Genomic DNA, 69,036 nt, shown 5'->3' with positions numbered 1-69,036 from the left:
TAACGTAACAAAGAAAGGGATTGTTTGAGAAAGTTTCAAACCCAAGGACTTTTCCATGGCCTCAATAAAATTGCTTAACGGCAGCCAGAATACAGTTGATAAAGGGATTGGAAAAACCAATCTGAAACGAGCTGACTGGTAGAAATTCACAGATAAATTCGTGATGCAATGCAAGGAAACGGTTGCAAATGGATGTCGTCATGGTGGTTTGATCTTGAGATAAATCACAGTAAATCACAAACTAATCAATGCGACAGAGCCGTATGGAATGCCATTGTCACTATGATTTGCTCACGACAAAAATAAATAAATAAATAAATAAATAGATGAAAAAATATATAAATAAATAAGCAAATAAATAAATAAATAAACAAATACACAAATCTCGTTGGCAATGGGGCACCTGTCCCAGCCTCATCCGTGCCCAGTGGCACTCTTTATTGTCACTCTGGCTGCCGCCAGGTGAATTTATTTACTTCCCTGCCTCCCATGCGGCAGTTGAAGCTTAATTCGAAAAAAGCTATTTACAAATTAGAAGTTTTCTGAGCTCGTTTGGCGTCATTGTGAATAAAATAATCTTAAATGTGTCGAACTCCTTCACAAATATCCTAAAGAGTTGCAGTTGTAGAAATGATAAAGGGGAGATTAAAGGAAGGTAGCAGAGAGTAAAAATTAAATTCATCAGCATTATCTTTTGAGTGGAGATTAAGCTTCAGTCATAAAAATTAAAGCTATATACTAATTTCTACTAATCATAGACATTAATTGTTTCTCTTTTATACTATCTTTTATCTATCCATCTCTATCTCTATCTCTCTCTCTCTCTCTCTCTCTCTCTTTCTCTCTATTATATATATATATATACACATATATATATATAGATATATATACATACACACACACAAATACACACACACACGCACGCACACACACATACAAACACACGCACACACACATACAAACACACACACACACACACACACACACACACACACACACATACATATATATATATATATATATATATATATATATATATACATATATGTGTGTGTGTGTGTGTGTGTGTGTGTGTGTGTGTGTGTGTGTGTGTGTGTGTGTGTGTGTGTGTGTATGTGTGTGTATGTGTGTGTATGTATATATGTATATATAAATTATATATATATATATATATATATATATATATATATATATATATATATATTGTCAAGTGCAACCAACGACCGACAGATGGAAGACATTACCAAAACAAAAGCGAATGCGTCGCTTTTCCACAAAGAAATATGTAGTTCCTTGAACTATGAAGAATTCTACGCGAACGAAACGTTAGAGTGTTTTGGGTTCCGTGCCTTCCCCTGTGTTTATGTTCTCCATCATCCAAATCAAATATGTATGTATATATATATATATATATATATATATATATATATATATATATATATATATATATATATATATATATATATATATATATATACATATATAAAGGGACGGGGATTGGGACTAGGCATCCTTCTCCTTGTAGCCCCACAGGGGACATTCCTAAACAAAAAAGTAAAGGCATAATAGGGTCTGGGAGTTTTCCGACCAGCACCCTAAGATTTGGGTTTTTTAATGTGCGTGGATGTGGTACAGATGAGAGTAAAAGGGAAGAGATAGGTAGTATGTTTGTGAGAAGAAAGATGGATGTGTTGGCTTTGAGTGAAACTAAGTTGAAAGGGAAGGGTGAGTGTAGGTTTGGGAGTGTTAGTGGGAGGTTCTCAGGAGTGAAGAGAGGGCGAGGGAGGGAAGGGGTGGCTATTCTAGTAAGTGAAGAGATAGGTAAACGTGTAGTGGAGTGGAAGGAGGTTTCCTCAAGGATTAAGTGGATGAAGGTGAAACTGGGAAAGGAAATGTGGGTTTTTGTAAGTGCATATGGGCCTGGCAGTGAGAAGAGTGTAGAAGAAAGGGAGGACTTTTGGATAGATTTAAATGAGTGCATAGAGGATTTAGGAAGAAATGTCAATGTAATAGTACTGGGAGACCTTAATGCTAGGGTAGGAAATGGTCCAATCGATGGAGTGGTTGGGAAATGTGGAGTTCCAGGAAAGAATCGTAGTGGAGAGTTGATGGTGGAGATGTGTCTAGAAAGAGAGTTGATAATAGCAAATACAGTGTTTCGGAAGAAAGTCAAACATAAGTACACATGGGAGAGGGTGGTGGAGGGAAGGGTGGTAGATAGAGCGCTAATGGATTATGTAGTGGTAAATAGGATTATGATAGGAAGAGTTAAGGATGTACATGTGCTAAGGGGAGAGGGTGGGGGAATATCAGATCATTTTTTGGTGGAAGGTAAGTTGAGAGTGGAGGATAGATGGAGAAAGAGGAAAGGGACAAAAGGTAGGGAGGTTCTTAGAGTGAACTCTTTGAATGAAAAGGAAAAGGAGAAGGAGTACGAAAAGAAGCTGAAGGAGGAGTGGGAGGGAGTGAAGGATAGAGTAGAGCTGGGTGTGGAGGAGGAATGGGGATGGTTCAAGGAGGGAGTCATAAAATGTGCAAGGATGGTGTGTGGAACAAGAAGGACAGGGGGAAATAGAAGAAAGGGTAGTGAATGGTGGGATGAGGAAACAAAGAAGGTTGTAGAAGAGAAGAAGCGAGCATTCACAGATTGGTTACAAAATAGCACGAGGGAGTCATATGAGAGGCACAAAGAAAAGAAAAGAGAAGTAAAGCAAAAGGTAAAGGAGGCAAAGAGGAGAGCAGATGTGAAATGGGGTAAGAGTATGACAGAAACTTTTGAAAGTAATAAAAAGATGTTTTGGAAAGAAATTAAGAGAGGAAGAGGAGGCGAATCAAGTAGAGAAGAAAAGGTAAAAGGTGCAGATGGAGAGATGATAATGGAAGAGAAGGCAGTAAGGGGAAGATGGGCAGAATATTTTAGGAAGTTGCTAAATGTGAAGGAGGATAGGGAGGGAAAGATCACTGCAGTGGGAAATGCGAAGAAAATGAGAGTGAGGAGTGAGGAGAATGGAGGAGAAATAAGGAAGGATGAAGTGAAGGCAGTTGTTAAGATGATGAAAGCAGGTAAGGCACCTGGTCTGGATGGATGCCATGCAGAATGTCTAAAAAAAGGAGGTACAGTGATGGTGGACTGGCTGGTGAGGTTATCTAATGTTTTCTGGAGAGAGGGTAGAGTGCCAGAGGACTGGAGGAGTGCCTGTATAGTTCCTCTTTACAAGGGAAAAGGGGACAAGAGTGAATGTAGTAGTTTCAGAGGGATTAGCCTGTTAAGTGTAGTTGGGAAGGCTTATGGGAGGATCTTAATTGAGAGGATTAGGAGAGGAACAGAGGGAGTAATTGGTGAGGAACAGTGTGGATTTAGGACAGGTAGAGGTTGTGTAGATCAGATCTTTGTGGTAAGACAGATATGTGAGAAAGCTATAGGAAAGGGGAAGGATGTTTTTTGGGTTTTTATGGATCTAGAAAAGGCTTATGATAGGGTAGACAGAAAGGCACTGTGGGAGGTTATGCAGATATATGGGATAGGAGGAAAGCTTCTGGGAGCTGTCAAGAGTTTTTATGAGAGTAGTAGAGTTTGTGTCAGGATTGGAAATGGAGAGAGTGAGTGGTTCGAGGTAAAGGTGGGACTTCGTCAAGGATGCGTTATGTCACCCTGGCTGTTCAACTTATACATGGATGGGGTAGTGCGAGAGGTAAATGCAAGGGTAGTGGGTAAGGGATTGGAGATGGTTAAAGAAAATGGAGAAAAGTGGGAGGTGAGCCAGCTGTTGTTTGCGGACGACAATGCGCTTGTGGCAGGATCGGAGGAGGGATTGAGGAAGCTGGTGGCAGAGTTTGGGAGAGTGTGTGATAGAAGAAAGCTAAAGATAAATGTGGGTAAAAGTAAGGTGATGAGATGTACAAAGGGTGAAAGTGGCAGTAGACTGGAAGTGAGCATTAAGGGAGAGTGACTGGAGGAAGTGGATAGTTTTAGATACTTGGGTGCAAATGTGGCAGGAAAAGGTGGAGTGAAGGTGGAGGTAGAATGTAGATTGAAAGAAGTGAGTAAATGCCTTGGTGGATTAAAGAGTGTAATGAGGAATAGACATTTGAGAATGGATGCGAAGAGGAGACTGTATGCAGGAGTGATTGTCCCAACAGCACAGTATGGGGCAGAAACATGGAACATAAGAGAAGAAGAGAGAAGGAGTTTGAATGTGTTTGAGATGAGGTGTCTGAGAAGTGTGATGGGGGTTACTAGGCTAGATAGAGTGAGAAATGAGGAGGTGAGGAGGAGAATAGGGGTGGAAAAGGAGCTGGGAGATAGGGTTGATGAAAGAATATTAGGATGGTTTGGACACATGGAAAGAATGAGTGAAGAAAGACTAGTAAAAGAGGTATGGAAGGCAGATGTGGAGTAAGTGAACATGAGGGGACGTCCTAGGATGAGGTGGATGGATGGGGTGAAGGGGGCTTTGGGGAAGAGGAGGGGAATGTCTGTTGAGGAAGGACGAGAGAGGACAGAAGACAGGGGTGAATGGAGAATGGTTGTATATGGATGATGTTGTGATTACATGAGGTGGAATGAGCGGGGGGATGGGGGGTGAGGTAGTATGTGTGAGCAAAATTTGACGCAGCCCGAAGGGATTTCTCCCCGTCTTCTCCTTTTATGCAATGGGGGGAAGGAGAGGGGGGTCGCCGATTTAATGAAGCGGCCTTGCTGTGGATGTGCTGTGTCTTGCGACACTGCTTCTGACCCAGGGCAGTGGACAAGGTGCAGGGATGACCCGTCATCCAGTAGGTGCTAAGATAAGAGGGAGGGTGGAGGGGTGTGGAGTGTATTCAGGGATGGAATGGGTGGAAATGATTTTATGCCTTTCCCTTTTTGGCTACCTCCCTTGTAAGGGGGAAAAAGCCTTGGTATATGTATGTATATACATATATATATACATATATATATATATATATATATATATAGATAGATAGATAGATAGATAGATAGATAGATACTAAAACGGGCAGGAGATTTTCTCTTATACATACTTCATTGAAAGTGATGGCTAACTGTACATTTATTATCTTTTAAATGTATTTTCCATATGTCTTACTATGGACTTATGATCCTTTGAAAGGAGTCTTATGACTTCACTGTAGGTGGTCAGGTTTGCTATATCGCGATTTCGGGTTCAAGACCCTTCTTCAGGAGCTCTTAGGATCATATATCTGGTCAGGATAAGAATTATTAAACATAACACTGGAATAATTCTTATCCTGGGCAAAGAGAATGTTCCTGAGAGCTACTGAAGAAGGGTCTTGAACCCGAAATCGCAATATAACAAACATGGCCACCTACAATGAAGTCATAAACCTCCTTTCAAAAGAATATATGTCCATAGTAAGACATATGGAAAATACATTTAAAAAATAATAAATGCACAATTAGCCATCACTTCCAATGAAGTGTATATATATATATATATTATCGGAAAATTTCGAAACACTGGACTCAGAGTAACAGAATGTATTACCGACGTTTCGAACCCTGTCCGGGGTTCGCCCTCAGGGTTATACATAGTAAGCAAAAGGATTCAATTATATATTATACCGATGTTCTCTGGGACAGGTCCCATCGGATTGAACGAATTTGAACACACACACACACACACATATATATATACGTATATATATATATATATATATATATATATATATATGTGTGTGTGTGTGTGTGTGTGTGTGTGTGTGTGTGTGTGTGTGTGTGTGTGTGTGTGTGTGTGTGTGTATATATATATATATATATATATATATATATATATATATATATATATATATATATATATAGATATATATATATAGATATATATTTAAATAGTCAAGTGCAGCCAACGACCGACAAATGGAAGGCGTTACCAAAGCAAAAGCGAATGCGTCGCCTTTCCACAAAGAAATATGTAGTTCCTTAATGATTCATTTTTCTTTCTCTCGTGCCTCCGAGGTCGTTTATCTCCAATGAAACGCATCATAATGAACAAAAGTTATTCGCCCAGTCTGAGTTTTATTTTTCTTTCTTTTTCGACCAGCCACAAGAGTCCCCGAAATGCTTGCCCCCTCATCTCCCCCTTCCCCCCTCCCCCCCCTCCGGTCCTCAGCCTTTGATGCAAAATGGTGTCGTTTTGTATTCGTTCTTGGCCATAGGGAATGTTTCATTCAGTACGCCCATCAATTAATCTCTATTTCCTCCTCCCCTCCTCCTCCTTCTCTCCCCTCCTCCTCCCCTCCTCTCCCCTCCTCCTCCTTCCCCCTCCTCCTACTTCACTTCCTCCCTCTCCCCCTCCTCCACCTGCCCACTTACAGTCTCACTACAATAATTAACTGACACATGTGAAGATTGTTCTTAAGATATTTTGGTTCTAGTGCCGTCAGGTGATTTTATTCGGTTGGGAGGGGGTCTGCCACGGAGACGAATAAAATAATTTGGCGGCAACCTGAATTTAAATTAAAACCTCAACCTACACGAGGGGGTTAACCGCGTTCTGGTTATCGGAACGTAGATTTAATTGAGGATTAATTTGAATCCCACTCAGCCACCGCGTAGTCAGTTAGTGGATGAAACAAGAAAAATATGAAAAACTATTCGAAATTCGAAGAAACATCTGGTCGTCACGTTATCGCGCCAATTTTAAATAACAAATAAAATTGTTTGTTTATTTGTAAAACATTTGCGTGAAGGAAACATTAGTGTACACCGTCAGGGAGATACTAGTACAATTATCTTTTCCTGGTCAAAGACAGGCAGGACCCCGATTCACGCCAAATCCCCTCACCCCTTTTGGTATTTATTAATTTATTTATCTATTATTTTACTCATACTATTAATATTTTCCTTTGTGGCTTGTTGGATCCCTCCTCATGACTAAATATTCCCGGGTTACATTCCCAACCGACACTGGGGGATAGCAACGTGTTCACATTGTCTTCAAGGTCATGATATCATGAAAAAACGTAATAGTATTTGCTATTATGTCATAGAGGTGCATATTACTTGTTCTTACTATCACTTGTAAGAATTTAATGGGAAAATTATCTTGGCTGGTTATTTATTCGTAATTTTTCTTTTAGAATCCCTTCTCTTTTTTTATTTTCTTTTTTAAAAATGATAAAAAAAATGTACATTTAGAAACCATAAAAGGTATCTAATCGTTATACCAAAAGTCATAAGAAGTCACAACATTTTCTATTCTAAACCTTTTTGCATCTTTGGAATAAAGGATTTTATCCAGGCCAGACGATTACAGTCATCTTACTAAACATTTGATCCGAAATCGCTTCAAAATTATTTCGATCAGATTATGTCGATTTTTGTCGACATTGTTGTGGTGTTAGGATGGAAGATTCCGACATTTCATGGCGTTACTCTCTCATTTTAGTAAATCATTCTCACTATGTTTTTTCTTCTGTGTATTTTAGGCCATTGCATATTTGATTATGCCAAGAATCTGGCTGCCTAATTAATTAATCAATTGATTGACTAATTAATTCATGGAATCGCGCGATCACCGTTTTCTTTCTTCGGACGCCCAGCCGAACTCCTGGCTAGAATGCAGAAGATTACAGTTGAAAAGATATGATAATAATGATAATGATAATAATAATGACAATGATGATAATAATTATAAAAAGAAGAAAAATGTGTGTGTGTGTGTGTATTTACCTAGTTGTACCTAGTTGTATTTTACGGGAAGGGGAGCTATGCTCGTGGGGTCCCGTCTTCATATCTCATTTTATCTAAACTATTTTTAAATTCATGTATTGTTTTTGCACACACCACTTTCTCATCTAACTTGTTCCAACTGTCTATTACTCTGTGAGGAAAGCTGTTCTTTTTCAAATCTCTTCTATAGCTGTCTTTTTTTATTTTCTTTCCGTGTCCTCTTGTATTTCTGTCATCCCATTTTATCAGATTCTCTCTATCAGTAATTTCTATGCCTTTCATGATTCTGTAAATAGCTATCAAATCTCCTCTCTCTCTTCTTTGCTCTAGTGTCTGTAGTTTAAGTTTTTGTAGTCTCTCTTCATATGATAGTTTTGAGAGTGTTGGTGCCAATTTTGTAATTGCTCTTTGTATTCTTTCAAGTTTTTTTATACATTTTTTTGTACTTGGTGACCATATCGTTGCTGCATATTCCAATCTTGGTCTTATCAGGGTGATTAGGATTTTCCTCACCATTTCTTCATCCAGGTATGTAAATGCCACTTTGATTGTTCTTATTAAATTATAAGTTTCTCCAAAAATCTTATTTATATGTTTCTCAGGTGACATATTATTCATAACAATGACTCCCAGGTCCTTCTCATTTTCTACTTTTTTTATTCCTTCTTCTCCCAATTTATATGATCCTGTTATTCTGTTTTTGCTTTTTCCAAATTCCATTATACTACACTTTTTTGTATTGAACTCCATCTCCCACTTCCTACTCCATTCTTGTACTTTATTTAGATCTCTCTGTAGTGATTCACAATCTTCTTCAGTTTTCACTCTTTTCAGTAGTTTTGCATCATCTGCAAAGAAGCTCATATAGCTTTCAATTCCTTCATCCATATCATTAATATATATAGCAAACATTATTGGGGCCAGAACTGTTCCCTGCGGGACACCGCTTATTACTTCATTCCATTTTGAGTGCTGGTCTCTTATCACTACTCTCATTTTTCTTTCTTGCAAAAAGTCTTCCATCCAATTTAGTAATTTACCTTGTATTCCTCCTTCATATTCTAATTTCTTAAGCACCTTCTTATGTGGTACTTTGTCAAAAGCTTTTTTTAGGTCTAGAAATGCACAATCAGCCCATCCATCTCTTTCTTGTATTATATCTATTAGCCTTGAATAGAAACATATTAAATTGGTGACGCATGATCGTCCTTGTCTGAATCCAAATTGCCTTGGATTTAGTACGTTGTTTTTTTCCAAGTATTTTACCCATCTACTTTTGACAATTCTTTCACAAATTTTTGCTATTGTACTTGTTAGAGAGACTGGTCTATAGTTGGTAGGTTCTTCTTTATTTCCTCCTTTATATATAGGTACTATATTTGCCTTTTTCCAATCTTCTGGAACTTTTCCTTCTTTTAAGGAACTGCTTATTATGCTATGTATTTTGTCTGCCAGTTCATTCCTGCATTCTTTCAGAATCCAGTTTGCTATTTCATCTGGCCCATGCGATTTTCTGACATCAAAATTACCCAAGTGTGTCGATATTTCATTCTTTGTTACTTCTATTTCTTCCATAGGGGGGACTTTTTCTTTCCACTCAATCTCTTCAGGTTGTATATTTTCCCTTGTAAACACTGATTTAAAATGTTTGTTCATAATTTCTGCCATTTCCATTTCCTCAGTGTATTCAACTCCTCCTTGTCTTAATTTCTCCAAGTCTTGTTTGTTTTTCAGTTTATTGTTTATAAATCTGTAGAATAGTTTTGGTTGATCTTTACACTTTTCTATAACATCTTTTTCATATTTTCTTTTTTCCTCTCTGCACTTTTGTACATATTCATTTCTATAACCAGTATATATTTTCCATTTTTCAGGTCTTCTGTCTTTTTTCCATCTGGTCCAGGCTTTGTCTCTTTTGTCTTTTAACTCCCTACAACTTTTGTTGTACCAGCATTTTACATATTCTTTTTCTTGTTTTTGTCTTGGGACATACTTTTCCACTCCTTTTTTGTAAATTTTTGTCAAAATATTCCATTTCTCTTCCACTGATGTTTCTTCTTTGTATATTTCTTCCCAGTTTTCTTGTTGGAAGAATTCTCTTATTTTATCAAAGTTTGTTTTTTCATACATCATTCTTCCTTTTCTATATTGTTCATTTCTTTTCATATATTTTTCTTCATTAAGTTCCAGTTCAATCAATATGTGGTCACATTTGCCTATTGGTGTTTTATATTCAATCTTGTCCACTATTCTAGGTTCAGATGTAATTATTAAGTCTAGTCTCGATGGTTCTTCTTCATTTCTATACCTAGTGTTCTCTTGTATCCATTGTGTCATTGAATGGTCAGTAATCATCTCAAGTAGAGCATTTCCCCATGAGTCATCACCACTCTTTACTGTCATTTCTTCCCAGCAGATTTCTTTGCAATTAAAGTCGCCCATCATAACTATTCTTCCTCCGTCTTCCATTATTTTAGTTAATGCTATCTTTGTGTCCTCTAACATACTTTTATGTTCACTCTCCTCCCATGAGGCTGTTTTCGGAGGCACATAATTGATCACAAATTTTCTGCTCTTCTTATCTCGGTCTTCCACTTCTATCATAATCATCTCTACTGTATTCTTTCCATATATGACACCTTTCACGTTTATATCCTTCTTAGTCAGGAACATAACTCCACCCCCTTGTTTTTTCTCTCTGTTTCTAATCCAATAATTGTATGCATCATGTCCTACACTATTGGGTGGTAGTGGGCCTTTTAATTTTGTTTCTACAATTCCCATTATGTCCGGTTCTTTTTCTTTCAAATAATCATTCAGTTCATTCAATCCTGTTATCAATCCATCTATATTTGTGTAATACGCTCTTAGTTTTCTGCCACTTCCATTGTGTTCTCTGTTTCCCTTATGTTTTTCTTTTGTATGTCGAACTGCTTTATTTTCATGTTCACTACTCTCCAATAGAATCTCTCTTTCTCTGACTCCGTTCTTTCCTTGTTTTTTGCCTTAGCTTCAAGTCTTTTCTGCTTTTCTGCCTCTCTTTCCTCCTTATTCATTTCTCTTTTTATCCATACCTTTTTATATTGATCATTTGTTGCTAGTTTCCCTGTTTTGGATAGAATTTTCTCTGCCGTTGTTTGTGACCTGAATTTAATCTTAATTGGTCTGGTCTTATCTGTACTATATTTTCCGAGTCTGAATTTTTCCTCAATTTCCTTTATAATTTCTGGTTCATCTTCCTGGACTAATTTTGATAAACTGCTTACTCTTTCATTTTCCTCCTTGATTCTTGCGGTTCTATCTGGGTTATGTTTCTCTTCCATTCCTAATATGATTATACATTTCTTTTTGTCAGCTAATTCTCTTACTATATTCTCCTTCTGTCTCATCACTTTAATAACTGAGTCTTCATTATGTTCTTTCAATTGCTGTTTGACTATGTCAGTGAATGAAACCTTATTCCCTTCTTGGGTTGTTCTCCAATTTTTAGCTTCTTTAGCTATTGTCTCTCTGTTTTCATTACTATTCTTCTTCAATTTCTCATTCTCCTCCTTTACATTTCTTAACTGTCTTTTTAGGTCCTCTATTTCATCAGTTAAGTTTCTGTTTGCCTTCTCTAGTTGTTCCAACCTTTCAATTCTCTGGAAAATGGAGTCAACATTACCTAACCTACTTTCCAAGTCCTCGATCACCTTATCAACTCTCTCCTCTAGTCTTATCAGTCGGGGGGGGGGTTGTGTCCCCCCCACCCTCTTTAAATCCCTGGAACATATTCTCGTCACTTTCTACTGTATTGCTCCTCTCTATACTTCTAATCTTTACATTCTTATTAGACATTTCATCATCGCTCAGTCTTTTGTTTACCTTTCGCTTGTCTGGCTGGGCCAAGTCTACTCCCTCCTCATTTCCTTCCATTTCCCTCAGTAATCCCTCTCCTTTTCCTCTTTCCCTACTTTCCCACTACTCCACGAGCAATTTCCCCCCCACCCTGTAAAAACACTAGGCACTTCTCTTTGCGTTGGGATCCACAGACTTCAGTTTTCTTCAGAACGTCATCCAAGCCGTCCATTCGCTGAAGTGTGTGTGTGTGTGTGTGTGTGTGTATTTACCTAGTTGTATTTTGCGAGAGAAGAGCTATGCTCGTAGTAATCCTCAATTGTATCTTTCCGCATCCAGTTCGTTCTTAAAATCATGTATAGTTTTAGCACTCACTGTTTTCTTTTTCAATTTATTCCATGTATCTATAACTCTGTGTAGAAAGCTGCTCTTTTTCAAATCTCCTCTGTAACTGTCCTTCTTAAGTTTCTTCTCGTGTCCTCTTGTATTTCTTCTGTCCCATTTAAGTAGATCATCCCTATCAAGGATTTCCATCCCTTTCATAATTCTGTAGATGGTTATCAAATCGCCTTTTTCTCTTCTTTGCTCCAGAGTTAGTAAGTTTAGTTTGCCCAATCGATGTTCGTATGTCAACTTGCTAAGTGTTGGTGTCATCTTTGTCAATGCTCTTTGAATTCTTTCTAGTTTCTTTATGTTTTTTATTGTACTGGGTGTCCATAGTGACGCTGCATATTCTAATTTTGGTCTTATCAGTGTAACTAGTATTCTCTTTACCATTTCCTCGTCCATGTAGTCAAAGGCCACTTTCATTGATCTTATTAAATTGTAGGTTTCTTAATTTTGTTTACATATATGTCTGGTGACGTGTTTGAGATAATTACTACTAGATCTCTTTCTGAGTTTACTTTTGTAACTTCTTTTGTTCCAATTTTGTATTGACCGGATATTCTATTTTCACTTTTTCCAAATTCCATTGTACTACATTTCTTAATGTTGAAATTCACTTCGTTCTTTATGCTCCATTTCCAGACTTTGTCCAGGTCTTCTTAAAAAGATTTGCAATCTTCTTTGCCTACTCTCTTCAATAGTTTCGCATCATCTGTGTGTGTGTGTGTGTGTGTGTGTGTGTGTGTGTGTGCAAGCGTACGATCATGCATGTGTGCCTGTGCAATGTTCATGCGTGCGTCAGTGTGATTCATCACGGGCTTGGATCACGTGTCGGACTCGTGATCAACAGCTACTACCCTCCCGGTTGAGATCTCAAACCTCATATGTGGCCAGATCAATGGGTAATGATGTGACCTTACACACATTTCCCTTCTCCTCCATAATCACTTGATTATTATTTTAATGGAACTGGCTTTATTATAGTTTTCATCAATTTACATTTCTGTCACATTTCATTCGTTTAAGGTTTTTTTTATTTCTAGTTGTTATATTTCCATTAAGTGTACTTACTTTGTCTAATTGGCATCCTAGGCATGTGACTATGACTCCTTGATTCTTTATTCTTCCCATGCCTGTCGAACATTCTGAAGAAGCACTTTATTCATTCCAGCCATCTTCTTCACAACTGTTTCTTCTGGCCATACCAGATCTGAATTTTTTGTTTTTTACAAGGTAAGATACAAAAATCGTACCACTTGAAAAAAACGTCATGAGTCACGCACAAGTGCGCATGCGCAGTGTTAAGGTCTCCGTCCGAAGTGAAAGATATCAATGATATCGGGGAAATTTTATTCTCCTAATCTTGTTTATATCCTTCATTTTGTTCAGATATCATATCATCGCTGCATATCTTAATGTAAGACGGATCAGGCATTCTGTGATTTTCCTCATGTACAGTAGTAATAAGCTACTTATACATTCACCAAGAGAGAGAGAGATAGAGGGAGAGAGAGAGAGAATGTGTCCCTCCTGACCTTGCAACCGATAAAAAAAAAGTCCCTTTTCTGTATAAACCCCGGGTTTAGTCTTCCTTAGGAAATCCATTCCTTACGTAAAGATCGACCTGGTTGCCGATGTTGCTTCGTGATTCTCTTTTTTCTCCTCGTGATATTACGTCAATAAACTGCCCATTCCTATCGGTAGCAACTTGACAACTCATGGACACTGCCATCCTCAATTATCACTGGGTTTGAAGGTACAATCAGTCGATCAATTACTCAATCATCCATTCCGAATCAACTACTGAACTGTGTCCTCTCCCAACTTCTTTCGTGAGTTGCATGACTGCGCAAACCTTTATCACATCAGTCCTACAAACTTCTCCATTTCGTCTTTCTACCTTCTGTCTGGTCTACCTCTTCCATTCTTCCCATCTCGCGGCGTCCAGTCAGCAACACATTTGCTCCATCTCCCATCTCCCTTTCTGGTTAGCTTCTCTGCCCAGTTCCATTGCCTTTCTTTTACCAGCTCCACAGTATCCTTCACTCCAGTCTGCTCGTACCCAACAAGCCCTCTTCACGTCTTGCAGGGTTATTCCCAGCACTGATTTCTCCTTTCATATGTCTCGATCGTCTTCATCAATTTCTGAGCTTCACATCTGTAAATCATAGATGGAATTATGCGCTGTGAACTTTGTACTTCAGATAGATACAGAATTTACCATTACCTTAGATATACTTTTATTCGTCTTTAAATCCACTTTGAATCCTTTCTCGTTGAGATCACAAAGTCTTGCAAGTCTTCTGCTGCTTCTGAAATGAGAATAATGCCATTCGCAAATCTTAGGTGATTAAAATATTCTCCATAAATGTTCAAACCTTACCCCGCCCCTTCCAAATCAGCTCTGAAATGTTTAGAACGGCGACAAATCATATGGCATGTTTCTGGCAATTGATTGATAAGAATTACATCATGTGGGAGGAGATGGAAACGGGGATAACCGAAAACGATTCTTGGCACTTATTTATTCAAAGCATGCGTGACAGACGCGCTGAAATGAGCTTGCAGGGTTGGCGTAGATATACAGGTAAAGAGATTCTGGATGGATCCCACTCTATAATTACACATTGACGGATCTATATGTGTGTGTGTGAGAGAGAGAGAGAGAGAGATAGAGAGAGAGAGAGAGAGAGAGAGAGAGAGAGAAAACCACAGCAGTCACGGAACAAGTGTCCATTTACATGATTGCACACACACACACACACACACACACACACACACACACACACACACACACACACACACACACACACACACACACACACACACACACAATATAAACTATTGATAGAGAGGATCTAATAAAATGGGATAATAGATACAAGAGGACACGGAAAGAAAATAAAAAAGACAGTTATAGAAGAGACCTGAAAAAGAACAGCTTCCCCCACAGGGTAATAGACGTTTGGAACAAGTTAAATGAAAACGTGCTGTGTGCAAAAACGATACACGAATTTAAAAACAGTCTAGATAAAATGAGATATGAAGACGGGACACCACGAGCATAGCTCCCCTTCCCGTAAAATACAACTAGGTAAATACACACAAACACAAGTGCGCGGGCGCATGAAGACAAGCACCTACACTCACACACGCACACGCGCACTCACACAACTCGTGGTGCAGTTGGTTGAGTTCCCGGAGGCACGAACAGAATCCGAGACTCCGTCGGAAAGGAATGGACTACAAGAGATTCATGGGCAAATTTTGATTAACAGAGGATAAACTCAGAACCTTTAGAGAAATTGGGAGAAATTATACTCTTCTGTATGTATATATGTATATACACACGCCTGGTGATGATGCAGGGCCTTTTGGGGTTAACCAAGGCTCCTTTGACCCCGAACTTAATCTTATCTAATCTGCGTTAGCCAGAACAGAAGACACAAGGGTTGACATGAGTATGGTCCCCTACATCTCTTTGGGAGATAATCTTCTATATACAGTATAGTGAGTTAACCATTTTTAATTCCAATGGAGATCCGCCGTGTCTCGGTTGGTACAGCGTGAGTTGGTCTCGGTTGGTCTCGGTTGGTACAGCGTGAGTTCGGCGTTTGTTCGAATTCTTGCCGCGACGCGAAGGTTAGGAAGGGCAACCACTCTGAGTAATGGCCCCCAGCCGCTGCTCACCTCAGGACCTGAGATGACTTGAGCATCACTGTGTGTGTGATACATACTTCCGAGTAATGGCCTACCGTGGACAGCGTTTCCTACGTTCATGTAGAAAAATTTCCGGACCAATGGCAAGGTTGAGGTCCGACCGGGTTTCCAGCCCCGTAAACCACGGGGGGAAAACATAGTAAGCTGCCGTTTCTTCGTTGCTAAACGGTCTACAGGGGGATCACCCATGCTCACTGTTTTCCCTCTACTGATGTCAAGCTAACTTGTGATTTAGCTTCAACATTCTCATGTGAACATTTTCATTTTTCTAGACTATTGCAGACTTATACACTAAAAATTAGAGTTAGTAATCTGCTATACATACCTTGTCATCTATGACGTTTAGCATTTGTGCGACGGTGAGAACGTCCTAAAGCAGTAACATGTACAGACATTGCAAGGGGCAGGTGCTTTGGGCAGGGAATTGGGCACTTCACTCTTTTGTATTATTCGTATTTGGGGAAATGGGGGGTGAGGTAGTGTGTGTGAGCAAAAATTTTGACGCAGCCCGAAGGGATTTCTCCCCGTCCTCTCCTTTATATGGGGGGACGGAGAGGGGGGGTCGCCGATTTAATGAAGCGGCCTTGCTGTGGATGTGCTGTGTCCTGCGACACTGCTTCTGACACAGGGCAGTGGACAGGGTGCAGTGATGACCCGTCATCTAGGAGGTGCTAAGATGGGAGGGAGGGTGGAGGGGTGTGGAGTGTTTTCTGGGATGGAATGGGTGGGAATGATTTTATGCCTTGTCCTTTTTGGCTACCTCCCTGGTAAGGGGATAAAAGCCTTGGTATATGGTATGGTATGGTATTTGGCAACTATCAGGTAGGGTGCAACACCATTTTCCACATTATAATTTCTGATTGATAAGAAAATGGAAAAAGCCTGTGAGAAATAATAATTCATTCATTTTCATATATTTTTGTTAAAGGCACTTTTGGGGCACAGGGCAAAGGGGCAGGTGCTCGAGTACCCCCAGCACCCACCCCACCCCCCTCTGCACGGGCCTGTCCTAAAGTATAATGTTCTTGTTTAGTTGTTTTTAGTTCGCAACCAATTGATTATATATAATCTTCCTCTGTGCTATTATATACACTGCAATATTTTTGTCGCGGTAATTGTGTTTGCATGTGTTTAATCACAAGTGAAAAGTAATTATTAGGCATTATTGAAGAGCAGTAAGAAACTGGTGGTCTCTCTCTCTCTTTCTCTCTCTCTCTCTCTCTCTCTCTCTCTCTCACACACACACACACACACACACACACACACACACACACACACACACACACACACCCGCTTGCATAGCAATTTGTATATCATTTGAATGATTAACAAATAATTCCCGCAAACTTCCCTCTACACGCTAACGAAGTGCCATAATTGTTGCGAGTGTCACCCACATTTTCTTCGTGAAATATGTCTTTCTCCCTATCCTAACCTTACCCAACCTACCTACCCTAACCTAACCTAAACACGCGTGCAGCGATAGACGTACAGTCACTCAAAAAAAAGTATCGGTAAGAAATTGTACGGAAATGGACGTAAGTAAACACTAAACTCTGACACATTGTTCAAAAGACTTGGAAACTTATTCTACACCTCGTATTTCAACGGGGGGGAAAAGAGAGGGCGCAAATGTCACGACTACCAACTGTACAGGAACATCGATTCAGTTGTTTCACTCGTCTCCCACAAACACCTAAAAACACCAATCGATACTTATTTAAGTGACTGTATATTTTGCTTCGGGCGTCCGGGTGGCGGGAAGATTGCAAAAGATTATTTTTCATCCCTTGATATTAATTTGAGGGAAAAACGTTACTAAGGAAAGTTGTTGGAGTTGTCGTAATATAGTTAAACAATATTCTTTGAGACGTACAAAGAAAAGAAAAGAGAAGTAAAGCAAAAGGTAAAGGAGGCAAAGAGGATAGCAGATGTGAAATGGGGTAGGAGTATGACAGAAAATGTTGAAAGTAATAAAAATATGTTTTGGAAAGAAATTAAGAGAGGAAGAGGAGGCGAATCAAATAGGGAAGAAAAGGTAAAAGGTGCAGATGGAGAGATGATAATGGAAGAGATGGCAGTAAGGGGAAGATGGGCAGAATATTTTAGGGAGTTGCTAAATGTGAAGGAGGATAGGGAAGGAAAGATAGCTGCAGTGGGAAATGCGAAGAAAATGAGAGTGATGAGTGAGGAGAATGGAGGAGAAATAGGGAAGGATGAGGTGAAGGCAGTTGTAAAGATGATGAAAGCAGGTAAGGCACCTGGTCTGGATGGATGCCATGCAGAATGTCTGAAAAAGGGAGGTTCAGTGATGGTGGACTGGTTGGTGAGGTTATTTAATGTTTGCTGGAGAGAGGGTAGAGTACCGGAGGACTGGAGAAGTGCCTGTATAGTTCCACTTTACAAGGGAAAAGGGGACAAGTGTGAATGTAGTAGTTTCAGAGGGATTAGCCTGTTAAGTGTAGTAGGGAAGGCTTATGGGAGGATCTTAATTGAGAGGATTAGGAGAGGAACAGAAGGAGTAATTGGTGAGGAACAGTATGGTTTTAGGACAGGTAGAGGTTGTGTAGATCAGATCTTTGTGGTAAGACAGATATGTGAGAAAGCTATAGGAAAGGGGAAGGATGTTTTTTGGGCTTTTATGGATCTGGAAAAGGCTTATGATAGGGTAGACAGAAAGGCACTGTGGGAGGTTATGCAGATTTATGGGATAGGAGGAAAGCTTTTGGGAGCTGTCAAGAGTTTTTATGAGAGTAGTAGAGCTTGTGTCAGGATTAGAAATGGAGAGAGTGAGTGGTTTGAAGTAAAGGTGGGACTTCGTCAAGGATGCGTTATGTCGCCCTGGCTGTTCAACTTATACATGGATGGGGTAGTGCGAGAGGTGAATGCAAGGGTAGTGGGTCAGGGATTGGAGATGGTTAAAGAAAATGAAGAAAAGTGGGAGGTGAGCCAGCTGTTGTTTGCGGACGACACTGCGCTTGTGGCAGGGTCAGAGGAGGGATTGAGGAAGCTGGTGGCAGAGTTTGGTAGAGTATGTGATAGAAGAAAGCTAAAGATAAATGTGGGTAAAAGTAAGGTGATGAGATGTACAAGGGGTGAAAGTGGCAGTAGACTGGAAGTGAACATTAAGGGAGAGTGACTGGAGGAAGTGGATAGTTTTAGATACTTGGGTGCAAGTGTAGCAGGAAAAGGTGGAGTGAAGGTGGAGGTAGAATGTAGATTGAGAGAAGCGAGTAAATGCCTTGGTAGATTAAAGAGTGTAATGAGGAATAGACATTTGGGAATGGATGCGAAGAGGAGACTGTATGAAGGAGTGATTGTGCCAACAGCACTGTATGGGGCAGAAACATGGAACATAAGAGAAGAAGAGAGAAGGAGTTTGAATGTGTTTGAGATGAGGTGTCTGAGAAGTATGGCGGGGGTTACTAGGCTGGATAGAGTGAGAAATGAGGAGGTGAGGAGGAGAACAGGGGTGAAAAAGGATTTGGGAGATAGGGTTGATGAAAGAATATTAGGATGGTTTGGACACATGGAAAGAATGAGTGAAGAAAGACTAGTAAAAGAGGTATGGAAGGCAGATGTGGAGGGAGTGAACATGAGGGGACGTCCTAGGATGAGGTGGATGGATGGGGTGAAGGGGGCTTTGGGGAAGAGGGGAATGTCTGTTGAGGAAGGAAGGGAGAGGACGGAAGACAGAGATGAGTGGAGAATGGTTGTATATGGATGATGTTGTGATTGCATGAGGAGGAATGGGCGGGGGGGTGGGGGGTGGGGTAGTATGTGTGAGTATATTTTGACGCAGCCCGAAGGGATTTCTCCCCGTCCTCTCCTTATATGCAAGGGGGGACGGAGAGGGGGGGTCGCCGATTAAATGAAGCGGCCTTGCTGTGGATGTGCTGTGTCTTGCGACACTGCTTCTGACCCAGGGCGGTGGGCAGGGTGCAGGGATGACCCGTCATCCAGGAGGTGCTCAGATGAGAGGGAGGGTGGGAGGTGTGTGGAGTGTATTTAGGGATGAAATGGGTGGGAGTGTTTTTATGCCTTTCCCTTTTTGGCTACCTCCCTTGGAAGGGGGAAAAAGCCTTGGTATACGTATGTATGTATATACAAATTGCTGTGCGAGCGGGTGGAAATGGCGTGTAGCGAGAAGGTCGCGGAAATTATTTTTTCATCTTCAATTTGCAGGAGAAACGTTATTAAGAACTTGTTGGATTCGCCGTAATATAGATGCAAAAATGTGCAAATAGCTGTGCGAGCGGGTGAGACGAAACTTCACAAATTTCTGACATGTGGCCAAATGAGTCGCCTTTTATTTAAATATTCGTAAAGCCAGAGCAAGTAGTAGTCCCTGATGGTCGTTCAAGAATAATTTGGTGTAGTTTTTTAGGTAAGATCGATGCCCGGGGTGCCACGGCGGCACATTAAAGTTATCGAGTCGGTACGCAGGTAACGATTGTCCATTGCCGTGTTGGCAGTTATGTATGAAAACAATGACTATTGCTAAGCGCTTGCTATCGTTTCAACAAAAGACACGAACACAAACGTGAGTCATACTTTCTTAATACTAACTACTTTTCTATCCTTTCCTTTAACGTTAATACGTTTTACTTTTGATGAAATGACGCTCCGGCTGGTTACGCATGTCGTGTGGTAAGCTCTTACCAGCCAACATATTACACATCAGAACTTTCAAAATAAATCTTTCAGTGTTGAAAATTTAATACACTTAATGCACAATGGTTCCCATACATGTAAATTAATTTATAGGAAATTAGCAAGTTAATAACATAAAGAAATTTAAAGGCACGTTAGTGGGAATCATAAGTGATGCTAACGAAGGAAGATCAGACCTGGATAAGGCAAAGAAACGGCTGGAGCAAAGATGAAAGTGGCAATTAGTGCGGAAGAATCTGATGAATTGGTAAAATGCGGCCAGTGAGTCATTTTTGTAAAGAATGGTAGTATGGTGTATTACAACATAACATGGAGTAATGTTCTAGAATGCCACTTCGGTACGATAACGCGCATGTAAGTATCATGAGGCGCGAATAGATATACGAGGATGACAGCGTCGGCGTCTTGATTATACATATATATATATATTGCAGTTGCACATGAATTACCACGGGATTATGTGAATTGGTTTGATCACTTATTTGCGTGTGTTCACTATAATCCCACTATCGGAGAAATAATATCGGAAGTACAGGAAAACTGTATATTTCGACTACTATCAGTAGTGCTCTTCAGCAGATAGTAGTCGAAATATACAGTTTTCCTGTACTTCCGATATTATCTCTCCGATAGTGGGTTTATAGTGAACATTTACAAATGTGTTATTACATACCAGTTATATATATGTGTGTGTGTGTGTGTGTGTGTGTGTGTGTGTGTGTGTGTGTGTGTGTGTGTGTGTGTGTGTGTGTGTGTGTGTGTGTGTGTGTGTGTGTGTGTGTGTGTGTGTGTGTGTGTGTGTGTATGTATAATAGTGATTATGATAATAATGATAATGATAATAATAATAACAATAATAATAATAATTGACTGTTCACACACCGATCATCCTTTGGAGGTCTTTGATGCCATTTATATCAGAGAGACCTCTGTCCATCAATATTCAGGGAGGTTCATAACATAACCAAAGCAAACATCCCGCGTCGTGTCACAGACAAGTCCACCTTGAAATATAAAATTAAAGATTTATTTATATCATATGACCTCCCTCAGTCAGTTTGTACATGTATTATCCTTCTTGTTCATCTTTCTATACTTGAAAATGCTCCAAACAAAAAAATACGTCGCAATGTGCAGTCGAGAACTTCGGTACTATTTTATTCGACTTTAACCCATTAAACTCCGATGACAAGATTCTTGTCATTTGGTCAAATAAAACAAAAAATCATAAAACACCAAAATGTTTGATCAAACACCAGAAAAATATGACGTCATATTTTTCTGGTGTTTGATCAAACATTTTGGTGTTTTATGATTTTTTGTTTTATTTGACCAAATGACAAGAATCTTGTCATCGGAGTTTAATGGGTTAAGGAAGAAAGATTGATTCTCTAATAAAGGAAGAAAATTGTTCAGCCTCAAGTAGCAATGTTTCAACTCAACACACACACACACACACACACACACACACGCACGCACGCACGCACACACACACACACACACACACACACACGCACGCACACACACACACACACACGCACACACACACACACACACACACATATATATATATATATATATATATATATATATATGTGTGTGTGTGTGTGTATGTGTGTGTGTACATATATATATATATATATATATATATATATATATATATATACATACATACATACATACATACATACATACATTATATACAAATAAAACTCATCCAATCATCTTTGTCATGTAAGCATTCAGGGATGAGAGGCCACTCCGATTCCTACCGTTACTGTCTTAGTTTGAAAGCAAGGCAGCGAGGCTTAGCCGCTTAGCTCTTCCACATCAGAACACGACAGCCATTTCACCGTATGGCGATACCCCCAATCTCCTTATTCACATCGTAATAATCTACTGTATTTGACAATTTAAGATATTTGCATGTAGGGCAATAAATTTTGCTGTCAGAGGTTACGGCCTATCAATAAAATTTGCCATTTTCTCTCAATAAGCAACTCCGACATAAACGTCATTATTCCATCCAAAATGACACCTAAAATTAAATGAATGCTTGTAAACAAACTGCAAATGTCTACAAAAAAGTAATAACGATTAATCATGTCAATTCATAACATTCCCCTGAATTAGTTATATGTAAGTTAAACGTTTTCAGGCAATGGTAGTTTTGAAGTTGGCGGTATGATACATATGTTTTCTTCAGATTCCGACAGATGGAACTCCACTATGTTGTGGTCTGTTGGCAGTGGAATGTGGCGGGTGCACAGTAATCGTGTTGTTCGCGGTTTACTCTATACGGTGGGCAACTTTACACAGACTTATAAGTAATGATAACCAGCAGTTACACGTGAATACTCTCAAAAATCGTGGTGCTTTTTCCAGCAGCCTGACTTATAAACGGGTATTTTCATCATTCGAACAAGACCCCCTTTTCCGCCCGCAATTAGCAGAAAACTGGGAATGGAAGTAATATTTGACATTGCATCAGCTTAATTGTTTGGCACAAAGCTCGAATAGGTGCTATCTTCTAGAGCAGTCGGTAAAACCTGTTTAGAAGTGCACAGTTTTGTGTAAGTGAATTGTTGGTTTTGTAGCAAATAGCCTATGCTATTTCAATGATCCAAAATTAAAACCACGCCAGTGTTCTGTTACTTTAGAAGTTTGTGATATTTCAGAATCTTTAGACCTTTCCTCAACAGGTCTGACCTCTTTTATCAATCCTTTCCAATTTTTATTAAGGAAACCCAGAAGTAAGATGGTCCCATCTGGCACCACTGTTTGCTTTCCCACCCCTGTTTAGTATGTCCAAATAAATTACCAATAATCCCTAGTATATTGAAATTATGGCATTTTGAGGTGTTTTTTAGAAGTACACTCTTATGCAGTATTGCATTAGCAAATTAGATATTAATTTTGTAAATCATAATGCATCAGTGTAATAAAAATATTTCTTGGTGGAAGTCAATGTCAGACCTATACAGAAATGAATGAAGTCGCTTCGACTCCTTTAGACACCATTTTTCTTTTAATAGATTCAGAGGTCAGAGACAACAAAAACCCAGATGACCTCTAGAATTACAGGTACCATATTACTAAATGCAGGTTAGGTTACGTTAGAATAGATGAATTTATCATACTTAATTTTTTTGGCCTCTACTTCCACGAAAACAAAGATGGCATTTCAAGCAACTGAAACAGCTATGTTTGTTTATGTATAGCTTTGAGCAACCTTTTCTATTATTAATTTCCACCAAGAATAATGTGTATAACATTGGTGTATTATAATATACAAAATTGTTATTTAATTGTCTGTCGCTATGCCTATTTCACATAGGTGTGCACTTAGAAAAATCTATCCAATTTAATGATGAATTATATTGTTGGTATTTTATTCTTCCATATGGGTAGTGAATGAGGGGAGGGAAAGCAAATCATATTGCAAGACACCATTATACTCCAGGAGTGCCCTTTTTAGCACATGTATTTATCCCAGTGTCATGTCATATCTTCAAGTCTGACCAGTTTCTCATGTGAGTAGTTGAATATGTAGACAAGACATACTTTATATTTTCTTAGCTATGTTAACATAGATAATGGGGGTAAGCTCAATGGCAGATCCAGTCTTGACCATAGAAGGGGTGTTCAATTATGGGGAAAGCTTCAAGGTTCAGGATATTGGACATACCAGTATAAGTCTGCTATGGAAAACCAGTGCCTTGTGTTGCCTTTATTTATCAATTTATTTTATTTTTATTATTATTATTTAAGGATATTGTTGTTAATAATAAATTATAAACCTTGAGCACTTGTTCATAACCACTTGTTCATCTGTTCCCTCAAATATCCATTACTACCACAAGTGTATCCCGAGATGGGAGGCATCTAAACAAAAACCATTTAACCTGACCTAACCCAGTCTCACTCAATCATCTTTTCTGGGGAAATATGAATTAATTCTCTAGGTTGTACACACCTTTGTCATGACTCTCCATCCCAGAATGCACTAGTGGTGGGAAGGGTTCTCAGGAGGAACAAAAAAGAAAGTGAGGAGCCCACATCAGGAGGTACATAGCTGCAAATGAAGCCATCACCTTTGCCCAACACTTGGACTATTGGGGGAGGTAACAGTCCCTGCTGGGTATTGGAGAGGAGTGCAGGATTCAAAATCACAACTAAGGAAATGCAAGACCAGCACACTTTAGATGACACCACCATAGCATAATAGTTTTATTTAATCTTTAAATAAATAAGATAGGCATCATTACTGAGATCATGTATTATTTTTGTTACCCATTGTGGTTTAAAGACACTGTATTTGGACACCTTAACTAAGAACATATTTCAAAAAGAATGATTTTAGTGGACAATGTTGCTTTCCCAATTTGTGAGAAATTGTGTTTTTGTCTACCTAGTATTGGTTAGTAAGTTGATCTCATTTTAGCTGTACCAGTTTCATAAATCTAAGAATCAAATTATACTATTGTTTCACACAGTTATTTAAATTGATTAAAAAGAAACATATCCTAGAAGAGTAAAAGTTAAACTGATTTGTCAGAAAAAATATGGCAGTGGCATGTCAGTTTTACTAATTTAGGTCAATAATACCACAATAACTCATTTCATACACTTTATTATTGGATATAATTTCCTTAGAAGTAATCTTCAAAAAGTCAAAAAAGAAGTGTGAAACTGACTGCTGCCCAGAACCCAGCTGTCAACTTTCCATGTGTGGAAAAGTAAGAAATACAGTTAAAATTGATAAAGATCTTGGGTCCCAGTCAGCAGACAAAGTGTCAGCCCAACAAGACTACACCTCCAAATTGAGGGGGGGGGTCTAACAGGTTCTTTGCAAATGGGCATCATGCAGGCACCTGTCTTTGGTACTTCCTTGTGGATCTGAAAAGGGAATTCATGACTTGAAACTGAATAGAACTCTGTGTACACTTCAATTCAACAACACACACTTGTCTCATAAAATGAACCCTCCTAGACTGCCCATTAAACTTCCCTAGACATCAATGCACACAAAGAAATCCCTTCCAGAGCAAGCTAAAATTACACTTGCATAGCTGTATTCAATTCACCATCCAGGTTTTAAAATATTCTAACACAAAATTTAATTGCCCCAGATGCAATCACCACACAGAAGACAGCAAACACTTCATCCTACACCCACACCACACTGATGCCAAGAGAACAACACAGTATTCCTTGTTTGAGTAACTTGTGGACCAAACCAGTGGCTGTTGCTGGTTACTTGGGAACTGTGGGTCTTGCAATTTAGGTCTGAAGGAATGGATTGATTAACTCATATATACTATTAAGCAGTCTGCACCATTGACTAATAGCATTGCATTGCTAATGGATCCTTTGTTGGAGCAGGCATCAGTAGGTAGAACTCAACATTTAATGAATCTTTTGCAGACTTTGGACTTGGGTAGGGTTGGAGCAGCTATGAGGGCATCACCTACCTGAGGACACCTCCCTTTGATATGTTTTCAAATCATTTATAAAAGATTGCCATCATATTTAAAGTACCATATTCACTAGTTTATTTATTTTCTCTCTCTTTCCGGTTCTCGGGAAAATATACCTGCATTAGTGAGGATAGAATTCTTAAAGGTACCAAATTCATCCAAGCAATAGAGTGCAAAGAATTTATAGGGCATTTATCCAAATGAGGTAAGTAATGAGGGATTATTAATGGTGTGACTGATAGTCTTTTCTCCCCTTTTCAGGTCCTGCAATCCAACAATAAAGCGTGTAAAATCAGTATCTACCCTGGTGTTGTGAATTTCTGTACACACAAAATGGAGTACCCCACAGTTCGTCGTGATGAATCATTTGTCGAGGAATTGCATGGTGTTAAGGTGATGAAGGAAATTTCAAATGTTAACATTTCCTGTAATGCAGTGCAGTATAATTTCCGAGTTAAATGTATAGTAGAGTAATGTAGGTTGTCAGGGTTTGTCATCTGATTTGTTAATGTAATGTAACTCCTAATTCACATGTTGTGTTGTAACCTTTTTAACATTGATATCTTTGAGTAGTTGACTATGAATTGAACCTACACTCCAATCAGAGTTTGTCTCTGCAGTCCCCATATACTTAACAGGTTTTATATATATATATATATATATATATATATATATATATATATATATATATATATATATATATATATATATATATATACACACACACATACCAAACTGCCTCTTCTCACTTCTGAGGGAAGTAGCCAGCTAAGACACACATCCACCCTCCACCCACCCCACACTGATCCAACATCCATTTGTTTCCCTTTTAGAAATATTTCCAGATTTGGGCACATGGAAAAAATGAGTGAAAAAAGATTAGCAAAAATTGTGGAAAGCAGAGGTGGATGGATTGAATGTGAGGGACAACTGAGTACGAGATGGATGGATAGGGTGAAAGGGGCACATACTACCTCACCCCCCACCCCCCACCCCAGCCCATTCCACCTCATGCATCGCAACATCATCCATATACAACCATTCTCCATTCACCCCTGTCTTCTGTCCTCTCCTGTCCTTCCTCAACAGACATTCCCCTCTTCCCCAAAGCCCCCTTCACCCCATCCATCCACCTCATCCTAGGACGTCCCCTCATGTTCACTCCCTCCACATCTGCCTTCCATACCTCTTTTACTAGTCTTTCTTCACTCATTCTTTCCATGTGTCCAAACCATCCTAATATTCTTTCATCAACCCTATCTCCCAACTCCCTTTCCACCCCTGTTCTCCTCCTCACCACCTCATTTCTCACTCTATCTAGTCTAGTAACCCCCATCATACTTCTCAGACACCTCATCTCAAACACATTCAAACTCCTCTCTTCCTCTCTTATGTTCCATGTTTCTGTCCCATACAGTGCTGTTGGCACAATCACTCCTTCATACAGTCTCCTCTTAGCATCCATTCCCAAATGTCTATTCCTCATTACACTCTTCAATCCACCAAGGCATTTACTCACTTCTCTCAATCTACATTCTACCTCCACCTTCACTCCACCTTTTCCTGCCACATTTGTACCCAAGTATCTAAAACTATCCACTTCCTCCAGTCGCTCTCCTTAATGCTCACTTCCAGTCTACTGCCACTTTCACCCCTTATACATCTCATCACCTTACTTTTACCCACATTTATCTTTAGCTTTCTTCTATCACACACTCTCCCAAACTCTGTCACCAACTTCCTCAATTCCTCCTCCGATCCTGCCACAAGCGCATTGTCGTCCGCAATCAACAGCTGGCTCACCTCCCACTTTTCTCCATTTTCTTTAACCATCTCCAATCCCTGACCCACTACCCTTGCATTTACCTCTCGCACTACCCCATCCATGTATAAGTTGAACCGCCAGGGTGACATAACGCATCCTTGACGAAGTCCCACCTTTACCTCGAACCACTCACTCTCTCCATTTCTAATCCTGACACAAGCTCTACTACTCTCATAAAAACTCTTGACAGCTCCTAGAAGCTTTCCTCCTATCCCATATATCTGCATAACCTCCCACAGTGCCTTTCTGTCTACCCTATCATAAGCCTTTTCGAGATCCATAAAAGCCCAAAAACATCCTTCCCCTTTCCTATAGCTTTCTCACATATTTGTCTTACCACAAAGATCTGATCTACACAACCTCTACCCATCCTAAATCCACACTGTTCCTCACCAATTACTCCCTCTGTTCCTCTCCTAATCCTCTCAATCAAGATCCTCCCATAAGCCTTCCCAACTACACTTAACAAGATAATCCCTCTGAAACTACTACAATCACACTTGTCCCCTTTTCCCTTGTTAAGAGGAACTATACAGGCACTCCTCCAGTCCTCTGGCACTCTACCCTCTCTCCAGCAAACATTAAATAACCTCACCAGCCAGTTCCACCATCACTGTACCTCCTTTTTTTAGACATTCTGCATGGCATCCATCCAGACCAGGTGCCTTACCTGCTTTCATCATCTTAACAACTGCCTTCACTTCATCCTTCCTTATTTCTCCTCCATTTTCCTCACTCATCACGGTCATTTTCATAGCATTTCCCACTGCAACTATCTTTCCCTCCCTATCCTCCTTCATATTTAGCAACTCCCTAAAATATTCTGCCCATCTTCCCCTTACTGCCTTCTCTTCCATTATCATCTCTCCATCTGCACCTTTTACCTTTTCTTCTCTACTTGATTCGCCTCCTCTTCCTCTTTTAATTTCTTTCCAAAACATCTTTTTACTACTTTCAATACTTTTACTACTTTTGTATTTGTGCATCCTGTAATTATCTTTTGGGTTTTGTTCTGTATAGTTTGCAGGGTGTAGTGTGTCTCAGTGAGATTAGAGGCCCATGTGGGGCTCCCATGATTCAACAGTGAGCATATATATTTTTTGTATGCTGTAATGGTAGTTTCTGTGTTGTGTCTGAATGTTGTACCTGCAAGTGATTTAAACACATTGAGTCTGTATGTAATGTGTTGTTTGAATGATGTGGATATATCATGTTACACCAAGAATCTTGGATGAATGTGTGTGGTATGAGAGTGTTGTTAATAAAGAGGTATGGTTTGTATTTGTGTTCTGTTCAGTTGGTGAGGCATGTAGCTTTGGACTTGGTTGGGGCTATTTTGAGGCAATTTGTAGTGAACCAGGTGCTGAGCGTGTCAAGATATGGTTGTGTATTTCTGTGGCTCTCTCCACATTACAATGTGTGCATGTAGGAAGAAGCTCTTGGTATACAGATAAACCTCTTATCATACTCTCATCGTAAAGTAATAAAACCTGTGCCACCATCCTTTCCATCTCAGCACCTCAAGGATGAAGGCTTGCCCAGTTGCCTGCCACATTGTTTAAGTCAAAACAATGCATCAATTACATATCTTCTATAGCAGGGCCCAACAGTTGGAGCTGGTTTGCGCCCACTACATCACCATATGGTGACCCCCCCTCCTTATCCACTCAAAATAAATTATGAGTGAGATTGTAGTTGGATATCTTGATATTAATTTAAATTTTATTATAATTCTTGTAGTTGAAAGATTTGAATGTATTACTGTAGATGGGGACCATAGCACCACCACTGTGTCTCACTTTGTTATAAAAGGTGACTAAATGGTACGAGAGAGACCTGGGACAACAAATTAATAAGTAGGACAAAATTAGGGACCGAAAGTATGCTTTGACTCAGCCATCCCATAGTAAAAGAGATATTTAGGATTTTGTGAATATATTTTTATACATTAATTTAGTATTGTATATTTTTTTGTACATGTATCTAATTTGGTTTCTGGTTCACTTCTATTTTCTGATTTTATTTTTTTGTTATTAAAGGTAGCTGATCCGTACCGATGGTTGGAGGATCCTGATTCAGAGGAGACTAAGAAATTTGTGGAGGCTCAGAATAGTATAACTATTCCATACCTTGAGAGTTGCCCTGCACGCAACAGTATTAATGAAACACTCACTCAACTATGGAATTATCCAAAGTACACATGTCCATTCAGAAGGGGGAGTCGGTATTTCTACTTCATGAACACTGGGTTGCAAAACCAGAGGTGAGTTCATTTTAAAAATTCTTGTTGACAGTAATGCATGTTGGCATTGTAGAGTATTGATTTCATATGCCATTTTGATTTTAGTTTTGTATGGACTTTGTATACATTGGTTATAAATGTGGAAGAGGGTGTTTGTTTTCTTGTGTATTTATCTAATTGTATCTACAGGAAAGGACCTATACTCCTGGGGTCCTGTCATTTATTCTCCATATATCATACCTAGTTTTGAATTGATTTATAGTTCTGATGTGTGCTTTGTTAGCTAGGATATTCCAGGGGTTGACACATCTGTACAGAAAACTATTTCTTAATGTCTATCAGAGATGTCTTCTTCAATTTGTTCCTATGATATGATGCCATCCCAAACCAAGAAATCTTCCATGTCAGTTTTGTCCCTGCCTTTCAATGACATGAGCATCACAATCTAGTTGCCTCTTTTTCTTCTTTCTTTTAATAATGGCAGGTCCATTGTTTCTGGTCTCTACTTGTATGGTATATCTGGAAGGCTAGGAACCAATTTGGTCAGTGATCTTTGTATTTTCAATCCTGCTAATATCTTTCACTTTTTGTAAGGACCATACCACCAGGGACCATTGATGGGTACCTGCATGTGGTGGTCCTGCAAGATGGACAGGAAAGCTTCCCCTTTTCAAAATCTGTCAACCCATTCACTTCCATCAGGAGCTTCAGCCCCTGGGCTGACACCCAGTCTGGACTGGGCCCAAGATCTCTATCACAATCGCACACACAAACAACACAACATATACTCTAAAAAGGATTGGTGGGGAAACCCCATTCTGGCCATGGCATTCCTTGGGGAGACGGGACTGCTTGGACAGACAGTCTAGGGAATGAAAACAACAACAACTTCAACTATATTTCTTGTTTATGTGGATGGATTGTTGCCAAGGGTTATTGTAATGTTGTCAAGATATTTTGTTGTCTTGACTGGCTACCTCCCTTGTAAGGAGGAAGAAGCCCTTGGTATACCTTAAAATTTGTCATTTCTATCATACTTTTTTTCCAGTGTGATGTATGTACAAGACACATTAGATGATGAACCAAGAGTATTCCTTGATGCCAATACACTCTCAGAGGATGGCACTGTTGCCATCTCAGGATCTGCATTTAGTGAGGATGGGGAGATATATGCATATGGCCTCTCTAGGAGTGGATCAGATTGGATATCAATTCACTTCAAGAGGGTAAGTTTTTGTGAAATTATTTTTTGGCAAATTATACTGTCCACACCACTTTTCCTATACTATAATTTTTCTTTGATTTAAAGTTAGTTTTCTGCCCTCCACTAAAAACCAACACTTTCTTCTTTGATAGACCTAATTCTTGGTTATAATTATTCATTCATATTGTGTGACCAGTGTCAGATATATAAATATTATCATTTCTGGTTTTAGAAAATGACCAGAAAAAAAGTTATGATAGCTATAAATATATAAACAAAGCCTTCCCAACTACACTTAACAAACTAATCCCTCTGAAACTACTACATTCACACTTGTCCCCTTTTCCCTTGTAAAGTGGAACTATACAGGCACTCCTCCAGTCCTCCGACACTCTACCCTCTCTCCAGCAAACATTAAATAACCTCACCAGCCAGTCCACCATCACTGTACATATGTATGTTTGTGTGTCGAATTAGTGTAGTGTTCTATCTAATTTTGAAAATGTTATCAATTTTATGAACATTATAAATATTTTCATATCTGATGCAGTATGAATGTAGGATGCTTGCCAAATGACATTATTTTACTTATTGATGGCTATGTCTTTCAGGTAGCTGATGGGGAGGATCTTCCAGATATCCTAGAGAAAGTCAAGTTTTCATGCATTTCATGGACCCATGATCACAAAGGCATTTTCTATGGGGTTAGTATTTGTGTATGAACTGCATGTGTTGACTCAGCCAGTCACCTTGTAAGAGGAGAAAGGGCCTTTGGTATATTATATTTTTCTCCTTTGATGACAAAGCATGGTTAATTTTTTTTATCTATGGTGGTGGTTTGGAGGTGAATTTAAAGTGCAAAAAGGCAGAGGAAGTACAGCCTTATGTATTTGGGGTAAAATGTAGCAGGGAATGGAGGAGTAAAGGTTGGAAATGAGTTAAAGAGTAAGAAAAGCAAGTAAATGTCTGGGGGAATGAAAAGTATCATGAAAAATAAGTAGGGATGAACACAAAAAGACTATACTAGGGTGACTACCCATGTCATTGTATGGAGCAGAGACTTGGAATTTGAAGGAGACAAGAAGGAAGAGCCTAGATATGTTGGAGATAAAGTACAAAAAGGATGGATAGTAATTGGATGTGAGGAGAGTTGTTGTTGTTGTTGTCGTTCCCTAGACTGTCTGTCCGAGCAGTCCCGTCTCCCCAAGGAAGGCCACAGCCGAAACTGGGTTTTCCCACAAATCCTTTATAGAGTGTATGTTGTGTTGTTTGCGTGCATGATTGTGTATAATGCAGTCTTCCATTATGTGTTGTATGGTATGGGGTGAAGTGTTACATCCTGGGCAGCTGTTCACAACACGGTCGTCCAGCCTCTTCTGGTAGCTTAGAAGTGCTGGGTGGTGACCGCATCGCAGTCTGGCCAAGTGGACTCTGTCCTTTCGTGGGAGAGAGGATTCAGAAGGGTGGATATCAGGGGGTCTGGCATGCAGCAGTGTGTTGTCTTTCAGTGTGTTAATGGAGCGGTGAGTGATATGATTATGAATATGTTTCCGGAGGCTGGTATTTGGTGGTTGTGGAGGAAGAGAAGAGAGTATCTGTGCGTAATAAAGGTCTTTGGGTGTAGTTTTAATGTTTCTTGGTGTGTGTGGGTGTTCTGCTATGTAGTGTAGCGGGTGTGATGTGTTTGTGGTGGCTGCAGCAAGTGTTTGTGTGAGGAGAGTAGGGATGGAAAAAGAGCTAGTAGATAGGGTTGATCAAAGAATACTATCATTTGGGCATATGGAAAGAAAGAGTGAAAGAGGACTATGAAAAAATGGAAAACAAAAATGGATGAAGTGAACTTGGGGAAAAAAACAAGATAGAGGTGAATGGAGCATTAGATACAAGAAAAATATCTGGTGAGCAAGGAAGAGGGAGTGGAAAAGATTGAGGTGAATAGAATGGAAAAGGAAATGACATGGCCCAAAGAGATTTTTTTTCTTGTCTCCTTTATAATTTTTGAGTGGATGAAGGAGGAAGGGTCACCAAGAAATAAAGAATGGTAAATCAGCTACAGTTTTTGGGCCCTGCCATGGGGTTGCTATGTCCTGCTGCATTGCCTTTGACCAGAACAGTGTGACAGGGGATAGAGACAAGATAGGAAGGAGAGTGAATGAGTTTTTAGAACTAGGATTTCATTCAGCCATCTCCCCCCCTTAGGATCAAAAGGCCTTTTGATGTATATTTATGTATATATTATTTTATTGTATGCATTTTTTTTCAGAGGTATATTGATCAGGAGGGTCGAACTGATGGGTCTGAAACAACATGCAATGAAAACCAGAAACTTTTTTATCATCGTATTGGCACTTCACAAGATGATGACATATTAGTAGCAGAGTTTCCAGACCATCCAAAATGGCGAATGTAAGTCACTCTATACAAGTTTAGCTTATCTTCCATAGATATGTAAGGACCAAAATCCCTTTGTATGATGTGAATTACTGTATCTTGGGCATGGGAAGTGTTGATTGTAAATAGTTTCATTTGGTTAGCCAGTGAAGTTTGTATTTTGTTTTTAGTTTCCAATGTATAATTATATACTGTTGTTTATCTAGCCCAGCTCGGGTCACACATTGTGGACGGTTTTTGCTGTTAACACCGATGGAGCAAGGGTACCATGAGCACATGTTTATTGCTGACTTGGACGATGTAGAAGAGGAGGGGGGTATCTGTGGTATCCTTCCACTACACACCATCATAACTTGTGCAAACAGCAAAACATGTGGTGTAGGTGTTGGGATACTTGGCTGTACATTGATCAGATTATTATTATTATTATAGGGGCCTTCATTATTTGATGTTGATGTAGGAACTAAATAGTCTTGACAAATAACAAAATGATAACTATGTTTGAATTATATTGCTGTCATATTTTATTGGCCAGAGGTTGGTATGGCATCTCTTCATCCCTATTTCAGGTGTGGACTGCTTAATTCTTATGCAGTAAATATTTTAGATTGGTGACGCCCCTATGGACCTGAATAATATAGCATTCTTTGATGACTGAAGATTAATCCACACTCAAAAAGAATTCTGATCACATTTAACTTCTGCCAACCATCCTATCTGCTATTTTCCCCTTTTAAAGGGGAAAGATCTTTTGGTATACATAGAGCAGAAATGAGAAATAGTAGAAGTTAAGTGATCTGCATTGTTCTTCAAGTAGAGATTAGCCTCTGATCATAAGAGAATGTGGTGTGACTGGTCCATAAAGGTGTCACTAAAATCCCTAAAGCATTGACTGCATAAAACTTGTGCAGTCAGTACTCCAAATGGGAATGAAGAGATGCTGTGCCAACCTCATGCCAAAATATGCTCTTATTATTCCTAAGTCCCTTTCACTCACACAAAGTTGTTGTCCAGGTCACAGCACACACCTATTTCATACACCTCAAAACTTGTTTAATGTCCCTCCCTTCTCAGCACCTTGTGGATAAATGTTCATTCTTGTCCTCCACAATACTCGAATTGAGGACAGTAATTCACCACAGCACTTCTACAGCAGGGGCAGGGCCTGATTACCCAAGCTCTTTTACCCCACCCTACTTCATCATTTGATAATCATACTCCTTATCCACTCAAAATGATTTGCTGAGCAGATAACAACATCCCCTTGGGCTGTTTCATAATTTTCATTTAATCACCATCACCGTATATTCACTCTTATTTTATTTTATATACATATATATATATATGTATATTTATAATGTATGCATGTACAGTAGTAGTGCAAAGTTTGGGTGCAAAATTACAGGTGCCCAACTTTTTTGCTAAATTCAAGACACAGGATCAAACTTTTCACTATTTTTCAATGCTAGTGTCTATACCATTACTTAGACAAGACAATACGCACCACTTGGAAACTGTTTAATTGCACCCAGGATCATATGGTGTCAGTTTGTAAATATCTGTCACATGGACTAGTCAATTTTTTTGCAGTGGTCTCTGTTTTGTGCCTCAATTTATCCATAATAGGAAGTGGTAAAGAGCTGGGAAGAGACATAGTTGTTGCTATTATAACTATCTATAAGGAGAGTTATAAGTGTAAAGATATAGCCTTTCATGTGGGAATTGGCATGCAGCAAGTGCAAAAGTGAACCAAGAAATTTTGAGGCGGAGGAGGTGATGCCATTCCTACCCCCAAGCCTCACTCTGAAGGAAAATAACACTGCACTGCTGCAGGACATGTCTGTAAGATGTATTTCTGATCATTTAGCCAAAGATTTACAATATTGTAGTTGTGGTAAGGTTCTTTCCCTCTTAAGTGCAAAAAACATATGTGATTGCATAGCTTTTTGCAAGAAACATAAGGATTGGACCCTAGAAGACTGGGAACAAGGATTGTGGAGTGACCAGTCAACATTCGTGGTGTCGTCGGGCTGTAGGTTGAAGTGTGTGAGGCACCCCAGTGCATCAGACCCTAATGACCCACGCTATACAGATGAAGTGGTGAAATATGCACCAAGTGTTATAGTGTGGGGGTGCTTTGCATTTGGGGGAGTTGGCAATTTAGTGTTTCTTGAACCAAATGAATGTCATTTCAAGTTATTATGTGATATGCCTGAAAGTTTTTAAAAGTGTAATGCTAGGTGGTTTATGTAGGATAGAGTTCCTTCTCATACAGCTTGGTCTGTTACCCAGTGGTTAGAGGCACTATGGTATAGATTACTTCAGAAAGTGGCCTGGGAATTCACCAGACCTAAACAGAGCACGTGTGGTATATCATTAAAAAACAGCTTCAGGATTGTGACGTTTCAACTGTAGCAAAGTTAAAAATAGAAATACAGGATATATAGAATAATATTCCCAACATGTAGAAAAACTGGCAAGATGCATCCCAGCATGTTTGGAGAAGGTCATCAAGCTTAAAGAAAAATCTCTTGGCAAATAAGGTATGTCATGAGCCGTTTAAATGTCTATGTAGATCTCTTGTCGATTTGCGCCCAAATTTTCTGAGACCACTGCATATAATATATACTATTATCATTTAGGGGGTGGTTATGTGTGAAAGATGTTTTTTATGCAGACCAAAGATTTTTCCTCATCTCTTTTCTGCATGAGAGAATAGAGGGAGGGGGGTATTGCCAATTAAATGAAGTGGCCTAGCTGTGAATGTGCTTTGTCTTGCTACATTGCTTCTGACCCAGGGTGATGGGCAAGATGAAGTGATGACCCATCATCCAGGAGGAGTGAAGATGAGTGGGGAGGGAAGGAGGGTTGGTGAATGGAGGTGAAATGGGTGGGAATGGCATTATGTCTTTTGACTATGGCTACCTCCCTTGTAAGGGTGGAAAAGCCCTTGGTGTATGTACTATTTATTTTGTTTATTTTTATATATCTGTTTTATTTTTTATTTCCCCACCTGGGGTATTGGCTGCATGTTATTGTGGGGTTAAAAACTGCTAAGTATCATGTAGCTAATACTTTAGGGTATGTGGGTTGCCCCTACAGACCTGAGCCATACATCACTTTGTGGTAGAGGAAATCTCTATTCATAGAAAAATGATGATACTTTGTTATACTGCTACTGTCCCTCCATTATGCTGTCCCCCCACTCTTCTTACTGTCCTGTACCACTTCTCTGAATATTTATTTTCTCGTTTTGCCAAACCCTGTGTTGGGGGAAAAGAATACTGCCACCAAGTATTTCCACTTGAGTTGTATAAGGCAACAAAAATGGGACTGAGGTAGGACTAGGCATCCTTCTCCCTGTAGCCTCAAAAGGGACATTCCTAAAAGAAGTAAAGGCATAAGAGGGTCTGGGAGGAGTTTTCCAATCAGTACCCTAAGGTTTGGGTCTTTTAATATGTGTGGATATGGTACAGATGAGAGTAAAAGGGAAGAGGTAGGCAGTATGTTTGTGAGAAGAAAGATGGATGTGTTGGCATTGAGTGAAACTAAGTTGAAAGGGAGGGGCAAATTTGAATTCGGGAGTGTAGTTGGGAGGATCTGTAAAAATGTTGGATCCACACTTTGGAGGCAATGTGAGTAGTGGAGCAAGTATTGGAGACAATGTAGCAGAGCAGGTAAAGGCCAGTTCTATGGATTTACTCTAGTAAATTGTAGCCAGTTGTCTTGTGCAGGGCCAGTTGTGAACTGTGCCAAGAAGCAATGCAACTGACCACAAAGGTTCTGACAGTTACCACTACATAAATTTTTGGTTGTACAGAAATATTTATAATGTGACAGAAATATATATTTACATGGTTGAGTGATACACTCAATATAAAATAAAAGATATTTACAATTATGATACATAGAAGGACATGGCATATTAGTCATACATACATATACCAAGGCTTCTTCCCCCTTCCAAGGGAGGTAGCCAAAAAGGGAAAGGCACAAAAACACTCCCACCCATTTCATCCCTAAATACACTCCACACCCCTCCCACCCTCCCTCTCATCTGAGCACCTCCTGGATGACGGGTCATCCCTGCACCCTGCCCACCGCCCTGGGTCAGAAGCAGTGTCGCAAGACACAGCACATCCACAGCAAGGCCGCTTCATTTAATCGGCGACCCCCCCTCTCCGTCCCCCCTTGCATATAAGGAGAGGATGGGGAGAAATCCCATCGGGCTGCGTCAAAATTTACTCACACATACTACCCCACACCCCCGCCCATTCCTCCTCATGCAATCACAACATCATCCATATACAACCATTCTCCACTCACCTCTGTCTTCCGTCCTCTCCCTTCCTTCCTCAACAGACATTCCCCTCTTCCCCAAAGCCCCCTTCACCCCATCCATCCACCTCATCCTAGGACGTCCCCTCATGTTCACTCCCTCCACATCTGCCTTCCATACCTCTTTTACTAGTCTTTCTTCACTCATTCTTTCCATGTGTCCAAACCATCCTAATATTCTTTCATCAACCCTATCTCCCAAATCCTTTTTCACCCCTGTTCTCCTCCTCACCTCCTCATTTCTCACTCTATCCAGCCTAGTAACCCCCACCATACTTCTCAGACACCTCATCTCAAACACATTCAAACTCCTTCTCTCTTCTTCTCTTATGTTCCACGTTTCTGCCCCATACAGTGCTGTTGGCACAATCACTCCTTCATACAGTCTCCTCTTTGCATCCATTCCTAAATGTCTATTCCTCATTACACTCTTTAATCCACCAAGGCATTTACTCGCTTCTCTCAATCTCTCAATAGGGAAGGAAAGATAGCTGCAGTGGGAAGTGCGAAGAAAATGAGAGTGATGAGTGAGGAGAATGGAGGAGAAATAAGGAAGGATGAGGTGAAGGCAGTTGTAAAGATGATGAAAGCAGGTAAGGCACCTGGTCTGGATGGATGCCATGCAGAATGTCTGAAAAAGGGAGGTTCAGTGATGGTGGACTGGTTGGTGAGGTTATTTAATGTTTGCTGGAGAGAGGGTAGAGTACCGGAGGACTGGAGAAGTGCCTGTATAGTTCCTCTTTACAAGGGAAAAGGGGACAAGTGTGATTGTAGTAGTTTCAGAGGGATTAGCCTGTTAAGTGTAGTAGGGAAGGCTTATGGGAGGATCTTAATTGAGAGGATTAGGAGAGGAACAGAAGGAGTAATTGGTGAGGAACAGTGTGGATTTAGGATGGGTAGAGGTTGTGTAGATCAGATCTTTGTGGTAAGACAGATATGTGAGAAAGCTATAGGAAAGGGGAAGGATGTTTTTTGGGCTTTTATGGATCTGGAAAAGGCTTATGATAGGGTAGACAGAAAGGCACTGTGGGAGGTTATGCAGATTTATGGGATAGGAGGAAAGCTTTTGGGAGCTGTCAAGAGTTTTTATGAGAGTAGTAGAGCTTGTGTCAGGATTAGAAATGGAGAGAGTGAGTGGTTTGAAGTAAAGGTGGGACTTCGTCAAGGATGCGTTATGTCGCCCTGGCTGTTCAACTTATACATGGATGGGGTGGTGCGAGAGGTGAATGCTAGGGTAGTGGGTCAGGGATTGGAGATGGTTAAAGAAAATGGAGAAAAGTGGGAGGTGAGCCAGCTGTTGTTTGCGGACGACACTGCGCTTGTGGCAGGGTCAGAGGAGGGATTGAGGAAGCTGGTGGCAGAGTTTGGGAGAGTATGTGATAGAAGAAAGCTAAAGATAAATGTGGGTAAAAGTAAGGTGATGAGATGTACAAGGGGTGAAAGTGGCAGTAGACTGGAAGTGAACATTAAGGGAGAGCGACGCAGCCCGAAGGGATTTCTCCCCGTCCTCTCCTTATATGCAAAGGGGGACGGAGAGGGGGGGTCGCCGATTAAATGAAGCGGCCTTGCTGTGGATGTACTGTGTCTTGCGACACTGCTTCTGACCCAGGGCGGTGGGCAGGGTGCAGGGATGACCCGTCATCCAGGAGGTGCTCAGATGAGAGGAAGGGTGGGAGGGGTGTGGAGTGTATTTAGGGATGAAATGGGTGGGAGTGTTTTTATGCCTTTCCCTTTTTGGCTACCTACCTTGGAAGGGGGAAAAAGCCTTGGTATATGTATGTATGTATGACTGGAGGAAGTGGATAGTTTTAGATACTTGGGTGCAAGTGTAGCAGGAAAAGGTGGAGTGAAGGTGGAGGTAGAATGTTGATTGAGAGAAGCATATTAGTCATACATGGTGCAAAATAAAATATAAGGATGATTCCTTCTGTGGACGTATGCTTCTCAACGGTCGTATAGTTGGCAGACCAGGTGTTCCAAGGGTCAAGGTCAGGTCAGGTCAGCCTAATTACAGTTAAGTGGCCTCTGGATGGGTTCTGGTTAGATCTGACGCTGAACAGCCATTTGTTGCTGTTGCTGCAATGTACGCGACATCGTATGCTTGATATCTATCTTGTAGTGTGACGTCCTGTGACATGTAGTTGTTACGTCCTGTGACATGTAATATATCTTCTTCCAACAGACCTTAGGAGTGAAGAGAGGACGAGGGAAAGAAGGGGTGGCTTTACTAGTAAATGAAAAGATAGGTAAGCGTGTGGTGGAGTGGAAGGAGGTTTCTTCAAGGTTAATGTGGATGAAGATGAAATTGGGAAGGGAGATGTGGGTTTTTGTAAGTGCATATGGGCCAGGTAGTGAGAAGAGTGTAGAGGAAAGCGAGGCTTTTCGGATAAAGTTAAATGGGTGCATAGGGGGTTTAGAGAGAAATACCAATGTAGTGGTATTGGGAAACCTTAATGCTAGGGTAGGTAATGAACCAATAGATGGAGTGGTTGGGAAATGTGGAGTTCCAGGAAAAAATCATAGTGGAGAGTTGATGGTGGAGATGTGTCTAGAGAGTTGATGATAGCAAATACAGTGTTTAGGAAGAAAGTCAAGCATAAGTACACATGGGAGAGGGTGGTGGATGGAAGGGTGGTAAAGTGTTAATGGACTACATAGTGGTAACCAGGAGAATAGTAGGAAGAGTTAAGGATGTACATGTTCTAAAGGGAGAGAGTGGAGGAATATCAGATCATTTTTTTGGTGGAAGGTAAGTTGAGAGTGAAGAATAGATGGAGAAAGAGGAAAAGGACAAGGTAGGGAAGTGCTTAAATGAGAAGGAAAAGGAGGAGTACAAGAAGAAGCTGAGAGAGTAGAAAGAGGAAGTGAAGGATCAAGTAGAACTAGGAGTGGAAGAGGAATGGGGATGGTTCAAGGAGGAAGTCACAAGGTGTGCAGAGATGTTGTGGGGAACAAGGAGGATGGGAGGAAATAGAAGAAAAGGTAATGAGTGGTGGGATGAAGAAACAAAAGAAGGTTGTAGGAGAGAAGAAGCAAGCATTCACAGATTGTTTTCAAAATAGGATGAGAGAATCGTATGAGAGGTACAAAGAAAAGAGAAGTCAAGCATAAGATAAAGGAGACAAAGAGGAGAGCAGATGTAGAATGGGGTAAAAGTATGACAAAATTTTGAAGGTAATAAAAAAATGTTTTGGAAAGAAATTAAAAGAGGAAAAGGAGGAAAATCAAGTAGAGAAGAAAAGGTAAAAGGTGCAGATGGAGAGATAATAATGGAAGAAATGGTAGTAAGAGGAAGATGGGCAGAGTATTTTAGTGAGTTGCTAAATGTGAAAGAGGATAAGGAGGGAAAGGTAGTTGCAGTGGGAAGCTCTAAGAAAATAACTGTGATGAGTGAGGAAAATGGAAGAGAAATAAGGAAAGATGAGGTAAAGGCAGTTGTTAAGATGATGAGAGCAGGTAAGGCACCTGGGTTGGATGGGTGTTATGCAGAATGTAAAAAAAAAAGGAGGTACACTGATGGTGGACTGGCTGGTGAGATTTAATGTTTAAGAGAGTGTAGAGTGCCAGAGAACTGGAGGAGTGCCTGTATAGTTCCACTTTACAAGGAAAAAGGGGATAAATGTGAGTGTAATAGTTTCAAAGGGATCAGTTCTATTAAGTGTAGTTGGGAAAGCCTATAGGAGGGTCTTGATTGAGAGGATTAGGAGAGGAACAGAGGGAGTAATTGGTGAGGAACAGTGTGGGTTTAGGACAGGTATGGGTTGTGTAGATCAGATTTTTGTGGGAAGACAGATATATGAGAAAACTTTAGGAAAAGATAAGGATGTGTTTTTGGGCCTTTATGGATTTGGGAAAGGTTTGTGACAGGGTAGACAGGGAGGCAGTGGGAGGTATTGCAGATATATGGGATGGGAGGAAAGCTTTTAAGAACAGTCAAAAGTTTTTATGAGAGTAGCAGAGTTTGTGTTAGAATCAGAAATGGAGTGAGTAAGTAGTTTGAGGTAAAGGTGGGACTTCGATAGGAAAGTGTTATGTCACTTTGGCTGTTCAATTTATACATGGATGGGGTGGTGCAAGAGGTAAATGCAAGGGTAATGGGTCGGGGATTATAGATGGTTAAAGAAAATAGAGAAAACTGAGAGATAAGCCATTTGTTGTTTGCTGACAACACTGCTCTTGTAGTAGGATCAGAGGAGGGATTGAGGAAGTTAGTGACAGAGTTTGGGAAAGTGTGCAAAAGAAGGAAGTTAAAGATAAATGTGGGTAAAAGTAAGGTGGTGAGGTGTACAAGGAGCAAAAGTGGCAGCAGACTGGAAGTGAGTATACTGTATGGGGCAGAAACATGGAACATAAGAAAGGAAGAGGATGAGGAGTTTGAATGTGTTTGAGATGAGGTGCCTGAGAAGTATAATAGGAGTTACTAGGCTGGATAGAGTGAGAAACAATGAGGTGAGGAGGAGAACGAGGGTGGAAAGGGAGTTGCAAGATATGGTTGATGAAAGAGTATTGGGATGGTTTCGACACATGGAAAGAATGAACTCGTCAAAACAGGCCACCAAATTTGGTATTCCAGTAACCCACCCAACCCCCATCACAACATCAAACTCACAGGTGAGAAAAAAAAAAAATCAAGAGAAGCAAGAACCACACTAGCACACTTGTATTCAGGCCACCATCCAGCACAGAATAGGCCTGGCCACTGAATCAAACCTACCCAAGATGTAACCATCACATAGAGGACACTAAACACCTCAACCTACACTACCTTACAGTAACTGTACCTAAATGCAACAATAATGCATATTTTTTCCCTGAGTAACCCATGGCCCAATCCAGTAGCCATTGCCAATTATCTGGTAGTTGTGGGTCTCCTGCAAAAGAAGCCTGGGCCAAAAGATTGATCAGTTGGTTGACTGATGTTCCATATATGATCACTGGCAGAGCTACAGCCCTGGGCACTTTATTTATGTTCATTTAACCCCCTCCTTCTCCATCCAATGATCCAAAGGTTGTTATTACCATTACCATTCTTTTGTTGATGTCTTTTTGATGTTTTCCATCCATCCACGTGTATATAAACTCATCTATCAGCTTTATGTGTGTACTTTTATATTGTAATTCATCTGCATACAACTTGACTTACTCTCATTATGACTTCCTCTGTGTGGTGTGTATATATATCCCAACCTTCAGCATTTGTGCAGTTACCAAGGGGCTTTGTTGAAATAAGTTAGGTTTTGGGAATTTGCCATCTACAGGTTAATTTTCACACTAGTTGAAATGGCAAAAAGCATTGCTATGAATAATGAAGGCCCTGATTATTCAATATAAACTTAAGTGACATAAGATATTTGAATAAGTATTTGGTTATGTAAGCTCTGGGTCTGTTATGTTATAGATCCTTTAAGAGGAATTTGTTGGGATTCTGATGGGTTCCAATACCCTTTCCCTGATATACAGACAAATGTGGTAGATGACCACTCCTATGTTGTGCGGTCACGTGAGACTGAGGAGGAGATCTGCACACAGGTATTCCTTCCCCTACACACCTGCACTGCCTGGCATTTGCTGTTGCACGTGTTGGATAGTGCACACCTGTAGTGAAGTACCTGCAGCATGGTTGGCACAACCCACAACATTGGGGGTAGTTAAGGCTGGGTCTTGGGAGTTGTTTTAACTGGTGTTTGAGGTACAAGAGTGATTAATGCCATTTACATGGTACATGACTGTTCAATTTAAAATTAATCTTCTATCTATCCATACCAAGGGCTTTTTTTCCCTTACAAGGGAGATAGCCAATGTCAAAAATTCCATTCCCATCAATTTCATCCTCACCCATTCCACCCCCATTCACCACCCCTCCCTCCCTCCCTCTCATCTTGGCTCCTGTGGATGATAGGTCATCCCTGCATCTTGCCCAATGCCCTGGGTCTGAACCAATGCAGTAAGAGCACGTCCACAGCAAGGCCACTTCATTTAATCAGCGACCCCCCTTCTCCATCCCCTCATCCAGAAACATTGAAGATGGGGAGAAATCCTTTCAGGCTGCATCAAAATAACATTCACACATAACCACTCCCTAACCCACCCCCTCCATTCTATGCATCACAGTATCATCCATACACAGCCATACACAGCCATTTTCCACTCGGCCCTATCTACTGCCTTCTCCCTTCCTTCCTCAACAGGCATTCCTCTTTCCCAATGCCCCTTTTACCCCATCCATCCAGCTCATCCTTGGTTGCCCCCTCAAGTTCTCTCCATCCATTTCTACTTTGCACACACTTTCTCTAGTCATTCTTCATTATTTTTTGTCCATATGTACAAACCATTTCAATATTATTTGATCAACCCTATGTGCCAACTCACTTTCAACCATTGCTTCCTGCCTCATCCTCACATTTTTCACTGTTCATCCTCATAATCCCACAATACTTTTTAAATGCTTCATCTCAAATATGATTAGGCTCTTCCTTTCTGCCTCCTTCATATTTCAAGTCCATACTCCAGACCATGCTGTGAGTACAATCACTCCTTCATTTCTTTATTTTCATTCCCAGCTACCTATTTCTCATGACACTTTTCATTCCCCTGGACATTTATTTACTTCTCTTCGTAATTCATCTCCACTTTCACCCCTCCATTCCCTACAATGTGTGACCCCAAATACATTAAGTTCCCCATTTCCTCCAGCTTCTCACTCTTTAGATTCACCTCCAACCCACTCATTTTTATTTCAGCATTCTCCTCATGCTCCCAGACTCCACCACCAGCTGGTTTTTTCTATCCTCCAACTCAGCTGCAAGTGCAGTATCATCCAGAAACAACAGCTGGCTTACCTTTCACTTCCCTTCACTCTCACTCACAACTCCAAACCCATGCCTAGCACCTTTGTATTTACCTCATATACCCTACCCCCATCCATATACACACTGAACAACCATGGTGACATTACACAACCCTGGTACAGTCCCACCTTCAACTTGCTGTTCATTCTCTACCCTCATACAAGCTCACTCATGTAAAAAAAATTGACTGCCCTCAACAGACTTCCCCCTATTTTTCATATCTGCATCAAATTCCAAAGCATCTCTGTGAATCTTGTTATATGCCTTCTGTTTTCTTTTATTTTTCTCATTTTTCTCTCTCTCTCTCTTTTTTTTCATCTTTTCTTTTTTCTTTTATCTACAAATGTGGGTTTCATTCTAAAAATAATTTATTATTACAGTTTCAGACCATCTCCTTGGCCTGAATAGATGTTAGAGCACTGATTAGTTGCTTTACACTGAACACTTGCTATGTAATTTTTCAGTGGTGGTGAAGTGACAGATTGTGGTGAGTACTTGATCGTGACAACACAGCAAGATTGTCGGGACAACCTGGTGTACTATGCACCTCTTCCACAAAGCATCACTGAAAAAATACCGCTCACCAATATTATTGACACTTTCGAGGCAGACTATGAGGTTTGTGATGAATTCACATGAGAATAGGTATGCAGTCAACCCTCAATGTCAGGGGTTGAATAAGGGGCAGGGGACCCCTGTCTGAGGTTGCACTTGTCTGAAAGTGCAAAGCTAAACTTAAGTATGTAAAAAATAAAGAAAAGGGATCTGTAAGTGTGCACATATGCAGTTGGTGGCATAGACTTTACCAAACTATAGTACTGGCTTGGTAATTATTCCTCTGAAGTAAAGGCTCAACTTGCCCAAAGTCAGTTATCTGGGTCTGAGGTATTGAGGATTGACTGTACTTTTTTCTGGCAGTTTTTATTTGATTGATTGATTGATTTATTTAAATATGTATATATTGTTCCAAGTTAGTGGTATATGAGGCATATTACGTTGATATTGCAAGTTTTGGGCTATGGAGGGGGACTCGTGTGGAATGTTTGAGGCCACCTTTAGACTGGGTTCCACCCTTCAGCTGAAGAAAAGTAAGGTATTACTTCCTAATAAAATGTATGAAGTATGTCCATCTATCTATACACCAAGGACTTTTTCCCCCTTACAAGGGGGGGTAGCCAATTCTAAGCTCGAAAATATTACATGAAGTATGTGATAATGTTAATTTGGAGGGATTCAGAGAATCAAATGGATATGATGATAGTAATATTTGATAGGTAGTATCAGTTGTAACTATAAATTTATAGGTGAATGATATTTTGACTCAGCCTGAAGGGATTTTTCCCCATCTCCTTTTATGTGTAAGGGGACAGAGGGGGTGGTCACTGATTAAGTGAAACAGCCTTGCTGTGGATGTGCTGTCCTGCTACATTACATCTGACCCAGGGCAGTAAGTGGGATACAGGAATGACCCAACATCCATGAGGAGTTTAGATGAGAGGGGGGGAAAGTGGGTATGTGCCTTTTGACTTAGCTACCTCCCTTGTAAAGGTGGAAAAAGCCCTTGGTATATAGATAGAATTTGACCAACTTCTGGTGATAGACCAATACATGAACCTGTAGTTGGTGGTCCTATGAGAAGTATGTCAGATACGATTGTCTTCCCACTGGCTATCTTCAGAAACCATCAGCACCCTAACTTCCATCTGGAGATGCAGTCTTTGAACCAGGCTCAAGATTTCCATTTATCAGCTTGAACTGTATTTCTTTCATATTTATATGTGAGGAGAGTTGACTACCAGCAAGTGCTTCCCTCTTACAGAATGTAAATTTTAAATCTGTGACCAATTAATGGAAATATTTAGTAAATCGGTAGACACTAGATTTGTATCTTTTTCTTGGGGGCAGGCAAATGTTCCTGTTTTCAGAAAGGGTGACAAATCATCTATGCACAACTATAGGCCAGTCAGTTTGACATTGGTTATAGGTATAATGCTAGAATCGATAATAGCTAATACATAAGAGATCACATCAAGAGACATAATTTGATTTGTGACTCATAGCATTGGTTCACCAAGGGTAAGTCATGTGTAACTAATCTTCTGTCTTTTTACACTAATGTCTATAATGCTTGATAGTTACAATGTTATTTACCTTGACTTTAGCAAGGTGTTCAACAAGGTGCCTCACTAGAGACTACTAAATAAAGTCAGAGCCCAACGCATGGGAGGAAAAGTGTTTAAATGGGTTAGAGTATCAATGACAGAAAACAGTGGGCCACTATTAACAGTGAAATCCAAATGGGGAAGTGTTATTAGTGATGTTCCTCAGGGCTTAGTTTTAGGTCCCTCTTTGTTCATCATGTATAAAAACAACTTGGATGATGGGATTATTACTGATGTTGGTAAGTTTGCGGACAATGCTAAAATTGGACACCAAATCAGATCAGGAGAAGATGCAGGGATACTGCAGGAAGATCTTGACAAATTGTTCTTATGATCAATGAAATGGCAAATGGACTTCAGTATCTCAAAGTGCCATGTATTAAACATATGTATACACAACCCAGAAAGCAGATATAGCATAGATAACACCTTTTTTAGAGAAAACCGAATGAGAGAAGACGTGGGAGTTATAGTGAGTACTGACATTAGATCCAGGGAACGGTGCATTAACACCAGGAAGCTAACAGAGCATTAGGTTTCATTGCTAGGACTGTCACAAATAAAAGTGGAAAGGTAGTTATCAAACTCTGGTGATAATTAAAATCATCCTTGACTATCCAATATAGTTTTGGTCTCCATCCTATAGAATATAAATTCACTAGAATCAATACAGAGGAGAATGACCAAAACGATACATAGGCTCAGAAATTTACCTTATGAGGACATGCTTAGGCACCTTAACCTCTTCACTCCGGGGCACATCGCACATCTGGCAGCATTAGCTGCCCGACGTGCGATGTTGCATCATAATCGCATTATAGAAAATAAAGTCAGTGCTCAATCATTCGTTCTCTTTCACCCGTGAATTTTGATAACCATAGAAAATATGATGAAGCCAGTTTAGAGAGAATGGAGGTTACGTAGGTACGACTACAATAAATATAATCAAGACGCTGACGTCAGCATCATCGCGTACCCACTTGCTCCTCATGACGCCTACATATGCGTCACCGTATGGAAGTGGTTAATTTACACATTTTATAAAGAAGCAGAGTGTGAGGTGATCTAATAGTGGGTCAAGGGTTTTAACAAGAGTGATGGTGACAAGGTCATCATATTAAGACAGGAAAAGACTCATAGTAATGGATTTAAATTGGACCAATTTAGATTTAAGAAGGAAATTGGTAAGAATTGGTTTACCAATAGAGTGGTCGATGAATGGAATAGACTTGGTAATCATGTAGTGAATACTGAAACCATTGGTTGTTTTAAGAGAAGGTTAGATAGCATTATGGATGGGAATAATAGGTGGTAACAGACAAGGAACTGCCTAGTATCTTTCTTATGCTCATATGTTCTTATGTTCTCTTATTACTTTCAGCCAGAAACAGAAATAGTCACACACTAATATAAGATAATTTCTTCCCATTGAAATATATGGACTGTTGCCAGGCACTGTGGTGCTATGGGTTTCCAGTTAGTAAAACTCAAGGCAGTAGTCATTATTATTTTCCCACACACCCTCCCAAACTGTCACCAACTGGTTGTGTCTCTTCTCAAAATCGCCTATAGTGTCCTTTGCTCCCCTAGAACTGTTTGGTGCCCTGAATACAATTATGCTAAAATGGCTCATACTTCTTTTGTTAGGAATTTTTTTGTGGGGTTGATGTCTGGGGGGATAGTATTAAAGTATTGAATTTGGTGGTCTGTCCTGAAGAGTTTGTTTAGTGATCTGGATGGGAATGAGCGTGTGAATATATTGTGTGGTACAAGTGATAACTTTCTGTTATATTTCAGTAGTAAGCTGCTGTTATTTGTTTTGTTTTGTTTAGTTACATTCAGCTTTATTTTAACTTTGTTTATTTCAGCTTTGTCTAGTTACACCTACCTTACATTTTGCATGAGGGGACGGAGGGGGGGGGGTCACCAATTGAGTGAAATGGTCTTGCTGTGGATGCACTGTGTCTTGCTGCATTGTTTCTGACCCGGATAGTGGGTGGAAGACAAGGATGACCCATCATCCAAGAGGAATTAAGATGAGAGGGAGGAAAGAGTGATGGATGAGAGTGAAATGTGTGGGAGTGTGTGTGTGCCTGTTGACTTTGCTGCCTCCCTTATAAAGGGGAAAAAGTCCTTGGTATATAGATAGACATTCAGCTGATAGTGCTTGTATCATATAATGAGATGGATGAATGGGGTTGAAGGCTTAACATAGAACTGTGTACCAATCATTTTCATATATCCTATTGAAAGGATTTTGGTTTCTGTGCATCATGTTTAATATTCTCAATGCTTATTTTGTATAGCTTGTAAAATTTGTTTTGCTGATTATTGGGAACCAAGTTGTGAAAGTTGTACTTGAGGATAGTTCTTATGAATAGGTTGAAGACAGTAATGAGTTTCCTTTTTTTTTTTTTTTTTTATATATAGATTTTTAGTAGATTTATTTTCTTGTTGATTTTCACTGTCAGATCATTGACAGACAGGCTGAAGGTCATATGAGTATCAAAAGGCTTAGAATTTTTAGGTTCTTCAATGGAAGGGTTAGGCCATTTAATTTCACTGCAGGGTGTGTGCATATGTATGTGTATGCTTCCTTCTCCTCCTCCTCCACCTCCTCCTCCTCCTCCTCCTCCTCCTCCATCTGGAACTATTGTGCTCACCATATAGAGTTTTACACACTTAGGGAATTTGTTGAATTGAGCTTATACTGTAAAAGACTTGAAACAAATTACAACCACGTTATATCATAATACTGCAAGAACATGATTATTATCTTGCCATCCTCCATGTGCCATATAACAATACAATTGCTGTGAGGTGTGCAATTCCATTTTAGAAGGATTCAATAATGTTTCACAACATTCAACAAAAAATGAGCTTCCTATTATGATCTATGGTTATATTATTGAGTGAGCTTAATATTTACAATGAATTTACCCAGAATACCCTTGATTGGTACTGCTGTTATATTACTCATGCAGAAAGGAAGATTTTGAAAATGATTGTATAACCCAGGGTAAGCAATTGTTTATATCAGTGTTTTATTTCACATACTCTGTGATGCTTACCTTGCCAGGGTGGTATCAGTAGTAGATGCTCCAATTCATAATGTTGATGAATGTAATTCATGATAATATTTGTTCACTAAATTGTAATTTGAAGAATGTAAATGTATATCAGTTGGTATATAACTTGTAGTTAGAATTTCATAACCCTCATCTGTATTGCCTGTGTGTATCACTTCACGTGCATCTCTCTGTAGCACACTGCCTGTGTTTGCCGAATTGTAGTATACAGGGTAAGAGTTATGCTTGTAGGGACCTTTCTTGCAGTTCAATGTTTCTCTTGATTGTGTTCATGTGCTCCAATGAACTTGTATGGTAAACCGAAGTTAATTTATTTTAGGTGAAGCTGTAAGGAAGTAGTCATACAAAAAGGTTGTTGAGATTTGAATGTTAGTGTATGTTTTATGACATTCTTTCTTTTTCTCTACTGCAGTACATAACAAATGATGGAACTGTGTGCATTTTCCGGACCAACAAAGGTGCACCCAATTACCGCCTTATCAAGATTGATTTGCAAGATCCCAGCCCTGAGAAGTGGGTCAGCTTGGTACCCGAAAATGAAAAGGATGTCCTGGACTGGGCAGCATGTGTACACCAGAACAAACTGGTGGTGTGCTATATTTCAGATGTCAAGGTTAGTTGCTGGATTGATATCACCTTCTTAAAGTTTTTGCTTTGTGTTAGTTTAATTGTGATGGTATATTTAAAGCTTTTGTTGTGGCTTAAGCCACAATTTTATACAATATGGAATACAAAAGATGATTCTGTTGTGCTGAAGGAATTAAGATGTGTTTTGTAGATGAACAAAGTAATAGAATTTAGTTTAGTTTCACTTATTTTTATTGTCCCTCTGTGTCAATGTGGTTAACTAGAGCGTTGGTTTCTCGGTGGTGTCTAATGTCCGCTTTGTGTTCCCTGAGTCTGTTGTTAAGTCCTCTGTATGTCTCTCCGTAGTATGCACAGTCACATCCTTTGCAGGGAATTTTGTAAACGATGCTATTGTCACGGTTCGTCTTGGTTCTGTTGGTGGTCAAGTGTCCTATTTTCTTCCCTGTGTCATTTACTATGATGAGTCCTGTCTGTCTTAACCTTTTGGAAAGCATGTGAGAGAGGCCAGAGTTAGGAACCACAAGGTATCGTAAATCTGTCCTCTCTTCACTTCCTTTCCTCTGTCTGATTTTAATTGCTTTCCGTAGTGACATCCCTAACATGCCCTCTGGGTACCTTAGGTTCCTGAATGCAGTGGTTCCTAACTCTGGCCTCTCTCACATGCTTTCCAAAAGGTTGAGACAGACAGGACTATGGAGAGACATACAGAGGACTTAACAACAGACTCAGGGAACACAAAGCGGACATTAGACACCACCGAGAAACCAACGCTCTAGTTAACCACATTGACACAGAGGGACACTTACCTAACTGGGAGGGATCCACCATTCTAGCTAAAGGACTACACAAGAAACAACGGAAAATAATTGAATCACTTTACATTGCCAACCACAAAAACACAAACAAGAGAACTGGTGACTTGAAATAGACAAGATCTACCGTGACACTTGCCCTCCTTTTTCCCACTTCTGCCTACCCTCTCCAGCTTTCTTCCTTTTACTCTGACGTTCCTTCTTGCATCATGCTACCAATTCACATATCCCCCAACATTGTTCCTTCACCATTTGATATTATCCCCAACTTTTTATCATTATTATTCTTTTAATATTATTTATTACTATTTATTTTCAACACTTATTATTATTATTATTATTATTATCATTATCATTGTTATTATCATTATTATTACTATTATTATTATTATTATAATTTTTATTAACATTTTTATTTCTAATTATTATTATTATTACTATTATTGTTATTGTTACTATTATTATTATTATTATTGTTTTGTTATTGTTATTATTATTATTATTATTATTAATATTGTTACTATTATCATTTAAATATTTAAATTTTCATTTTCATTATCATTATCATTATTATTGTTATAATTACTTTTAATAATTTCTTTGTTATTAGTGTTATCTTTTATCATTTTTATTATTATTATTATTATTTTGTTATTACTTTTATTATTATTGTTATTATTATTGTTACTATTATTATTTTCATTTTTATCATCATTGTTATCATTATTATTGTTGCTATTAATAATTTCTTTGTTATTAGTGTTATCATCATATTTAAATGTAAAAATTTCATCATTGTTACGTTAGCCACAATGTAATGTTCACACTCGTCACCAACTATGGTAACACGAGGAGGTAGTGAGGTCCACCCATGTATATAATGCCCACAGCCTGTTTGTAAACTCATTCCTTTGAAAAAGCATACCTGCGAAACTAGTCAGGAATAAACTCAAGACTAAGACTCCTGTGTTTCCTACTCCGCTTATGTCAACCTGTCAGAATGTCTCAACATATATATATATATATATATATGTTATGTATATATATATATATATATATATACACTTTTTTTTCCATTGATAATTTCTGGGGTGATCTGTCTATATATATATAAAGGGCTACTTTTCCCTTTTAAGAGGGTAGCCTAGTCAAGTCACACACCCACTCCCACCCATTCCACTTCAATCAACCACCCTTGTTTCCCTCTTCCCTTACCTCCTCATCAATGAAGGATCATCCTTGTCCCCTGCCCACACACAGCCCAGCCTACTTCATTTGCATAGCAACCCCCCTCCCAGTCCCCTCATGCAGAAAATAGAGAAGATGGAGAAAATCCAGTCAAGCTGCATCAAAATATCATCCATCCACTCAGCCCTATCCCCTGATCCCCCCCCCGCATAAACACACACACACATACACAGGTTTGGGGTGATGCTTCCACTTTATTATCTTTGGTAACTAATCCTTCAATGTCATTTTTTTCTATAGAGTGTGTTACAGCTGAGGAACATGGACACTGGAGAATTAATCCTCACCTTCCCACTGGATATTGGAACCATTGGTGGCTACTCAGGCAAACGCACTCACTCAGAAATGTTCTACAGCTTTACTTCATTCCTGTCTCCTGGTATTATCTATCATGTTGACTTCAATGAGGAACCCTATACACCAAAGGTCAGTTATATGATTCTCTCTCTCTCTCTCTCTCTCTCTCTCTCTCTCTCTCTCTCCCATAGAACATACATATACCAAAGGCAAGGCCTTATCCCCCCCATACAAGGGAGGTAGCAAAAAAAAAAAAAAAAAAAAAAATTTCTGTCATACTCATACCCCATTTCACATCTGCTCTCCTTTTTCCTGCTTTATCTTATGCTTTACTTCTCTTTTCTTTGTACCTCTCATATGATTCTCTTGCCCTATTTTGTAACCAATCTGTGAATGCTCACTTCTCGTCTACAACCTTCTTTGCTTCCTTATCCCACCACTCACTACCCTTCCTTCTATTTCCTAAAAAAAAAAAAAAAAAAAAAATCATAGTAATTGGATAATTTCTTTTTGTCTGGATTCAAAGCTACAAGGGACCAGTGCCTGTTACATGTATAATGTAGTCCTGTGAGATGGGCATCAAAGTAATCTCCCTACCACCCATCTTCAAAACCAGTCAACATCCTCACTCTCTCGAGGTAGAGCTCCAAGCTCCAAGGGGTTCACACTCTGTCTTTATAATGGGCCCAAGAGAGATCTCTATCAACTTCAACTTTATTTCCTCCTCTGTTGCCATCTGCTATGAGGCTACACATTTCCTTTTAGTGAAACTCAAAGCAACAGTTATTTTTTTTTTTAACTATGATGGACATATGCCATGAGTGAATTTTAGCTGTTTGTGAATATGCATATAGATTTGTATTCTTCAGTAGGAGGAAAGAGTTTATACATGTAGTTATTCAATTGTTTAAATCTTTGGTATTTTGGACAGGTCTTCAGAGAGATTCGGATTGAAGGCTTTGATGCAGAGCAGTTTGAAATGAAGCAGGTGTTCTACAGCAGCAAGGATGGAACACAAGTACCCATGTTTATTGTTCACCCACGTAGCTTGCAATTAGATGGATCATCCCCTGCCCTTCTTTATGGCTATGGTGGTTTTAACATCAGCATCCAGCCATGTTTCAGCATTTCGAGGCTGGTCTTTATGCGTCACTTCCAGGGCATCGTTGCCATACCCAATATTAGAGGCGGAGGGTAAGGACAAGTTGAAATTTGTAATCCACCGTGACCCCAAAATTAATATTATTATTATTATCATTATTATTATTGAAATTTGTAATCCACAGTGACCCCAAAATTAATATTATTATTATTATTATTATTATTTTTTTTTTTTTTTCTCCTCTCTCTCTCTCTCTCCTGTAAATCTATGCATGTTAATGAGAGTATCTCAGTTACTGCTTTCAGGTTACCATCCTACATTAAAACAGTAACGACACAGACTTTGATACTAGATTCCAGGTACCCCAGATTCAACGAAATGAGAAACGGAGCACTATTAGGAACTGCCCTATACACACAACCTGTCTAGACAACAACATAAAGTCTCTTCTTTGAGTAAATTGTGGGCTGGAGCTGTGACTATAGTTAGTTACCAGGTGGCTTTGAGTCTTGCAGGAGAATGATCCATCCTCTTCTTCACCTATTGCTCCACTTAGCATCCACTTTCAATCTTCTGTCCACTAGATGATAATGATCAGACATCCCACTTCTTTCTCCCTTGAATGCACACATCCTGAACTGTTAATCACCCTCTTGGACACTACTAATTCATTAAAGCCCTCTTGACTACCCTCCCTTCAACCACCCTGGCCTATGTACAATGTGCAGCTTTGTTTTTACTTGTTGCATTCACAATCATCAGTTCTCCTTCAATGCACTTCTCCAAAAATTTTCCCTGCTTTAGTTCCTTCCTGGCACACTATATTTCCTAATTTTGCCATAGACTGGCACATGTCTTAATCTTGCATTCAGGCTCTCCAACTCTCTCTCTCTCTCTCTCTCTCTCTCTCTCTCTCTCTCTCTCTCTCTCTCTCTCTCTCTCTCTCTCTCTCTCTCTCTCTCTCTCTCTCTCTCTCTCTCTCTCTCTCTCTCTCTCTCTCTCTCTCTCTCTCTCTCTCTCTCTCTCTCTCTCTCTCTCTCTCTCTCTCTCTCTTTCACACACACTCAATTAATATCATCTTATTTTTCAATTATCATACCTAGATTTAAATTCTGATCTGTGCAGAAGGCATGGATGGCTCTTCATCCACAAGGAGCTAAGATAAAAGGGAAGCAGATGGGCAGAGGGTGGGTGCATGATTTGGCTGGCTACCTCCCTTACAAGGGGTATATAGATGGATTTAAATTCATGTATAGTTCTGGCATTGCGTTCCCTCTGATCCAAGCAGTGGGTAGGGGGTAGGGATGTCCCCACACCAATGAAGAACTAATATAAAAGGGAAAACAAATGGGTGTGAAATAGATGAAGGATGGGTACATGCCTTGGCTGGCTACATCCCATACAAGGGGAAATATGCCTTTTGTTATATAAATAGACAGGTAGATGATTCCACCTTTGGCTAGATTATATTTCTTCACATTCTGTCTAATCAAGAGATCTGTCATTGTAGTCCACTCACCATCTGTGAATAGGTTAAATGGCATTGGTGATAGTAATGTTCTTTGGGTGACTCCTTTGTGAAGTCTTTTTGTTCTTAGTTTGTGGTTGTTCTGGGATACTCTTCATTCTTTGCCAACTAGGAAGTTTAACCAGTTCTTGTCATTTTTGTGCATTTCTTCCCACTTGCTATTTTCAAGATTTCACACAAGACAGTCACTATATTAACACATCTTCATTGTTTTTATTTATGTGATCATTGTTTGAAAAAAGAATTTATGCTTCCATTGCAGTGAGTATGGAGAAGCCTGGCATAATGCTGGCAGACACCATAACAAACAGAATGTGTTTGATGACTTCCAGTGTGCTGCTGAATATCTTATTCAGGAAGGCTATACCTCAAGCAAGCTGTTAACCATCCAAGGAGGATCCAATGGAGGTCTCCTAGTTGGAGCCTGCATAAACCAGAGACCTGAATTGTTTGGGGCAGCCGTTGCCCAGGTTGGGTAAGTCATCTGTTTTGTCTGTGTAAAAATAAAATCTGAAACCCTTTGATATGTTGGCAGCTTGTTATGGAGTGTATGTAGATAAGTGTGTAATGAGAGGCCTAAGTAATGAATGCAAGAGGGAAGAATTGTGTGGAAGTAGTGGAAAGAAGGTACAGAACACACAGTAGGAGAAAATAAACTTCAAATGAAAGAAGATTCTGTATTTTGGCTACCAACTATAGCCCTCTTCAGGTAGCCAAAATATTGAGTCTTCTTTCATTTGAAGTTTATTTTCTCCGACTGTGGGTTTCTTGTGTGTTATTTACAAATGTGCTACTACATTTCTGTTTAGACAAGCTACAGAATATTTCAAATTAAAGGACATTAGACTTCATGAGTAAACTGGGTTACAAATGGAATTAAAAGGAAGATTAGGGCAGGGTAACCTAAAATGATTTATTCATGCAGAGAAGATAACAGCTGACATGGAAAAAATCATACCTCAAGCTTTCCCAACATGAAATTTTGTGCATGGTAGTCTGTCCCATCAAAAGCAAAGTTTTATGGAATTCACAATACAGTAATATGATTCCTCATTATATTTTTAGTTTTAAGAAGCAAGATTAATGAAATGAGTGGGAATGATTTTATGCCTTTTTCTTTTTGGCTACCTCCCTTGAAAGGGGGAAAAGGCCTTGGTATATATGTATGTACATTGACAAATTTAGAAGTTTGAAGCAAGAAATATAAAACGTGGGTGTTAAAACCTTGTATCACTAAGGTACAAGTTCAATGGAGTGGCAGTCAGTCAGGGTTTTCATTTCCTGTACTCTCATAGCAAGACTGATTTTATAAATAAGCACAACAAACTTGAACTTTTTATTTTACAGGGTTATGGACATGCTGAGATTCCACAAGTTCACCATAGGTTATGCATGGTGCTCCGATTTTGGCAACCCAGATGAGAGGCAACATTTTGAAAATTTATACAAGTTGTCACCTCTTCATAATGTCAGAGTACCCAAGGATAATTTACAGGTGACATGCACAGTTTTATAAGTCATTGCCATTCACAGGTATTACCACATGGGTAAAAGAAAGTACAAAAATGCCCCATTTCTTAAATCACAGCAAAGCAGTGTCAACTGACCTGTTAGAGTAATGGATGTCATTGAGGAAGGACAGAAGTAATATATTCTTAAGAATTAATGGCAATGGGGGAAAGATAAGGAGTAGGTAGGATGGACCTGACATTGAAGCTGGTAGATACAACACCACATGAATGAAGGTCCATTGTTTTACCCCCATTGCTTCATTGTATGGTAAAACCGCTCCTCATCCACTCAATTATAGAGGAGCTTTAAAAAAAAAAAAATTGGAGCCATATCATCCTGTCATCCATTTAGTCTTCCTCCATTCTCACCTTTTTTTTTTTTTTTTTTGTATTTTCTCTGCCTAGTTCTACAGACATTCCTGGTGCATTAAAGGCCACCTAAACCCCTTTTTGGTCACCTTTTCAAGTTCCCTACATCTACTTCTACTTTCCACATTATTTTTGTGTTTCATTACTCATGGTTTCCATATGTCCAAACTACCTTAGCATTCTTTGGTGGTAAACTTGGGATAAAAAGATGCATGTCTTAATAGATGTTTGCCCAGTAGTATGATGAAATATTAATGTTTGTTTTTGTTGCAGTACCCAGCTACATTGCTGCTGACAGCTGACCATGATGACCGTGTTGTCCCCCTCCATTCCTTCAAGTTTATATCTGAATTGCACCATGTTCTAGGATTACTGCCATGTCAGACGAATCCTTTGCTAATCCGTGTAGACATAAAGGCAGGCCATGGTGGAGGAAAACCCACTGCCAAAATTGTAAGTAGAAAATTTGGACTTGTTCATTCAGAAAAATGCTAAACACCCCAATATTTTTCTGCTGTTTTTGTTAGATCTCTCCTCTACAACTCCTAGGATTTTCATCTTCTTTTCTTGTGCACCAGTGGTAGGGAATAATTTGTGTTTACATAAAAGTACAATGTGTACATGGATGGGGTGGTACAGGAGGTAAATATGAGGGTGATGGGGAAGATATTGGAGATGGTTAGAGATAGTGAAGGGAAGAGAGAGGTGAGCCAATTGGAAAGGTATGTGGTATGAGAGGAAGGGTGGGAGGGGTGTGGAGTGTATTTAGGGATGAAATGGGTGGGAGTGTTTTTATGCCTTTCCCTTTTTGGCTACCTCCCTTGGAAAGGGGAAAAAGCCTTGGTATATGTATGTATGTATGTATGTGGTATGAGAAAGTTGAATGTAAATGTGGGTAAAAGTAAGGTGATGAGATGTACAAGGGGAGAGAATGGCAGCAAGTTGGAAGTAAGTTGTAAAGGAGAGAGGAAGTGAATAGTTTTAAGTTAATTGGGGTCACATATTGCAGGGAATGGAGGAATGGGGGTGGAGATAATCTGTAGATCGAGAAAGGCAAGTACATGTCTTTGGGGGTTGAAAAATGTCATGAAAAAGAAGCATCTGGAAATAGATCCAAACAAGATTATGTGAAGGGGTATGTATTACACTGTATGGGCCAGAGTATATTTTGCAAGTGGATGAGTAGATGAGCCAGTCTGTATACATGCCACCATTCTCATTGATTGTGTTTATAGAAGTAAGCAAGTTTTAGAAATGGTTCACTTAGATGTTTTCCAAACAAGGACTTTTTCCTTTCCTTTTCTTCCCCACTCCTCTTCCTCTTCCCCTCCTCTTTCCCATTATTATTATTATTTTATTTTCTTTCTTTCTTCTTCATATTGTAAAAACCTTTCAAGGGGTAGAACCCAGCAGTTCTTATTGAAGACTTTATATATAATACGTGTTTTTTCTTCTTACAGATTGAAGAATTGACAGACATTTATTGCTTCCTGATGCAGTCTCTTGGCCTGAACTTCTCCTGACTTAACCAATCCAAAGTCTGAACACATTGTTTCAGCAGCACTGCACGTGCACTGACATGTGTACCATGTCATTGCCATATATGTCGCCCACCGTCCGTGGGCAGTGGACTACATTACTGCCAGTAAACAGAGTTCAAGAGACTTTAGAGAAATTATGGTGTTCATATTGTGCATTTTTTAGTTTCTTCTACAGTGTTCTTATTTTGTTAATCATTCCAGTTCCAGATTGGGCTCAGCCCACACCTTTAGTTTTTTCTTTCTTTTTCTTTCTTATTTCGTTTTTCATTTTCTTTTTTCTTTGCCCAGTTTCCAACCCACCCAGTTGCTATGCATTTGTACTGTTTCTGGAGTAGATTGTGTTTCTTCCTTTGGAGACTTCAGATGTAAATTGATCTGTACATAATTTTTTTTACAAGAATGAATGTATTGCACAGTCCAGTTAGTCAGCAGCTCATATCAAATCAGTGTTAGAGTTTTGTTTATTTGTTCAATTAAAGGCAGAGAAAGTTGTTTTTGTGTTTGAATATAAATCCAACCAATAAAGGTATCCATGTTGAAATAACATGTAACCTAATTTGTTTGTAACACCCATGGCTTTTTAATCATGTTGCCAACCAAAAGGAAAATGTTGTAGAAATAAGGAAGGATGAAGTGAAGGCAGTTGTTAAGATGATGAGAGCAGGTAAGGCACCTGGTCTGGATGGATGTCATGCAGAATGTCTGAAAAAAGAAGGTACAGTGATGGTGGACTGGCTGGTGAGGTTATTTAATGTATGTTTAAAAGAGGGTGGAGTGCCTGTATAGTTCCACTTTCAAGGGAAAAGGAGACAAATTTGATGGTAGTAGTTTCAGAGGGATTAGCTTGTTAAATGTAGTTGGGAAGGCTTATGGGAGGGTCTTGATTGAGAGGAACAGAAGGAGTAATTGATGAGGAACAGTGTAGGTTTAGGAGAGGTAGAGGTTGCATAGTAAGGATGTTTTTTGGGCTTTTATGGATTTGGAAAGGGCTTATGACAGGGTAGACAGAAAGGCACTGAGGGAGGTATTACAGATATACGGGATAGAAGGAAAGCTTTTAGGAGCTGTCAAGAGTTTTCATGAGAGTAGTAGAGCTTGTGTCAGGATTAGAAATGGAGAGAGTGAGTGGTTTTGAGGTGAAGGTGGGACTTCATCAGGGATGTGTTATGTTGCTCTGGGTATTCAATTTATACATGGATGGGGTGGTGCGAGAGGTAAATGCAAGGGTGGTGGGTCAGGGATTGGAGATGTTTAAAGAAAATGGAGAAAAGTGGGAGATAAGCCAACTGTTGTTTGCAGATGACACTGCTTGTAGCAGGATCAGAGGAGGGATTGAGGAAGTTAGTGACAGAATTTGGAAAAGTGTGAAAGAAAGAAGTTGAAGATAAATGTGGGTAAAAGTAAGATGATGAAATATACAAGGGGTGAAAGTGGCAGCAGACTGGAAGTGAGTATTAACGGAGAAAGATTGGAGGAAGTGGATAGTTTTAGATACTCGGGTGCAAGTAAATGTCTTGGTGGATTAAAAAGTGTAATGAGAAATAGACATCTGGGAATGGATGCTAAGAGGAGGTTATATGAAGGAGTGATTCTGCCAACAGCACTGTACGGGGCAGAAACATGGAACATAAGGGAGGAAGAGAGAAGGAGTTTGTGTTTCAGATTAAATGTTTGAGAAGTAAGATAGGGGTTACTTGGCTGGATAGAGTGAGGAGGAGAACAGGGATGGAAAGGGAGTTTAGAGATAGGGTTGATGAAAGAGTATTAGGATGGCTTGGACACATGGAAAGAATGAAGGAGGAAAGATTAGTAAAAGAGGTGTGGAAGGAGTGAATATGAGGGGACATCCTAGGATGAGATGGATGGGGTAAAAGGGGCATTACAAAAGAGAGGAAGGACAGATGATAGATGTGAATGGAGAAGGGTTGTGTATGGATGATGCTGTGATCCAATAGGGGGAGTGGGTGGGGGATGGGGGGTGAGGAAGTATGTCTGAGAAATAATTTGACGCAGCCCGAAGGGATTTTTCCCCATCTTCGTTTCTGCATGAGGGGATTGAGAGGGTCGCCGAATTAATGAAGCGGCCTTGCTGTTGATGTGCTGTGTCTTGCGACACTGCTTCTGACCCAGGGCAGTGGACAGGATGCAGGGATAACCCATAATCCAGGATGTGCCAAGATGAGCGGGAGGGTGGAGGGGATTGGAATATGTAAGGGATGGAATGGGTGGGAGTGGTTTCTATGCCTTATTCTTTTTGGCTACCCCCCCCGTGTAAGGGGGAGAAAAAAGCCTTTGGTATGTGTATGTTTCTGTCATTTTCTTAGCACTTCCCATTGCAACTACCTTTCCCTCCCTATCTTCCTTCACATTTAGCAACTCCCTAAAATACTCTGCCCATCTTCCTCTTACTGCCATCTCTTCCATTATCATCTCTCCATCTGCACCTTTTACCTTTTCTTCTCTACTTGATTCACCTCCTCTTCCTCTCTTAATTTCTTTACAAAACATTTTTTTTTTTTTTACTTTTAGAATTTTCTGTCGTACTCTTACCCCATTTCTCATCTGATATCCTGTTTTCCTCCTTTACTTCTCTTTGTACCTCTCATATGATTCACCCTATTTTGTAACCAATCTATGAATGCTCGCTTCTCTTCTACAACCTTCTTTTATTTCCTCATCCCACCACTCACTACCCTTCTATTTCCTCCCGTCCTCCTTGTTCCACACAATATCTTTGCACACCTTGTGACTCCCCCATTCCTCCACTCCTACTTCTACTCTATCCTTCATTCATTCCCACTCCTTTCCCAGCTTCTTGTACTTCTCCTTTTCTTTCTCATTTAAGCAGTTCCCTTTGAGCACCTTACCCTCTGTCCTTTTCCTCTTTCTCCATCTATCCTCCACTCTCAACTTACCTTCCACCATAAAATGATCTGATATTCCCCCACTCTCTCCCCTTAGAACATGTACATCCTTAACTCTTCCTACTATTCTCCTGGTTACCAATATATAGTCCATTAACATTGTATCTACTACCCTTTCATCCACCACCCTCTCCCATGTGTACTTATGCTTGACTTTCTTCCTAATCACTGTATTTGCTATCATCAACTCTCTAGACACTTCTCCACCATCAAGTCTCCACTGTGATTTTTTCCTGGAACTCCACACTTCCCAACCACTCAGTCTATTGGTTCATTTCCTACCCTTGCATTAAGGTCTCCTAATACCACTACATTGACATTTCTCCCTAATCCCTCTATCCACTCATTTAAATCTATCAAAAAGGCTCCCTTTCCTCTACACTCTTCTCACTACCAGGCCCATATGCACTTATAAAAACTCACATCTCCCTTCCCAGTTTCACCTTCACCTACATTAACCTTGAAAACACTTCCACTCCACCACACACTTATCTCTTCACTTACTAGTATAGCCACCCCTTTTCTCCCTCATCCTCTCTTCACTCCTGAGATCCTCCCTACTATAAACTCAAACTCGCCCCTCCCTTTCAACTTGGTTTCACTCAATGCCAATACATCCCTCTTTCTTCTCAGAAACCTACTGCCAGAATACAAAGAATACAAAGAGCAATTACAAAACTGGCACCAACACTCTCAAAACTATCATATGAAGAGAGACTAGAAAAGCTTGAACTACAGACACTAGAGCAAAGAAGAGAGAGAGGAGATTTGATATCTATTTACAGAATCATGAAAGGCATAGAAATTACTGACAGAGAGAATCTGATAAAATGGGATGACAGAAATACAAGAGGACACGGAAAGAAAATAAAAAAAGACAGCTATAGAAGAGACTTGAAAAAGAACAGCTTTCCTCACAGAGTAATAAACAGTTGGAACAAGTTAGATGAGAAAGTGGTGTGTGCAAAAACAATACATGAATTTAAAAATAGTTTAGATAAAATGAGATATGAAGACAGGACCCCACGAGCATAGCTCCCCTTCCCGTAAAATACAACTAGGTAAATACACATATACATATATATATATTTATATAATATATATATAAATATATATGTACATATATATATATATATATATATATATATATATATAATATATATACAGGTAAACGTCGACTTACGATGGCCGCGACTTACGATTGTTCGACTTTACGATGACGACGACGACGACGACGATATGATAATTTAACCCCTTCCATACGGTGCCGCACACGTAGGCGTCATGAGGAGCAAGTGGATTCGCGACGCTGCCATATCGGCGTCTTGATTATATTTATTGTAGTCGCCCCTGTGTTTTTACATTCTTTCAAATGTGCCCTGAATCCCATTCTCTGTGGTTTTCAAAATTCGCGGGTGAAAGAGAGAACGATCGATATAAGCGGTGACTATATTTTATGATGCGAGTATTATTACGTCACGTCGTACGGCTGGCATTGGCTGCTGCCCGCGAGATTTAATTTCCGTACTGAAAATACATATTATAGTGTTTGAATATGGTAAAAAGGATAAAAATAATTAAATAAACTACTGTACATGTTTAATAGGCTATATTCAGTATCTCTGGTGGTTAATATACAGGTAGGCTAGGTACAGTGACCACGGAACAGAGTGATACACAAATTGGGGATCGACTTACGATGAAATCGTCTTACGATGGTTCTATCGAAACCTAATGCCATCGTAAGTCGACGTTTACCTGTATATACATATATATATGTATATATATAATATATATATAAATATGATATATATATGTATATATATATATATATACAGTATATAAGGAAGCTAAGAGAGGAAGGGGAGGCGAATCAAATAGAGAAGAAATGGTAAAAGGTCCAGATGGAGAGATGATAATGGAAGTGGAGGTGGAAAAGGAAAGATGGACAGATTATTTTAGGGAACTTCTAAATGTGGAGGAGGATAGGGAGGGATTGGTGGTAGCAGTGGGAGGCGCTAAGAAAATGACAGCAGTGGGTGAGGAAAATGGAGGAGAAATAAGTAAAGAGGAGGTGCAAGTAGTTATTAGAATGATGAAAGCAGGTAAGGCACTTGGGTTAGATGAGCGTCATACGAAGTGTCTGAAGAAGGGAGGTAATAGTAGACTGGCTACTGAGGTTGTTTAATGTGTGTCTAAGGGAGGGTAGAGTGCTGGAGGACTAGAGAAGTACCTGTATAATTCTGCTTTACAAGGGAAAAGGGGATAAATGTGAATGCAATATTGTTGAATGTAGTTGGGAAGGCTCGTGGGAGGGTTTTAATTGAGAGGATTAGGAGAGGAACAGAGGGAGTAATTGGTGAGGAACATTGTGGGTTTAGGAAAGGTAGGGGTTCCTTGGATCAGATTTTTGTAGTAAGACAAATATGTGAGAAAGCTTTAGCAATAGGTAAAGGTGTTTTTTGGGTTTTTATGGATTTGGAAAGGGCTTCATAACAGAGTAGAAAGGAAGGCACTGTGGGAGGATTGGGGGAACACTGTTAAGGAGAGAGCGAGTAGATTGAGGTAGAGGTGGGACTGCATTAGGGATGTATCATGTCACCGTGGCTGTTCAATGTGTACATGGATGGGATGGTACGGTAAAGGGAAGGGTAATGGGCAGGGGATTGGAGAGATGGTTAGAGAAAAACGGAGAAAAGTGGGAGGTGAGCTAATTGTTGTTTACTGACGACACTGCGCTTGTGGCAGGGTCAGATAGGGGATTATTGGAGTTAGTGATGGAGTTTGGGAAGATATACAATAGGAGAAAGTTTGAGGTGAATGTGGGTAAAAGGTGACGAAATGTACAAGGGGAGAGGATGGGAATGAGTTGGAAGTAGGTCTTAAACGAAAGAGGCTGGAGGAAGTGGACAGCTCTAGGTATTTGGAGTTGCATGTGGCAGGAAAAGGAAGAGTGGAGATAGAGGTAAATTGTAGAGTGAGAGGATTAAGTAAATGCCTTGTGGGATTAAAAAGTGTTATGAGAAATAGGCATCTGGCAATGGAGATTGTATGAAGGGGTGCTTTTGTCGATGGCTTTGTATGGGGCAGAGACTTGGAATTTAGGAGAGGCAGAGAGAAGTTTGAATGTGTTTGAGATAAAATGTCTGAGTGGTATGGTAGGGGTTACTAGGTTGGATAGAGTGGGAAACGAGGTGAAGAGAGCGGAAGTGGAAAAGGAGATGACAGATAGGGCTGATGAAAGGGTATTGGGATTGTTTGGACACATGGAAAGAATGAGTGAAGAAAGATTAGTAAGAGAGGGGTGGAAGGGAGAGGTAGAGGGAGTGAATTGGAGGGGACGACCAAGGATGAAATGGATGGGTGGGGTGAAGGGGGTGTTGAGTAAGAGGGGAATGTCTGTGATCAAGGAAGGGAGAAGGCAGGAGATAGGGATGAGTGGAGAATGACTGTGTACAGATACTGTGAAGCAAGGAATGGAGGGGAAGGGGATGGGAGAGTAAGTAGGGCTTATGTGTGAATGATATTTGATGGAGCCCGAAGGGATTTCTCACCATCTTTTCTTTTTCTGCATGAGGGGACAGACAAAGGGGGTCGCTGATTACGTGAAGCAGCCTTGCTGTGGATGTACTGTGTGTTGCTGCATTGCTTCTGATACAGGGCTGTGGCCGGGATATAGAGAGGACGCATCATTCATGAGGAGTTAAGATAAAAGGGAGGAAAGGGTGGTGGAGGGGAGTGGAATAGGTGGGAGTAGGTACATGCCTTTGACTTGTGTTCAAGCGCTAGTGGCTTCTATTGTTTGAACAGGTGTTGCCTGGAAGCCTGGTCTTTGAGTCACTAGGAACAACTGAATGTCCCTTGGGAGTATCAGAGACAATGAAGAATATCTTGAGAGTTGGTTTGAAGACGGAGTTCTGCTTGTTCTATATACATGTGTGCGTGTGTGTGTATGCTGGACACCCAGCACTTCTAAGCTACCAGAAGAGGCTGGACGACCGTGTTGTGAACAGCTGCCCAGGATGTAACACTTCGCCCCATACCATACAACACATAATGGAAGACTGCATTATACACAATCATGCACGCAAACAACACAACATACACTCTATAAAGGATTTGTGGGAAAACCCAGTTTCGGCTGTGGCCTTCCTTGGGGAGACGGGACTGCTCGGACAGACAGTCTAGGGAACGACAACAACAACTTCCACCATTATCATCTCTACTGTATTCTTTCCATATGTGACACACTTCACGTTTATATCCTTCTTAGTCAGGAACATAACTCCACCCCCTTCCTTTTTCACTCTGTTTCTAATCCAATAATTATATGCATCATGTCCTACACTGTTGGGTGGTAGTGGACCTTTTAATTTTGTTTCTACAATTCCCATTATGTCTGGTTCTTTTTCTTTCAAATAATCATTCAGCTCATTCAATCCTGTTATTAATCCATCTATATTTGTGTAAGACACTCTTAGTTTTCTGCCACTTCCATTGTGTTCTCTGTTTCCCTTTTGTTTTTCTCTTGTATGTCGACTTTCTTTAGTTTCATATTCACTACTCTCCAATAGAATCTCTCTTTTTCTGACTCCGTTCTGTTCTCGTTTTTTTTCCTTAGCTTCAAGTCTTTTCTGTTTTTCTTCCTCTCTTTCCTCTTTATTCATTTCCTTTTTTATCCATACCTTTTTATATTGTTCACTTGTTGCTAGTTTCCCTGTTTTGGATAAGATATTCTCAGCCGTAGTTTGTGACCTGAATTTAATCTTAATTGGTCTGGTTTTGTCTGTACTATATTTCCCGAGCCTGAATTTCTCTTCGATTTGTTTCATTATTTCTGGTTCATCTTCCTGAACTAATTCTAGTAAATTTCTTACTTTTTCATTTTCCTCTTTGATTCTTGTGGTTCTATCTGGGTTATGTTTCTCTTCCATTCCTAATATAATTATACATTTCTTTCTGTCTGCTAAGTCTCTTACTATATTCTCCTTCTGTCTCATCACTTTAATAACTGAGTTTTCAGTTTGTTCATTCATTTGCTGTCTGATTATGTCAGTGAATGCAACTTTGCTATTTTCTTGAATTTTTTTCCAACCCTCCTTGTTCTCCTTATTATTCTCTTTTAAGACTTTATTCTCATCTTTTACTTCTTTTAACTGTTTTTTTAATTCTTCAATTTCCTTAGTTAAGTTTTTGTTCGCCTTCTCTAGTTCTTCCAATTTTTCAACTCTCCGTATAATGTTGTTAACATGACCGAACCTACGCTCCAAGTCCTCGATCATCTTATCGACCTTCTCTTCTAGTCTTGTCAGTCGGGGGGGGTTTGTGTCCCCCCCCCACCCTCTTTAAATCCCTGGAAAATATTCTCATCACTTTCTACTGTATTGCTCTTATCTATACTTCTAATTTTTACATTTTTATTAGACATTTCATCGTCGCTCAGCTGGTCGGGGGGCCGTTTGTTTACCTTTCGCCTGTCTGCCTGGGCCAAGTCCTCTCCTTCCTCATTTCCTTCCATTTCCCTCAGCAATCCCTCCCCTTCTCCTCTTTCCCTACTTTCCTACTACCCCACGAGCAATTTCCCCCCACCCTGTAAATACAATAGGCACTTCTCTTTGCGTTGGGATCCACAAAACTTCAATTTTCTTCAGAACGTCTTCTAAGCCGTCCATTCGTTGAAGTGTGTGTGTGTGTGTGTGTGTATTTACCTAGTTGTATTTACCTAGTTGTATTTTACGGGAAGGGGAGCTATGCTCGTGGGGTCCCGTCTTCATATCTCATTTTATCTAAACTATTTTTAAATTCATGTATTGTTTTTGCACACACCACTTTCTCATCTAACTTGTTCCAACTGTCTATTACTCTGTGAGGAAAGCTGTTCTTTTTCAAATCTCTTCTATAGCTGTCTTTTTTTATTTTCTTTCCGTGTCCTCTTGTATTTCTGTCATCCCATTTTATCAGATTCTCTCTATCAGTAATTTCTATGCCTTTCATGATTCTGTAAATAGCTATCAAATCTCCTCTCTCTCTTCTTTGCTCTAGTGTCTGTAGTTTAAGTTTTTGTAGTCTCTCTTCATATGATAGTTTTGAGAGTGTTGGTGCCAATTTTGTAATTGCTCCTTGTATTCTTTCAAGTTTTTTTATACATTTTTTTGTACTTGGTGACCATATCGTTGCTGCATATTCCAATCTTGGTCTTATCAGGGTGATTAGGATTTTCCTCACCATTTCTTCATCCAGGTATGTAAATGCCACTTTGATTGTTCTTATTAAATTATAAGTTTCTCCAAAAATCTTATTTATATATTTCTCAGGTGACATATTATTCATAACAATGACTCCCAGGTCCTTCTCATTTTCTACTTTTTTTATTCCTTCTTCTCCCAAATTATATGATCCTTTTATTCTGTTTTTGCTTTTTCCAAATTCCATTATACTACACTTTTTTGTATTGAACTCCATCTCCCACTTCCTACTCCATTCTTGTACTTTATTTAGATCTCTCTGTAGTGATTCACAATCTTCTTCAGTTTTCACTCTTTTCAGTAGTTTTGCATCATCTGCAAAGAAGCTCATATAGCTTTCAATTCCTTCATCCATATCATTAATATATATAGCAAACATTATTGGGGCCAGAACTGTTCCCTTCGGGACACCGCTTATTACGTCATTCCATTTTGAGTGCTGGTCTCTTATCACTACTCTCATTTTTCTTTCTTGCAAAAAGTCTTCCATCCAATTTAGCAATTTACCTTGTATTCCTCCTTCATATTCTAATTTCTTAAGCAACTTCTTATGTGGTACTTTGTCAAAAGCTTTTTTTAGGTCTAGAAATGCACAATCAGCCCATCCATCTCTTTCTTGTATTATATCTATTAGCCTTGAATAGAAACATATTAAATTGGTGACGCATGATCGTCCTTGTCTGAATCCAAATTGCCTTGGATTTAGTACGTTGTTTTTTTCCAAGTATTTTACCCATCTACTTTTGATAATTCTTTCACAAATTTTTGCTATTGTACTTGTTAGAGAGACTGGTCTATAGTTGGTAGGTTCTTCTTTATTTCCTCCTTTATATATAGGTACTATATTTGCCTTTTTCCAATCTTCTGGAACTTTTCCTTCTTTTAAGGAACTGCTTATTATGCTATGTATTTTGTCTGCCAGTTCATTCCTGCATTCTTTCAGAATCCAGTTTGTAACTTTCATCTGGCCCATGCGATTTTCTG

The 69,036-nt window shown here is 39.6% G+C and overlaps 1 protein-coding gene across 4 annotated transcripts; it reads left to right on the top strand.

The window, feature by feature from the left end:
• Positions 1-22,536: 22,536 nt before the first annotated feature.
• On the top strand, positions 22,537-59,375 carry LOC143029803 (prolyl endopeptidase). 4 transcript variants are annotated; one of them, XM_076192823.1, is made up of 15 exons: positions 22,537-22,881; positions 24,309-24,432; positions 26,050-26,181; positions 29,653-29,876; positions 30,904-31,081; positions 31,671-31,763; positions 33,323-33,465; positions 45,101-45,254; positions 50,300-50,500; positions 52,776-52,961; positions 53,764-54,026; positions 55,725-55,937; positions 56,810-56,957; positions 57,616-57,795; positions 58,803-59,375. In XM_076192823.1, exons 3-15 carry the CDS (start codon positions 26,122-26,124, stop codon positions 58,863-58,865), a joined length of 2,106 nt encoding a protein of 701 aa, XP_076048938.1. In that variant the 5' UTR covers positions 22,537-22,881; positions 24,309-24,432; positions 26,050-26,121; the 3' UTR covers positions 58,866-59,375. The 4 variants fall into 4 exon arrangements, with proteins under 4 accessions (XP_076048938.1, XP_076048937.1, XP_076048936.1 ...); XM_076192822.1 differs by lacking the exon at positions 24,309-24,432; XM_076192821.1 differs by lacking the exon at positions 24,309-24,432 and having other exon boundaries at positions 22,551-22,609.
• The last annotated feature ends 9,661 nt before the right edge of the window (positions 59,376-69,036 follow it).

The sequence above is a fragment of the Oratosquilla oratoria genome, chromosome 11 (genome assembly GCF_046742065.1).
Source record: "Oratosquilla oratoria isolate Oo_2021 chromosome 11, ASM4674206v1, whole genome shotgun sequence".
NCBI lineage: Eukaryota > Metazoa > Arthropoda > Malacostraca > Stomatopoda > Squillidae > Oratosquilla > Oratosquilla oratoria.
Note: the sequence above shows the minus strand (reverse complement) of the source record. Positions and strands in the feature narration are given on the sequence as shown.

Bases quoted from the DNA above. Each gene is read 5' to 3' on its own strand.
- LOC143029803 (XM_076192821.1), top strand. From the start codon at position 22,562: ATGTGGCGGGTGCACAGTAATCGTGTTGTTCGCGGTTTACTCTATACG. The intron at 50,501-52,775 runs GTTAGTTGCTGG...TTTTTTCTATAG, and splicing joins GCTATATTTCAGATGTCAAG to AGTGTGTTACAGCTGAGGAA. The intron at 54,027-55,724 runs GTAAGGACAAGT...CTTCCATTGCAG, and splicing joins CCCAATATTAGAGGCGGAGG to TGAGTATGGAGAAGCCTGGC.